Source organism: Schistocerca piceifrons, chromosome 5, assembly GCF_021461385.2.
Source record: "Schistocerca piceifrons isolate TAMUIC-IGC-003096 chromosome 5, iqSchPice1.1, whole genome shotgun sequence".
Lineage (NCBI taxonomy): Eukaryota > Metazoa > Arthropoda > Insecta > Orthoptera > Acrididae > Schistocerca > Schistocerca piceifrons.
Window position 1 is genome coordinate 201,224,667 of NC_060142.1, and position 72,089 is coordinate 201,296,755.

The following is a 72,089-nucleotide window of genomic DNA, read 5'->3' on the forward strand; positions in this document are numbered from 1 at the left end:
AATTACCGAACTATCAGTTTAATAAGTCACAGTTGCAAAATATTAACGCGAATTCTCTACAGACGAATGGAAAAACTGGTAGAAGCCGACCTCGGGGAAGATCAGTTGGGATTCTGTAGAAATATTGGAACACGTGAGGCAATACTGACCCTACGACTTATCTTAGAAGAAAGATTACGGAAAGGAAAACCTACGTTTCTAGCATTTGTAGACTTAGAGAAAGCTTTTGACAATGTTGACTGGAATACTCTCTTTCAAATTCTGAAGGTGGCAGGGGTAAAATACAGGGAGCAAAAGGCTATTTACAATTTGTACAGAAACCAGGTGGCAGTTATAAGAGTCGAGGGACATGAAAGGGAAGCAGTGGTTGGGAAGAGAGTGAGACAGGGTTGTAGTCTCTCCCTGATGTTATTCGATCTGTATGTTGAGCAAGCAGTGAAGGAAACAAAAGAAAAATTCAGAGTAGGTATTAAAATCCATGGAGAAGAAATAAAAACTTTGAGGTTCGCCGATGACATTGTAATTCTGTCAGAGACAGCAAAGGACTTGGAAGAGCAGTTGAAAGGAATGGACAGTGTCTTGAAAGGAGGATATAAGATGAACATCAACAAAATGTAGTCGAATTAAGTCGGGTGATGCTGAGGGAATTAGATTAGGAAATGAGACACTTAAAGTAGTAAAGGAGTTTTGCTATTTGGGGAGCAAAATAACTGATGATGATCGAAGTAGGGAGGATATAAAAGGTAGACTGGCAATGGCAAGGAAAGCGTTTCTGAAGAAGAGAAATTTGTTAACATCGAGTATAGATTGAAGTGTCAGGAAGTTGTTTCTAAAAGTATTTGTATGGAGCGTAGCTATGTATGGAAGTGAAACATGGACGATAACTAGTTTGGACAAGAAGAGAATAGAAGCTTTCGAAATGTGGTGCGACAGAAGAATGCTGAAGATTAGATGGGTAGATCATATAACTAATGAGGAGGTATTGAATATGATTGGGGAGAAGAGAAGTTTGTGGCACAACTTGACTAGAAGAAGGGACTGGTTGGTAGGACATGTTCTGAGGCATCAAGGGATCACAAATTTAGCATTGGAGGGCAGCGTGGTGGGTAAAAATCGTAGAGGGAGACCAAGAGATGAATACACTAAACAGATTCAGAAGGATGTAGGTTGCAGTAGGTACTGGGAGATGAAGAAGCTTGCACAGGATAGAGTAGCATGGAGAGCTGCATCAAACGAGTCTCAGGACTGAAGACCACAACAACAACACGTGTCTCATAGCTGAAGACACCATAGATGTGGTGCAAGGCAAAAAGTAGTAGCCTTAATAAGGCCTAGACAAGAACCATCATGCCCAAAAATCTATCAACTTGCCTCCTCCACAATCTCTACAGGTTCTTGGAGAGAATTATTCTAACTGTATTTCTGAAGTTATTGCTCCCATTTTACAAATAAGCTGTGGATTTTGCCCTGGGAGGTCATGTTATAGTCAGTTTCTTTACCTGAAGAAGAATACATGAATGAATCTGAAGTCACCAGATCACAGGTGTGACATTAATTCACCTAACTGCAGCCTATGACAGCATCTACCACAACAGATGACTCGTAAAATACATGCTAAACCATGTGTACATGCTGGACTTGGTCAGGATGGGAAAATATGCAGGAAGGGGGTGTATGGTGGTGTTAGGAGAAGATCTTCAAAAGAAAAGACTGTTTCCAGTCACCAGTGTAGGTTTTATTTCTCTGAAAGCCTATGTCAAAAGGGTACACTAAATTCAAACTTGCTACAATAACTGAGGCTGTCGCAGTTAAATTGAGAGGCATTACATTCCCAAAGGGAGAAACTAGTGGAAACATGGTCACAGACCAGCAGACCAAGCTGGCAATCCAGAAAGCATTCTCAATACCGACACATTCTCACCAACCTGCCCAGCGTGCACTCCGTGTGACCACCGCCCAGTCATCCTACTGGTAGGCAGAGCATGCTTCAGTAGGAGTCCCTTCTTCAGCGGTACTCAACATAGTGTCCCTATGCAATGGTACTACTGTGTGACAATTTTTCACGTAGACTGGGTGTGGGTGTTATGCAAAACATCCAGTATTATGCCTGCTCCAGACTCAACCAGAGTCTTGTCAAAGAGGCAGTACCATGTGGCATATGGAGGACAACTAATGTGGGAAATTCGAAAAAAATTTGAAAACCTGATTTTCCTCTCAATAAAACTGCTCATCATGCACATTTCCTCCTCCTTTCATGAGAGCTGTTTTATGGATCCTAAAAATGAGTTACAAATTGTAAAACTGGATGCAAATTTGAATTGCTCCCAAGGAAAGTTCTGCCAACATTTATGGTAATATGGGACTTAAAAAAAAATTGGGAGATGGGAACTAGAGCAAATCATTTAAAAGGGGCATGATTTACAAATCATGTAACTGTTTAAATTGATTTGGCTTTGACATTCATGAAAATCATGTGTAGAATGGCCACATACAACTCGATACAAAATTAAACAAAATTCCAGACAAGTGGCCCTGTGAGTTGGGTCTTGATGTGGGCTTGCTGATGTGATGCCATTGATGTGAGGGTGGAGCTAAGAGGACAAGGCTTGGATGCTGCGATGTAGGGCTGTGGTCGAAACTGACAGGGCTGGTGCTGCCATAGGGGATCGGCAGGCTCAGTAAGTAGGGCTCACAGATTACGGGCAATTGTAACACTCAAGGATGGGGCTCACATCAGTGGAAGGCCTATGGAAGAATTAAGGATGTATAGCCCTTTAAACAGTAACAGTAGCACACTTATTATTAACATAAATGCCATGAGATGTGCTTTGTTCAATAAATAAAGACAATTAGGTAATTTATGTGACTGTGGTTTACAAAACTGTATAATCATCTACATTTCTTAATAAAAATTGCAAAATAACCCATGCCCAATATGCAGGACTTTTAACGTTCAAACACATATATACTTCAATACACAATTATCCACTATAGTGACTCTACATGATCCCCCCCCTTGCCAAGACACAAAATTTGTCCATTTAAAAGGAATATCAGTGTAATAACTTAAACTTCTAATCACTACATCTGAACATACGAGAGGGCCATGACTGCAGTGTGCCTAGGTATTAGCCATGGTATACACCTGATGGCTGCTGCCTAGATATTGGTTGAGGTCATGGCTTAAAACATTAACAATAGCCACAGGTACACAAAATTCATAGAAGCCAAACAAGGATTAGAGTTAGAGGAACAGCCATAGCACTGGGAATAATCATTCAGTAAATGTAATCTTTTTTTATCCATTCAGTGATGTGTGCAACTGTGTGATCAATAGTGACTTGTCCATGTTCTTTAGCTAATAGTTTGGTAACTGAACCTAAAAGTTGAGTCTTGGAATATTTGGGCAACACCAGCAAGCTGTACTGTTAGCAATGATGACATGGTACGTCTGAAACATGAGCATAGACTGACAGCAGATCAAAATTACTAAGTTGTGGCACAGAGTACAACAAACTATTTCTGACAGGGACAAACCAAAGTTCGTGAATCCTAAGGACAGCATGAGGGCAAGGAGGAGTTTTAACCTCTTCTAGGAGTAGGATAGCATAGAACAGAAGCAATAATTGGTGTAGGTACAAGACAGAAAAGAGATATTGCCACATGTGTTTGACAATCTTGACTAATGATCAGGACAAGCTGGGTTTGCCAGAGGCTGTGTTCCTGGGTGGCTGGCCAGGCAACTGGAAAAGAAATCACAACTGGCACAAGTGAAGTGCCTGTAAAATGTCTACCAATCATGACAAGTACACCTTGGCACTGGAATAATAATGTGGCAGAGTTGATTCCACAATAGGGTAAACCATTTGCATTGGCAACAGTAAGTGAAAAGAAATGTTAGTAAGCATTTGCAAGAACAGTTCACCGGGTAATAAGTTAGGGATAAGTTTCTGTGTAAACCTAGATGAATAATAGCACACAATGTAGCAGCATGTAATTGCACTACGCAGGTGTTATACATTACATTTGCAGTGCCTTAGTTACTTCCAGGGTAGCAGTTAGGTTTAATAGCTCCCGGGGGATAGTAACCAATTCATACTCGATTGAATTCCTCATATTGTTGTATTAATTCTGTAGCTACACTACTAATTTGTCTGGTGGTATACAGAAGATTGTCCTCGATATGTGTGAGGCACATACACTGGCGTACAAGCTTTTCATGGTTTTGGGCAGTAAAAGAAGTGACTTGTTGAAGAGTTTTATCCCAACGACCAGTATCACCTTGGTCGGCAGTGCCAGATATTGTTTTCAGCACTGCGCCGTCTGCATTGAACCAGGCTTGCTCGGTGTGCTCCAGGATAATGGCATCCAAAATGCTTCACAGTTGTTCCTTGGTGGTAAAAAGTACCTTTGTAATGTCTCATAGGTACAAAGTATTCCACTTTGGCCCGACCTTCGCAACAATGTTTCACATGTCAGTAATCAATTGGTAATTTGTTATAGTGCTACTTCCTGTTCCTTTAAAATGACCAAGTCAAAGTCAGTCACTATACTGACTTGTTCAGGTGTGTACAACACATTATCTAACCACTCAAACATTAAACCTGACAACGTTGAGTGGTTTTGGGGAGGTGGAGCACTTGCAACACTAGTATGTTGAGCAAACATAATACAGTACCTCATGGTAAGGATCAGCAGCAGCTGATGAAAGAATGTGATGGGACTAAAGTGTCTCATTGAATGTGAGTAGCACTCATTTATGAGGCTTTAGTAGTAGCACCATCTAATACTAGCCTGGATGCCTCAAATAATACATACCATGTTACATTAGGACCAGTAAGTTCTAGCACTGTTTCGGTTAATCAGCTTTCACATAAGATAATTGGCAGCAGAGAGAGTGTCAGTCATTGAACAAACTGTTGAAGTACGCTGTGTGGAATGTGGCAGCATGAAATGCTGAACTTGGACTACGGCCAACGGAATGAGCCATGTTCACTTGTGTAACGATAATACATTGCATCAACCCAGAAGTGCACGGGGAAATATGAGGCATTGTGCAGTTCTGAATGCTTACGAACTGCATGAGTTGGTGTTCATGTGGAAGCAGGTGTAGTCTGACACCTGGAATCATTTGTCTTGCGACCTCTGCATTCGGTCAGCAAATTTGATTGGGTGGCGAGAAGTGCTGATTTGGAGTGGCAAGTAATGGAAAATTCCAAGCAGGCTCAGCTGCAAGCTCAGGTGTACAGTAAGATGGTAGTATATATTTCCTAACAGTGGCTAGGAGAGAGGAGCAGGCTTAACAATTAGTTTGGCAAAATGGATACTGTGTGTAGTATGGGAACCCATTAACAGTGGTGTTCTAACCATGAGGTTCTATAAATTCAGTTTCCTGTACACTTGGTGGTAGAATCATAGCAATAAAGCTGAATTATTTTTTCTGAACAAAGTGATGTGGCTTAGTGTAAAGTGTTGTGATATGTACAAAGTGTATTTGGTTGTGTGCTAAGGTGGTGTGCAGTAACAAGACAGCAGATAATTGTTGAGTGTGACCAAATTGCAGTATGTGGTCAATTAGAGCAAATCTAGATGGCACTTCTGCTTCAGACTGCCATTGGTACTGTAGTGAATCTCTCACAGGTGTACATTATCATAAGGCAGTAATGGGTCTTTTGACATTCACAGTAATAAATTAGTTAAGGGGAAAAATCCATCACACCATATAATTGTATAAGTGTCCAAACTTACAGAAAGCATAAAAATGAACTGCCTAGCACATTCTGTGCATAGATAATGGACACAGTGTATGGCGACTCGGGTGCTGGTATGCTGTCCACATTTTGCTCTAGCTTTTACACCCAGTAAAGTGATGAATTCTCCACAAAATAAAAATAGCTGATGGGAAAAGCAAAGGTGTACGACAGACATTCCTGTGTAATTATGATGATCAGAAGGTAGAGTAACAGGGGTAACGTCAGCAGGGAGAAAGTGCAGGTAGTGAAAGATGTGTCGGAGGCCTAGTATGGCCACAATGAAAGGGTTTTCTTCCTAGAATTGCTCAAACACTTAGTGATGACACAACACCAGTCATCTGCTTGGTTGACCGACCAAGATGTCACCCCCCCCCCCCACGGGTTCAGGGGTTAGAATAGGCCTGCTGTATTCCTGCCTGTCGTAAGAGGTGACTAAAAGGAGTCTCAAACGTTTCGGCCTATATGTGATGGTCCCCTCTCGGGTTTGACCTCCATCTTTCCAAATTCTTCTGAAGAGCGAGCCAATTGGGGAAGGGCGCCTCACATGGTGCATTTTGTCCAACGTGCATTGAGACCTCTAGTCAGCTTTATCGTCGTCGCATTGCTGTTCCGCTCATTCTCCATTTCTTGGGCAAGGATACATTCACAATTTCCACTATGCACTGTGCAGTGTTGCTTTTTGTGGAGACAATGACCATGGACTTTCTTGCACTTAATATCCAGCACGGTAGCCAGTCCATTGTGATGGGGCCACCATGTACCCTGTTGGTTGTAGCCCCCTGACAACACAGGGATCGCTCTACTGATGCCTGCACCATTAACTCCCCAAGTATGCCAAGGAGTAGATGCACATCTCCCTGGGGCATCAGGACTCCTGGCAATGGACATCCTGCCAGGTGGCCCTTGCTGTGGCTGGGTGGCGCCCGTGGGGAGGGCCCTTGGTCGGAGTAGGTGGCATCAGGGTGGATGACACGCAATGAAGCATGGCACATCTTCTCTTGCTGGTGGCCAACCACCAGCGATCTCTAAGCGTTTGAGGGCTCAATTCAAAGCTAACATGTATGACCCCAAAACGTTCCCCTCCCAGGCCACACCTTGGGAGGAACGTAAGACTATGAATGACAGTGAAACGTATTTGCCCGGTATCCCATCTGTACCAGAGCTGATGCGGAATCCTTTGTATCCATGAAGCCTCAGTTCTTTGTAGAGCATTTAGAGGACAAGTTCGGGGAGGTAGAAGGCTTGTCCAAAATATGGTCTGGGTCAGTCTTGATAAAAACAGCATCCTCTGCCCAGTCACGAGCCTTGCTTGCTTGTAAGAAGCTGGGGGTGTTTCAGTTACTATCACGCCCCATAAAAGCTTAAATATGGTTCAGGGCATTATTTTCCACAGGGATCTTCTTTTACAGTCTGATGATGAGCTGCGCGCCAACTTAGAGCAACAAGGTGTCCATTCCGTCCGGTGCGTCCACCGGGGTCCGAGGGATCATCAAGTTGCCACCTCTGCTTTCATCTTGGCCTTCAAGGGTGACACATTATTTGAGAAGGTCAAGGTGATGGTCTACCGCTGTGATGTCACGCCATATATCCCTCCCTCGATGCGGTGCTTCAAGTGTTGGAAGTTCAGCCATATGTCTTCCCACTGTGCTTGCAGCCTCATATGTCGCGATTGTGGTCGACCATCCCATCCTGATACTCCCTGTGCGCCGCCTCCCATCTGTGTCAACTGTGGAGAGCACCATCCCCCTTACTCACCGGACTGTAATATTCTAAAGAAGGGAAGGAAAATAATGGAATACAAAACCCTGGACCTACACTGAGGCTAAGCAGAAATTTGAACGGCTTCATCCCATTCGCATGACGTCATCTTATGCCGCCACTGTCACTCCCGCTACAGTTCCATCAGCTGCACCACATACAGTCAGCTCTCAGAGTCGAAGGACCACACCTGCCCCCTTAATGGTGGGGGGGCACTTCCCTTCCTGTTACTCCCCCACCACCTACCTTGGGAGCAACACCACCGGTCCCCACTTCCAAGCCAGAGAAGCGTAAGTCTTCTTCGGCTTCTCTCACTAGGAAGGGATCCCTTGGGTCACTCCCTTCCCAGGTTCCTACCAGCAGCACAGCAGGCACCCACCGGTGGCTGAAGAAGCCACAGGTCGCTGGTTGTCGAGCTTCCCGATCATCTTCAGTCCCGGAGACTGACTCCAAGAAGCCCTCCCAGCAAGGGCAACCAAGGGAACAGCACACGAAAGTGAAATTGAAGACCCCTAAGACCAAGGAACCTGCGGTGGCACCCACTCCACCGCTACCTACAAGCTCTGCGTCTGAGGATGAGGTAGAGATTCTGGCGTCCGTTGAGGAATTAGATCTCACCGGACCCTCGGACGCAATGGATGTCACTCGCGCGGGTACTCAATCGGTGGCAGCAGGTGACCCGGTGGCGTAATCTGCCTCCTCAGTCCCTTCACGCCTTCCTCAGCCATGGACAATGTCATCCTCCAGTGGAACTGCAGTGGTTTCTTCCACCATCTTGCTGAGCTCCGACAACTTCTCAGCTTTTACCCTTTCCTCTTCATTGCTCTTCAAGAAACTTGGTTTCCGGCGATGCGAACCCCCGCCCTCCATGGCTATCGGGGTTCTTATAGGAACTGGGCAGCTTATGAAAGGGTATCTGAGGCGCCTGCATCTACGTCCTACACTCCCTTCGCAAGGAGTCTGTCCATCTACAAACACCTTTAGAGGCTGTCGCTGTTCGGGTGTGTACGCCTCAGGCTGTTACTGTCTGCAGTCTGTATCTTCCACAGGATGGTGATGTCCCACAGCATATCCTGGCTGCACTGATAGCCCAATTGCCACCCCCTTTTCTGTTAATGGGTGACTTCAACGCCCATAACCCTCTGTGGTGTGGATCAGTGGCAACAGGCTGAGGCGCCACCTTTGAGCATGTATCGGCACAGCTCGACCTTTCCCTTTTAAATGATGGTGCCCTCACGCATTTCAGTGTGGCGCTTGGCATGTACTCAGCCATCAACCTTTCGATCTGCAGCCAGCCCTAGCCTCTTACCGCCTGTCCAATGGAGTGTGCACGACGACTTGTGCGTTAATGACCAATTTCCAATCTTTCTGTCACTGCCACAGCGTCACTCTTCTGGGTGCCTTGCAGATGGGCTATGAATAGGGCTGACTGGGAATTGTTCTCCGCCATGGCCACTATTGAGCCTCTTTCCAATGACACCCTTGATACGGTGGTTCACTCGGTCACCACCGGCATCGTTACTGCCGCAGAATCTGCCATTCCCTGTTCTTATAAGTCTCCTCGGCGGAGGACTGTGTCGTGGTGGTCGCCTGAGATCGCTGAGGTGATTAAAGATTGCCGGCGGGGTGCTCCAGCGTCACAAGCGACATCCCTCAGTAGAACACCTCATCGCTTTTAAACGGCTCCGTGCGCGAGCCCGCCGCATCATTTGCCAACACAAGCAGGAGTGCTGGGAAAGGTGTGTCTCCACCATTGGCCTCCATATCTCTCCATCACAGGTTTGGGCCAGGATTAGGCGACTCTATGGCTATCAGACCCCTGTCAGCGTACCTGCACTCTCACTGAATGGAGCAGTTTGTACTGGATCCGACATAATTGCAAACCGCTTAGTGAAGCATTTTGTTCTGAGTTCCGCTTCTGCGAATTACCGACTGGCCTTCCGCTTCCTGAAAGACTAGCTGGAATGTTGGAGCCTTTCATTTCACATGCGCCACCCTGAATCCTACAATGTTCCGTTCAGTGAGTGGGAATTCCAAAGTGCCCTAGCTGCTTGCCCTGATACGGCTCCCAGGCCATATCGCATCCACTGTCAGATGCTCAAACACCTCTCAGCGGACTGCCAACAACGCCTCCTAGACCTTTACAACCGTATCTGGGTTGAGAGTGAGTTCCCATCGCAATGGCGGGAAAGGATCGTAATCCCCGTGTTGAAAACTGGCAAGAACACCACTGGAGGTGGACAGCTACTGCCCCATTAGCCTCACCAACGTTCTTTGCAAGTTGCTCGATCGCATGGTGAGCCAGCGTTTGAGTTGGGTACTCGAGTCTCGGGGGCTTCTGACTCCGTCTCAGGGTGGGTTCTGTAAGGGCCACTCTGCCACCGATAATCTGGTGAGCCTGGAGTCTGCCATCCGTACGGCCTTTCCCCACCGTCAGCACCTGGTTGCTGTCTTTTTTGACATACGGAAGGCATACGATACGACATGGCAACATCACATCCTCTCTATGCTTCATGGTTGGGGTCTTCAGGGTCCACTGCCGATTTTCATACGAAATTTTCTGTCGCATCGTACCTTCAATGTGCAAGTTGTGGCCTCCCATAGTTCCCCCCGAGTTCAGGAGAATGGGGTACCACAAGGATCTGTCTTAATTGTCTGACTCGTTTTAATTGCAATTAATAGGCTCGCTGTGGTGGTGGGAACCTCTGTCTCAGCTTCCTTGTATGCTGATGACTTCTGCCTTTACTATAGCTCCATTGGCATTGCAGCTGCTGAACGTCAGCTGCAGGGCGCTATCTGCAAGGTGCAGTCTTGGGCTGTAGCGCATGGCTTCCAGTTTTCGGTTGCCAAGACCTGCGTTATGCATTTCTGCCAGCAACACACTTCTCACCCTGAGCCATGGCTTTATCTTGAATGCGAACCTCTTGCTGTGGTGGAGACACATCGATTTTTGGGTGTGGTTTTTGATGCCCGGTTCACTTGGCTCCCTCATATTTGGCAGCTTAAACAGATGTGTTGGCGGCATCTTAATGCTCTGCGTTGCTTGAGCCACACCAGCTGGGGAGCCGATCGGTCTACCCTCTTACAGCTCTACCAGGCATTAATTCAGTCCCATCTGGATTATGGGAGCCTGGCTTATGGTTCTGCATCCCCTTCTGCATTGCAGGTGCTGGACCCCATCATTCACAGCGGGATCCAACTTGCCACTGGAGCTTTCTGGACCAGCCCTGTGAACAGCATACTTGTGAAGGCAGGGTCTCTCCACTGCGGTTACGGCGCCAATAGTTACTGGCCGCTTATGGTACACATGTTTGTAGCTTGCCTGGGCATCCCAATCATCACCTCCTGTTCCCTCAGTCTGTCATCCATCTGCCAGAACTTTGGCCCCAGTTTTCCCTCTTCTACCTCTTTTCTGGGCCCCTCTGCATACACCCCTGTGGTGTGTGCCCCACCCATGCCTTCGGCTCGAATTGGCACAGGGCCCGAAGGACTCGGTCCCTCCTGAGGCCTTCTGCCACCGCTTTCTTTCCATCCTTGCCGCGTATCAGGGCTCTGGCATTGCCTACACTGACGGTTTGATGGTTGCTGGTCGTGTCGGTTATGCTCTCACTCTAGGGGACTATAACGAACAACATTCATTGCCAGCTGGCTGCAGCATTTTTACTGCTGAGCTGGTCGCCATCTTTCACTCCCTAGAGTATATCCGCTCCTGATCAGGTGAGTCCTTCATTATCTGTAGCGACTCCCTGAGCAGTTTATGAGCTATTGACCAGTGTTTCCCTCACTCTCGTCTGGTGATGGCTGTCCAGGAGTCCCTCCATACTCTTGCCCATTGCAGCCGCTCTGTGGTCTTTGTGTGGACTCCTGGTCATGTCGGCATCCCGGGCAATGAACGTGTTGACATGCTGGCCAAACAGGCTGTTGGTGCACCAGCCTTATCGATTGGGCTTTTGGAGAGTGACCTCAGGGCAGTTTTGCGGCAGAATGTACTTTGCACCTGGGGTGAAGAATGGCGCACCCTGCCTTCACCAAACAAACTTCGGGCCATCAAGGAGGCTACCAGTGCATGGCGCTCCTCCTTGCGGGTCTCTCACAAGGAGTCTGTTGTCCTTTGCCGGTTGCGCATTGGGCACACCCAGATGATGCACAGCAACTTATTGCACTGTGAGGACCCACCTCTATGTCGCTGCGGATCCGCTTTGACGGTGGTCCACATTTTGTTGGTCTATCCACTTTTAGCTGTGCTCAGGCAGACGTTTGTGCTGCCTGATATGCTCCCTGCCCTTTTAACAGGTGACACTGCATGGCAGGCTTAGTTTAGCGTTTTATTTGGGCAGGGGGTTTTATCAGTTAATCTAAGTGTTTTTTTGTGTTGAGTCTGGCCTTTGGCCTATGATTTTAGACTGGGTTTTTTAATGTGTTTCTCGGTGGTTGGCTTTTCCTTTTTTTGTCTCTATGGTCAGCCAACCTCTGTCACACTCTGTGTGATTTTAATTCCTTTTGTCTGATCTCTGTCTGAGTCTTTCTTCTCCTGTGTCGTCTCTTGTCGTCTCCATTGTTCGTTTTTCTTCTATGTGGGTGTTTTAAGTCTTTGGTAAAAGGGACCGATGGCTGTAGCAGTCTGGTCCCTTCAATGCCACAAACCAACCAACCATCACCTGTGCCTCACAGCAAATCAACAAAATTGACAGTTTACTTAATATCATGCATCATTGGCACCCAGTGATGTTACGGTAGGTTGATATGTCCCATATGGGTGCCTCTAGCATAGTAACATTATTAGTGGAATTACCCATCATAGACTTCACTTATCACAGTTAACTACTGCCAGTTCTTGGGGAAATAACCTATGTTAACTCATGCTGAATTAGAATTGTTGCCATAACCTAAGTCAAAGGGCAAAGCAATTTGTGTTAGCGTGTGTTGTTCCATTTCAAATATGCACCTTAACAAGGTATTTACTTCTACAATGGGAAATAGTAAATTACTGAATCAATTACAGCAGTGGAAGTGATGTTAAAGTTAGAGGGAAGCTTATCCCTAATAATGTTATTTATAAAGGAACAAATAAGAATCGATACACTTTTTCTATCTTTATCAAAATGTGTTCTCTAATATTGAGGATCACCTAGCTGCATTAAGGCAGTTCCTTTCATTAATTATCAGCATACACATGACACAGAATTCACTTGAGCCTATGGCCAAGCTCAGAGTTAGGGGAAAACTGTCACTCTTTATGTAACAAAAATCATAAAATCTAATATGCACAATTTAAAACAGCAATGCAGAGCTCAACAGCCTTATGCTAAACACAATAATCATTATTATTAGTGAGAGCAGCAATGGATATAGTCAACTCTTCCATTATTAATTCTGATGCAATTTCCTCCTATCTTTAATTTCTCAAACTCTTGAAATTTTAAAGGTACTTTTAAAATGTCTGCTCCCTGTTTAATGATACTTATTGAAATCTTTACATCTCTTCTTATCATTGCTTATTGAGTCTTGTTATAAAAGATAGTCTGCAGCTCATGGTCGTGCGGTAGCGTTCTCGCTTCCTGTGCCCGGGTTCCCGGGTTCGATTCCCGGCGGGGTCAGGGATTTTCTCTGCCTCGTGATGACTGGGTTTTGTGTGATGTCCTTAGGTTAGTTAGGTTTAAGTAGTTCTAAGTTATAGGGGACTGATGACCATAGATGTTAAGTCCCATAGTGCTCAGAGCCATTTGAACCATTATAAAAGAAAAACTGTTGCCTTGTATCTACGTAAACTGTTACTGGCCCTCTCATATGCTTCTTTATAGAATCTCCTATGTTGTCAGTGTTACTATGTCAGAGTGCGTCTATTTCAAATGTGAATCCTCATGTGTTTTTACAGTTTAATCAATTATGCTCAACTTACCTGTGGCTGTAACAATCAGCTGTGCTAGATGGGCGACTCTTATAGGCAGCATCAATAGTCCTTTGGTGACAAATTTATCTGTGTGGATCAGAAGTTTCATACCGATGCAACAAATGATGAGACCTCAGTAATAAACATAATATTCTATGTGACTTCTTAAAGAGGGACTGGACTGGCTTGGTGTGAAATATATAAGTTGTGCCTGTCTTTAGGCTAATAATAAATAGGCTAAAAATAATTTGGCTCATGAATATCTAGAATGTGTTCAAGTATAGAGAGTATCACATTACTAATAATAATATACATCTACATACATACTCCACAAGCCACCATATGGTGCATGGAGGAGGGGACACCACACCACAACTTGTCACTTGCTTTCCTGTTCCACTTGCAGATTGGGCAAGAGAAAAATAGCTACCTATATGCCTCTGTTTTAGCCCTAGTTTCTTGTATCTTATCTTCGTTGTCCCTATGTGAAATGTATGTTGGCGGCCTTAGGATTGTTCTGCAGTCAGCTTAAAATGCTGGTTCTCTAAACTTTCTCAGTAGTTTTCTTCTAAATGAATGTCTTCCTCCCTCCAGGGATTCCCACGTGAGCTACTGAAGAAAACACTTGCATGCTGATTGAACCTACCAGTAACAAATCTAGCAGCTCAGCTCTGAATTGCTTCAATGTCTTCTTTCAATCTGACCTGGTGTGGATCCCAAACACTTGAGCAATACTTGAGAATAGGTTGCATTAGAGCAATACTTGAGAATAGGTTGCATTAGCAGCCTATATTTGGTCTCCTTCACAGGTGAACTAGGCATTTAAAAATTCTCGCAATAAACTGATTGCCCTAAATCGTTTCAGGCAAATGTCGGGATGGTTCCTTTGAAAGGGCATGGCCGATTTCCTTCCCAATCCTTCCCTAACCCGAGCTTGCGCTCCGTCTCTAATGACCTCATTGTCGACGGGACGTTAAACACTAACCACCACCACCACCACCACCATTTGCCTTCCCTACCACAATCCTTACATGCTTGTTCCATTTCATATTGCTTTGTAACATTTTTCCTGGACATTTAAGTAATGTGACTGTGTCAAGCAGGACACTACTAATGCTGTAACCAAACGTTGCGAGTTTGTTTTTCCTACTCATCGGCATTAACATACATTTTTCTACATTGAGAGCCAGCTGCCATTCAACACATCAACTTGAAATTTTGCCTAGGTCATCTTTTATCAACACACAGTCACTTATCTTCGACACCTTCCTGTACACTACAGCATCATCAGTGAACAACCACAGATTGCTGCCGAACTGTCTGCCATATCATTTACATACAAGAGTTGGAACTTTAATAGTTACAGCTCATACAAAATAGATACAGTTTCAAAGTTTTACTGACCTTCAAAGTAGTCACCAGGATTGTGTATAACCCATTGCCAGTGATGTGGAAGTCGTAAGATACTCTTAGCAGTGCCATTTGTGTTGGCAGTTCGAACAGCATGGTCTATTGCCCAACAAATTTGTAGCAGTTCTGAAGCGAATACCGTGAAGGGTTTCCTTCAGTTTAGAAATCAAGTTGAACTCACGAGGGCATAAGTCAGGGGAGTGCAGTAGGTGGTATAGCACTTAGCAGCCACATCAGTCAAACAAATCAGTAACACCTTGCACTGTGTGTGCTTGAGCATTCTCCTGCAAAATGATGGTCAGGTCCTGCAGAAAGTGTCATCAATTCTGTCTCTATGCTGTTCATTTTTGGAACACAACATATGACCAGCCTAGAGATAGAAGTGATGACACTTTCTGCAGGACCTGACCATCATTTTGCAGGACATTGTGTATCATACAATGGAAAATCCAGGATGGAATATTTTGAAACCCACCCACCCACACACACACACACACACACACACACACACACACACACACACACACACACACACAAAAGCAACTCTCTCTCACACACACAACCACAGTCTCTGGCCGCTGAAGCCAGATTACGAACAACAGTACATGATTTGAAAGGCAACCAGGTGGGGTTAAGGATGGGACATGGAGGGGGAGGAATAGCAGGGTAAGAATGGGGGATGGTAAAGTGCTGCTGCAGGAGCAGGGTGGGGCAGAGAAAGTGGGGAGTAGTGGAAAAGGAGAGAAGTATAACAGATGGGTGCATTGGTGAAATAGAGAGCCGTGTAGTGCGGGAATGGGAGCAGGGAAGGAGCTAGATAAATAAGGGCAATGATTAATGAAGGCTGAGGCCAGAAGGGTTACGGAAATATAGGATATATTACAATGAGAGTTCTCACCTGCGCAATTTAGACAAGTTGGTGTTGATGGAAAGAATCCAGGTGGCACAGGCTGTGAAGCAGTCATTGAAATGAAGAAGATCATGTTGGGTGGCATGCTCAGCAACAGAGTGGTCCAGTTGTTTTTTGGCCACAGTTGTCAGTGGCTTTTCACGTGGACAGATAGCTTGTTGGTTGTCATGCCTATGTAGAAATGCAGCCCAGTGGTTGCAGCTTAGCTTTTAGATCATGATAGGTTTCACAGGTAGTGCTGCATCTGATGGGATACATGATGTTTGTGACTAGACTGGAGTAGGTGGTGGTGGGAGGATGTATGGGACAGGTCTTGCACCTATGTCTGTTACAAGGATATGAGCCTTGAGGTAAGGGGTTGGGAGGAGGGGTTGTGTAGGGATGAACGAGGATATTGTGTAGGTTTGATGGGCAGTGGAATACCACTTTGGGGTGGAGGGGGGCAGGGGGGGAGTGGGAAGGATAGTGGATAGGACATTTCTCATTTCAGGGCATGATGAGAGTTAGCTGAAACCATTGTGGATAATATGATTCTGTGCAGAACCTCCTCATTCCTTACCTTATCAGTCCACTTAATTTTCAACATTCATCTGTAGCACCACATCTCAAATGCTTTGATTCTTATTACGGTATATTGATAATTTTTACTTATGGACCGTCTGACAGCAACTGAATAAAACACAATTTTAGTGCCATACGCGTTTCGCCTTTATTTTCTGCAAGGCATCATCAGTGGCCTGGAATATGTACATATGTTAGCTATTTAATTTACATTTTTGTCACTGTGCCTGTAGGTTATAAACAGTTCTGGTGGTTGGTATTTCCTATTAAATAGTAATGTTTTGAACTGTACTTACAGGTTGCATGGATAATTTCTTACATATTACGCTCCTGTTGCATTTTTGGTGTTGTTCTTCTTCTTATGAATGCCAATTTGCGTTTTTTTCCGCATTACACAGCACTATGTGTGTAGGTCATGGTGTAGCATTTGGTTCTTTTCTGTGTGCTGTTGTCATTGTGTGTGTTTGTTGAGTGTGTTTGTAATTTTTCAGCTTGTGAGTTCTTTTGTATTATGGAAATGTTGTGTTTGTGTTTTTATTTTTTGATTGAGCCTGTGTACCACATGTGTGTCATACCCATTGTTCCTAGCTATTTGTATGATTGTACTCATTTCTTGTTCACAGTTTCTCTTTCTGAGTGGGATTCTGTTCAATCTATGTAACATGTGTCTTATTGCTGCAAGTTTCTGGCTGTGGGGGTGGTTGGATGTGGAATGTATTATTGTGTCTGTGGCTGTTGGTTTTCTAAAGATGTTAAATGTATGTTTGCCATTTTCCTTTTTATTGTAATGTCAAGAAAATTTATTTGATTTTCTTTCTCTTTTTCAAGTGTGAATTTTATGTTCTGATGAGCTTTGTTTATTTCTGAATTGAGTTCATCTATTTTTTCACTTGGCTCATCTACCAGACAAATAATGTCATTCACGTATCTGTACCAATATATGATTTTGAAACTTTCATTAGTGGTTATCTTTTCAAATACCTGATTTTCTAGGTGACTGATGAAAATGTTTGCTAGTGTTCCTGATATTGGGGATCGCATGGGCAGTCCATCACTTTGTAGATCATATTCTTTCTCAAACTAAAAGTAGTTTCGTTCAGTTGTCAGTCTAAGCATATCTGTTATTTCTTTTATTGTGTCTGTGGTGAGGTTGCTGTGGGATGAGAGATTCTGTTCTATGATTTCTATTGTTTCTGTGATAGGGATGGAGGTATACATATTTTCTATATCAAATGAAATCAGTGATGCTGTGTGTGGTACCTGTATGTTCAGTATGTTTTCTATTAGGTTTCCTGTGTTTATCACTGTTCTGTTGTTTTCTACTTTATAGTGTTTTGTAACTAACTTTTGGAGGTGTTTGGCTATGCGGTATGTTGGGGCTTTCTTGAAGTTGATAACAGCTCTCATTGGCATTCCGTCTTTAAGTACTTTCGGTTGACTGTGGAGTGTTGGTGCTTGTGGGTTTTTCTGTGTTAAGCAGTATTTCTGTTTGTCTGTGAGTGTGTGTTCAATGTTTTTCAGTGTTCGTTTCACATTTGCCTGGAATCGTGTAGTTGGATCTGACTTCAGTTTTTGTATGGCATTGGTGTTTATGTATTCCTTGGTTTTTGTGATGTATTGCTCTTTATCCATGAGTACTGTTACATTTCCCTTGTCTGTTCTTGTTATTAATGTGTTATTGTTTGTTAACTTTTGTTTTAACCTTTTCACAGTGGCTGCTTCTGTTTGGTTGTTCTTATTGTGTGTCTGCTGTGTTTGTTTTATTATGCCTTTTATTTCTTCTTTTACTAGTTCTCTTGTCAGTCCTATGTTTATTTCACAATTATTTTGTTGTTCTTTACGTCTAAGGATGTGTTCAGTTTCTACTATGAGATTTTCTATGTATTGATTGTTCACGTTGCTATTGGTACAGTGTTTCAAACCTTTTTCCAAGAGCATTTTTTCATTTTCGTGTAGTTCTCTCCCTGTTAGGTTGAGTAAGCGTGGATGGAATGTGTGTTGGTGTTCATGTGGTTTCGCACACACACACACACACACACACACACACACACACACACACACACACACACAAATGCATACACAAACAGACCAGGATACTTCAATAATTACACTCGAAAGTTTGGCAATAACATTCAATCTTTGGCAAAAACATTTGACAGTCGGCAACAGAAACCAAAACATTGCATTGAAACAAGCGTTCAGTTCATAGTGCTGTGGAATGCGGAAAAAAAAATGCAAATTGGCATTCATAAGAAGAAGAACAACACCAAAAATGCAACAGGAGCGTAATACATAAGAAATTATCCACACAACCTGTAAGTACAGTTCAAAACATTACTACTTAATAGGAAATACCAACCACCAGAACTGTTTATAACCTATAGGCACAGTGACAAAAATGTAAATTAAATAGCTAACATATGTACATATTCCAGGCCACTGATGATGCCTTGCAGAAAATAAAGGCGAAACGCGTATGGCACTAAAATTGTGTTTTATTCAGTTGCTGTCAGATGGTCCATAAGTAAAAATTATCAATATACCGTAATATTGCATGCAACTGAGGAGGACAGGACTACAAAAGCTTTGATTCTCTTCTGTTCTGGCTTTCCCACAGCACATGTTTCACTGCCGTACAATGCTGTGCTCCAAATGTACATTCTCAGAATTTTCTTCATCAAGGTAAGGCCTATGTTTGATACTACCAGACTTCTCTTGGCCAGGAATGCCCTTTTTGCCAGAGCTAGTCTGCTTTTGATGTCCTCCTTGCTCCACCCATCATTGGTTATTTTGCTGCCTAGGTAGCAGAATTCCTTAATTTCTTTTACTTCATGACCATCAATGCTGACGTTAAGTTTCTCGTTGTTCTCATTTCTGCTACTTCTCATTACTTTTGTCTTACTTCGATTTACTCTCAATCCATATTCTGTACTCATTAGATTGTCCATTCCATTCAACGGCTCATGTAATTCTCCTTCACTTCCACTCAGGATAGCAATGGCATCAGTGAATCATATCATTGACATCCTTTCACCTTGAATTTTAATTCCACTCCTGAACCTTTCTTTTATTTCCATCATTTACTTCTTTAATGTACTGATTGAACAATAGAGGTGAATGACTACACTCCTATCATACACCTTTTTTAATCCGAGCACTTGCTTCTTGGTCATCCACTCTTATTATTCCCTCTTGCTTCTTGTACATATTGTATATTACCTGCATCTCCCTATAGCTTACTCCTGTTTCTCTCAGAATTTTGAACATCTTCCACCATTTTACAGTGTCAAACACTTTTTCTAAGTTGACAAAGCCTATGAAGCTGTTTGATTTTTCTTTAGTCTTCTTTCCTTTATCAACTGTAATGTCAGAATTGTATCTCTGGTGCTTTTACCATTCCAAAAGCCAAACTGATCATCATCGAGCACATCCTGAATTTTCTTCTCCAGTCTTCTGTATATTATTCTTTTCATCAACTTGGATGCATGAGCTGTTGAACTGATTGTGTGATAATTCTCCCACTTGTCAGCTCTTCTAGTCTTCAGAATTGTGTGGCTGATATTTTTCTAAAGTCAGACAGTATATTGCCAGACTCATACATTCTGCACACCAACGTGAATAGCCGTTTCGTTGCTACTTTCCCCAATGATTTTAGAAATTCTGATGGAATGTTATTTACCCTGTCTGCCTTATTTGATCTTAAGTCCTTCAAAGCTCTCTTAAATTCTGATTCTAATACTGGATCCCCTATATCTTCTAAATCGACTTCTGTTTCTTCATCTATCACATCAGAAAAAAATCGGCCCCCTCATAGGCCTTCAGTGTATTCTTTCCACCTATCTGCTCTCTCCTCTGCTTTTAACAATGGAATTCCAGTTGCACTCTTAATGTTACCACTCTTGGTTTTAATTTCACCAAAGATTGTTTTGACTTTCCTATATGCTGAGTCGTCCCTCTAACTATCATTTCTTTTTCGATTTCTTCACATTTTTCATGCAGCCATTTCATCATAGCTTCCCTGCACTTCCTGTTTATTTCACTCATCAGAGACTTGTATTTCTGTATTCCTGAATTTCCCTGAACATCTTTGTACTTCCTTCTTTCATTAATCAGCTGAAGTACTTCTTCTGTTACCCATGGTTTCTTTGCAGTTATCTTCTTTGTACCTCTGTTTTTCTTTCCAGCTTCTGTGATTGCCCTTTTTAGAGATGTCCATTACTCTTCAACTGTACTACCTACTCAACTATTCTTTATTGCTGTATCTGTAGCCTTAGAGAACTTCAAGCGTATTTCACCATTCTTTAGCACTTCCATATCCCACTTCTTTGTGTTTTGATTTCTCCTGACTAATCTCTTAAACTTCAGCCTACTCTTCATTACTACTACATTGTGATCTGAGTCTATATCTGCTCCTGGGTACATCTTACAATCCAGAATCTGATTTCAGAATCTCTGTCTGACCATGGTCTAATCTAACTGTAATCTTCCCATATCACCTGGCCTTTTCCAAGTATACCTCCTTCTCTTGTGATTTGTGAACAGAGTATTTGCTATTACTAGCTGAAATTTATTACAGAACTCAATTAGCCTTTCTCCTCTCTCATTCCTCATCCCAAGCCCATATTCTCCTGTAACCTTTTCTTCTACTTCTTCTGCTGCAACTGCATGCCAGTCCCCCATGACTATTAGATTTTCAGCATATTGTATTACCCTTTCAAAATCCTCATATGCTTTCTCTTTCTCTTCATCTTCAGCTTGTGATGTCAGCATGTATACCTGAACTATCATTGTGGGTGTTGGTTTGCTGTTGATTCTGATACGAATAACCCTATCACTGAACTGTTCACAGTAACACACACTCTGCCCTATCTCCCTATTCATAATGAATCCTCCTCCCATTATACCATTTTCTGCTGCTGTTGATATTATGCTATACTCATCTGACCAGAAATCCTTGTCTTCTTTCCATTTCCCTTCACTGAGCTCTACTATATCTAGATTGAAATTTTCACATTTCCCGTTTAAGATTTTCTAGCTTCCCTACCACTTTCAAGCTACTGACATTCCACGACCCGACTCACAGAACATTATCCTTTCATTGATTATTGAATCTTTTTCTCATGGGCACCCCCCCCCCCCCCTTTGGCAGTCCCCCATCCCCCGCCTCTCCCCCCTCTGCCAGATAACCACATGGGGGACTATTCCGGAATCTTTTGCCAATGGAGAGATCATCATGATACTTTTTCAGTTACAGACCACATTTCCTGTGGATAAACATTATGTGTCTCTAATGCAGTGGTATCGTTTGCCTCCTGCATCCTCATGCCATTGATGCACGTTGATGGAGGCAGCAGCGAAGGTGGACAAGAGGTACGTTGGTGGCACAGTCTGGAAGAGAGTGCCCATGCAGCAGAGAGGCCATCTACAGTCTAATACATTGATGGTATACTCCGCATGTGTTGACATGTGATGAGCAACAATATGTGCTTCCAAGTGCAAACAGGATGTCAGAGTTTTCTATCATTGGACAGATTACATTGTAACTGCCAGGCAAACAGTACTGTATGTTATATGAAAGACAATTAAAATGGAAAATTCAAAAAAAAAATTTGTAAACCCCCTTTTCCTCTCAGTATAACTACTCACTATGTGCACAAGTGATATTTACGAGGTACTGATCAGTCAATGTTCAGCATAAAATAGATGAGTATCTTATGCCTAAATAACAAAAGGAGTCAATGGAGAAATCAGAATAATGGCCTCGCTCAGGGTAAGACACTGGTTCAGTTGGTGTGCAATATCTACACAAACGACAGTGACAGTTTTGGCTGCACATTTCTAAATATGGTTATAGGGTGGAGGTTTGTAGGACTCACCTTGACAGGCCAGGGGTGCACTACACAAAGAAAGCAGTTACTCAGGTAGCAGAGTACCTGTGGAGTACACACAGGTGGCAGTTTGAGGTACTCTGATGTACACTCACCAAATGATATGCAGGAAAGGAAGTCAGACTATGTTCAGAGTCAAAATTTTATCACTAAGGTATCCATAGCAAAGTTCCGAATTTACTGCCCTCCAGGAAGATTTTCATACTCAAATTATTCTTGGGACTCAGAAATGGATAAAACCCAAAGTGGAAAGCTCAGAGATATTTAGCAAATCACGGGACATACATCGGAAAGACAGATTAGATGCCATAGGAGGGGGAGTATTTATTGTAATTAACAAAAATATTAAACTTCCTGGCAGATTAAAACTGTGTGCCCGACCGAGACTCGAACTCGGGACCTTTGCCTTTCGCGGGCAAGTGCTCTACCAACTGAGCTACCGAAGCACGACTCACGCCCGGTACTCACAGCTTTACTTCTGCCAGTACCTCGTCTCCTACCTTCCAAACTTTACAGAAGCTCTCCTGCGAAGTTTGGAAGGTAGGAGACGAGGTACTGGCAGAAGTAAAGCTGTGAGTACCGGGCGTGAGTCGTGCTTCGGTAGCTCAGTTGGTAGAGCACTTGCCCGCGAAAGGCAAAGGTCCCGAGTTTGAGTCTCGGTCGGGCACACAGTTTTAATCTGCCAGGAAGTTTCATATCAGCGCACACTCCGCTGCAGAGTGAAAATCTCATTCTGGAAACATCCCCCAGGCTGTGGCTAAGCCATGTCTCCGCAATATCCTTTCTTTCAGGAGTGCTAGTTCTGCAAGGTTCGCAGGAGAGCTTCTGTAAAGTTTGGAAGGTAGGAGACGAGGTACTGGCAGAAGTAAAGCTGTGAGTACCGGGCGTGAGTCGTGCTTCGGTAGCTCAGTTGGTAGAGCACTTGCCCGCGAAAGGCAAAGGTCCCGAGTTCGAGTCTCGGTCGGGCACACAGTTTTAATCTGCCAGGAAGTTTCATATCAGCGCACACTCCGCTGCAGAGTGAAAATCTCATTCTGGAAACATCCCCCAGGCTGTGGCTAAGCCATGTCTCCGCAATATCCTTTCTTTCAGGAGTGCTAGTTCTGCAAGGTTCGCAGGAGAGCTTCTGTAAAGTTTGGAAGGTAGGAGACGAGGTACTGGCAGAAGTAAAGCTGTGAGTACCGGGCGTGAGTCGTGCTTCGGTAGCTCAGTTGGTAGAGCACTTGCCCGCGAAAGGCAAAGGTCCCGAGTTCGAGTCTCGGTCGGGCACACAGTTTTAATCTGCCAGGAAGTTTCATATCAGCGCACACTCCGCTGCAGAGTGAAAATCTCATTCAACAAAAATATTGGTCTCTTTTGAGGTTGAAGATGAGTGTGACAGTGAAGTTATCTGTTAGTGTATAAAAGGTATAGGTGAAACCAAGTCAATTGTTGGATGTTTTTACTGTCTGCCCGACCCTGCTCTGACAGTTCTAAGGTAATTCAAAGAAAGTTTACAGTCAATAGTGCATAAATACACAGATTGTGCAATACGAGTTGCAGGCAACTTTAATAAGTACCAAGTATATATTGGGAATGCCTATGGATTCATTGTGGGGTGAAGGGATTTACAGACGGACAGCCGTGCATAGTACTTTTGAAAACATTTTCTGAAAACTGTCTTGAGCAGCTATGTTGGCAGTCCACACACAATGGAAATATCTTAGAGCTTTTAGGTACAAAAAAGCAGAACCTTATTGATGGGTACTAGTAGTCATGACGTCATTATAGCAACTATGGTTACAAGAGTTATTAAATAAGTTAAGAAGGCAAGGAGGAGCAGATGAGCAGTTGTTAGCATCTCACTTAGACATGAGATGGATGTGGAGGAATTATGGGCAAAGTTTAAGCATAATGTAAATCATGGTCTGGAGAACTGTGTGTGCAATAACTGGATTAGAGAGGGAAAAGACCCACAACAGTTTAACAATGAAATTTGGAAAATGCTGAGGAAGCAGAGGCGGTTGCACTCTTCATTCAAAAGAGAATGTGAAAATGACAAGCAAAGGTTAGTAGAGACTTTTATGTCCGTGAAAAGATTATGTGCGAAGCATACTACTATTACCACTGTCATGCCTTAGCAAAAGACCTGGCAGAGAACCAAGAAAAACCTGGTCCTATGTAAAATCACTAAGCAGGTCCAAGGCTACCATCCAATCACTCATTGACCAGTCTGGTATTCAGTTGAAGACAGCAAAATGAAAGCCGAAATTTTAAATTTCATGTTTAAGAAAACATTCACACAGGAGAATAATACAAATGTACCATCATTTGACCATCGAACAGACTTCCATATAGATGACATAGTAATAAGCATCCACAGTTTTTTTCCCTACTCATCCTCATTAACTTACATTTTTCTACATTTAGAGCTTGCTGCCAGTCATCACACCAACTAGAAATAATATATCCATAACGGATATACTGAAAACAACTACAACAACAACTGGAAGAGTTTAAAACAAATGAGTGATCGGATCTGGATGAAATCCCAATTCTTTTTAAAAAAAAGAGTACTCTACAGTACTGTCCCCCTTACCTGGCTTGCATTTATAATGAATCTCTTACCCAGCACAAAGTCCCAAGTGACTCGAAAAAAGGACAGATTACAGAAGGGCAAAAAAATGGCCTCATAAAATTACAGACCAATATTCCTAACATTGGTTTGCTGCATCTTTGAATATATTCTCAGTTCAAATACAATAAAGTTTCTTGAGACTGAGAAGCTTATGTCCACAAATCAACAAGACTTTAGAAAACATCGCTCATACAAAACTTGGCTTGCCCTTTTCTTGTGTGGTGTACTGCGAACTGTGGATGAAGGGCAACAGGCATATTCCATATTCCTATATTTCCGGAAAGTATTGGATGTGGTGCCCCATTGCAGACTGTTAACAAAGGTACAAGCATATGGAATAGGTTCCCAGATATGTGGCTGGAAAAATTTTTCGGTAATAGAACCCAGTATGTTATGCTCGACAGTGGGTGTTCATCAGAAACAAGGTTATCATCAGGGGTGCCCTAGGGAAGTGTGATAGGAACACTATTATATTCTATATACAAAGCCGGTCTGGTGAACAGGGTGGGCAGCAACCCATGTTTGTTGCTGGTGATACTGTGGTGTACACAAAGGTGTTGAAGATGAGTGACTGTAGGAGAATGCGACATGACTTCAACACAATTTCTAATTGGTGTGATGAAGTGCAGCTAGTTCTAAATGTAGAAAAATGTAGGAAAACAAACCTGTTATGTTTGGATACAGCATTAGTAGCATCCTGCTTGACACAGTCACTTTGTTTAAATGTCTGAGCGTAACAATCAAACAATGGGAAATCCAGGATAGAATATGACAATATAATAAAAAGGAAAGTTGCTACTCACCATATAGAAAGATGCTGAGTTGCAGATGGGCACACCAAAAGAGTATAACAAGTTGTTGTGGTTGGCAGGAGAGCCAACACCGTGTTACTAGAGGAGGCCGAAATGCATGCATTTTAGCTCACGCAGGCTGGTGTGAGGTCTGGAACAGGACAAGGAAATTAGAATTTAGAAAAAACGGACGTAGCTGGTGGAATACTTAACTTTAATCCATTAATGATGAATGTCGCTCTTGACGGTACATGATTCACAATATTAATGGTAACTGAATATGGCGCCTTGCTAGGTCGTAGCAAATGACGTAGCTGAAGGCTATGCTAAACTATCGTCTCGGCAAATGAGAGCGTATTTTGGCAGTGAACCATCGCTAGCAAAGTCGGTTGTACAACTGGGGCGAGTGCTAGGAAGTCTCTCTAGACCTGCTGTGTGGCGGCGCTCGGTCTGCAATCACTGATAGTGGCGACACACGGGTCCGACGTATACTGCCGGACCGCGGCCGATTTAAAGGCTACCACCTAGCAAGTGTGGTGTCTGGCGGTGACACCACACAAATAAAGCTTTCAGCCAGCAAGGCCTTCATCAAAAATAGACAAAAAAAAAAAACACACACACACACACACACACACACACACACACACACACACACACACACACACACATGACTGCAGTCTCAGGCAACTGGGGCCACTCTATGAGCAGCAGTACCAGCATATGATGGGAGTGGTGACTGGGTGGGGGACAGGAGGAGGTTGGAGGGGGAGGGGAAGGGATAGAAGGGTAGGGGTGGTGAACTGTGAAGTGCTGAAGGTTAGATGGAGGGCAGGCAGGAGGGGGGGGGGAGGGGGTAGTAGAAAAGGAGAGAAGTGAAAGACTGGATACGATGGTTAGAATGAGGGCTGTGTAGTGCTTGACTGGGAACAGGGAAGGGGTTGGACGGGTGAGGACAATGAATAACGAAGCTTGAGGCCAGGAGGGTTAAGGGAATGTAGGATGCATTGCAAGGAAGAGTTCCCACCTGCACGATTCAGAAAAGCTGGTGTTAGTGGGAAGGATCAATATGGCACAAGCCGTGAAGCAGTCATTGAAATGAAGGATGTCATGTTGGGCAGCGTGCTCAGCAACAGGGTGGTGCACTTGTTTCTTAGCTACAGTTTGTCGATGGCCATTCGTGCGGACAGACAGCTTGTTGGTTGTAGTGCCCACATAGAATTCAGTACAGTGGTTGCAGTTTAGCTCATAGATCACATGACTGGGTTCATAGGTAGCCCTGCCTTCGATGGGATAGGTGATGTTTGTGACCAGACTGGAGTAGGTAGTGGTGAGAGGATGTATGAGACAGGTTTTGCATCTAGGTCTGTTACAAGGGTATGAGACATGAGGTAAGGAGTTGGGAGTAGGCATTGTGTAGGGACGGACAAGGAGCGAGCAAAGGAATGGTATTGTGGGAGAGGTGGGAAGGATAGGGGCAGGACACTTCTCATTTCAGGGCACAATGAGAGGTAGTTTAAACCCTGGCAGAGAATGTAATTCATTTGCTTGAGTCCTGGGTGGTACTGAGTTACGAGGGGACTGCTCCTCTGTGGCCGGACAGTGGGACTTTTGAAGGTGGTGGGAGTCTGGAAAGATAAGGCATGGGAGATTTGCTTTTGTACAAGGTAGGGAGAATAATTACGGTCTGTGAAGGCTTCAGTGAGACCCTCGGTATATTTTGAGAGGAACCACTCATCACTGTAGATGCAATGATCATGGGAGGCTAGGCTGTATTGAAGGGACTTCTTGATATGGAATGGGTGGTAGCTGTCAAAGTGGAGGTATTGCTGGTGGTTAGGAGATTTCATATGTATGGATGTACTGATATAGCCATCTTTGAGGGGAGGTCAACATCTAGGAAGATGGCTTGAGTAGGATCAGGTGAAGCAAAGGGGGAGAAGGTATCGAGGTTCTGGAGGAATGTGGATAGGGTTTCCTCTCCCTTGATATGGACTTTAGGAAGCTTGTAGAAAGTAGGAGAATGGGCAGTGGTAGAGGTGAGCAGAGAGAAGGACTGTGGCGAGAGGTTCTGGGGTGGGCCTAAGAATTTGAGGAGTGACTGAAGATCCTGCTGGATTTCTGGAATGGGGTCACTGTGGCAAGGTTTGTAGGTGGCAGTATCTGATAGCTGGTAGAATTCTTCTGCCAGGTAATCCTTGCAGTTCAAAACAACAGTGGTGGAGCCTTTGTCTGCAGTCAGGATTACAAGGTCAGGATCATTTTTAGATGGTGGACTGCGCTTCTTTCTGCAGATGTACGGTTAGTTTGCATGTTGAGAGATTTGGGGAATGATGGTGGGGTAAGGTTCAAGGTTAAGAAATTCTGGAAAGCTGACAGGAGCTGATTTGGGCGAGTGGGTTTGGATCGTAGTTGGATGGAGGAGTGGACCAATAAGGCAGCGTTCAACATTAGTCTTTGGTCGAGTCTGACTGGTAGGGTTGGTAGCAAAAAAGTGTTTCCACTGTAGGGACTGGGAGATGGACAGAAAAACAAGTCCTGCATGATTTAATTTGGGAGTGGAGCAAAAGGTGAGGCCTTTAGAAAGGACTCATATTTCTGTGGGGGTAAGGTTTCTGGAGGAACGGTTCATGACTGTGTTACGGGTCTGTTTAGGTTCTGGATTCTGTGTGGTGGTGGGAGGGTAGTTTTCGAGAGTGCGGTAAATGTAGTAGGCCTACGAGACAGGGTTTGTCAGCTATGAAGGGACGTGGAGGTGGTTTGGAGGTTGTTGTAGAATGGTACTTCAAGGTGGGAGTAGGAAGTGAGCAGGGTGAAGAGTCTTTTGAGGTGGTGTTGTGCTTGTTGCTTTAGTTCCTGGAAGGCAAAAGTTTGAATGTGTGTTATGGGTTCCAGGAATTTGAGATTGCATAGCAGGAGACTTTTGCAGATGGAGACAAGGTACTGTAAGGAGGTTTGTGTTTGGTTGATATGGATATGCAGGACTATGTTGGTGAGGGCTAAGGATTGGCAGGATCTGAACGGGTGGAGGTCATAGTGGGAGGAGGGGTGGCAGCCAGAGATGGGTAATTTGATGGTAAGGCAATTTGGGGGGATTCCATGAGCCAAGCCACAATGCAGGAACCATATGTGGGACTGGGTTCTAGCTTTTCTGTACTGGCACAGATGGAGGGAGCAAGACATCATGTTTCCCCCTTTTTGTATCCGCTCATCCTTCTCATGATTTTTCACATGTATTTGGGTGTATTTTTGCGAAATCTTTTGGACATAATTCTACGTTATTTACGTAATTTTTTGCTTTTTCCCACCACCATGCATTCTGCATTCTGGGAAACCAATGTCATTAAGGGCAGATACCCATGGGATTTTACCATGTGGATAGAAAATTATTGTGATGCCACTGAGAGAGACTAGTCTCCTCCTGAAATATTTTTTAAACAACAACACAGCATCACATGTTATAAATTTGTCAATGATATAGCACTAAAACATTACACAAGTCTCAGATTCCTTGATACATAATTACCTCAAACATTATGTGCTAACAGCATGAATAAAACAACCAAAGTCCCTTCTTCTTCTTCTTCTTCTTCTTCTTCTTCTTCAAAAAAGATAGAAGGATACCCCTTCAGCATACTTGAGTGCCACATTTGAATGTTTGTCACCGTAATGCAAACCTTTAGAATCACTCTGCTTATATATTACAGAAACATAATGTAAACCTTTAAAATCTTTCTGCTTATTTAATACAGAACTATCTCATTTCAAATCCATATGCTCAGGCATGGCACATGACATACGTATAATCAGAAAGGTTGTGGCAAAGTGAGAAATGGCTTGATCTGGCTTACTAATTACAACTGCTCCTAAGAGAGTCAATTGTGTAATGTAAACACAACTGTTAACAGTAAAATGATAACAGAATACTGATTTGTCATAATTTGTATTCGCACAGGCTGCGTAACTAAGAATGTATGCACAAACTGTTTAGCATTCATATAGGAGTAAGAACACACAATTAGCTGTATATCCTTAATCATTTGCTGTCCACAGGTCACTCAGCACACTACTGTCCATACAATTTCCAACAATCTGTGCCTCAGGCCACAGATGCATGGTATCTCCATATGCATACTTGACTTTGTAACCTGGATAAAGACTGATCTCTCCCAAGGCCCACTGAGTGCCTTTAGCCAGACAATTCACACACATGCCAAGGGGGAATCTACCATCTCCTCATGCCACTAACCACCACTCTGCATGCCTCTCACTCCAGTTTCTGGCCAAGGGTGCCCCTTGCCATCACAAATGTGCCACTCCACAGCACTATTATAATACACCATGTCACTTGACCAGAATTGTTTGTGATTGGTTTGAAGAACATTCTGGATAATTTGAGCCAATGATTTGGTCATGCAGATTGTCTTACCAGAATCCCATCAAACACTTATGAGAAGTAATCAAGAGGTCAGTTTGCGCAAAAAATCCTGTACTGTCAATACTTCCGCAGCTATGGATGGGTATAGAAGCAGCATGACTCAATATTTCTGTGGAGGGCTTCCAACAACTTACTGAGTCTGTGCCATGACAAGTTGCTGCACCATCCTGGACAAATGGATGTGGGACAGATATCAGGAGTTGTCCCAAGATTTTTGTCACCTCAGTGTATTTGTGAGTGAAACAAAAAAGGAAATGACAAGTAGTAGCACAGGCTACCCTCCACCACACACTGTATGGTGGGTTGTGGAATATGTATGTAGATGTCGGACAACCAGACATGACACAAAATCTTTGAGCTATGTCAGTGCTACAGCACTTACTATCCAGGCTAAAACGTTCGAGTAGGGAGAATGATGCTGTCACTGGCCTTTGAAAACGTGAAAAAATATTAGGATGACTTGAACAGCTACAGCAAAACACTTTTCATTCATTCACTCACACACTATCTTCCATAAACTTCCATCGTGAAAAAGGGCCTGCAAGTATATGAGAGTAAGTCTAGTTATACATTAAGAGACAGATGTAACTGCTGCAGCCGTATTCTATAAGGCATTCTATGAACAAATTAGTGCCAAGCTGCTTACTGATACTTACGGTAATTAAATCTAAACTGATGAGCCAAAACACTATCATCATTGCCCACCATGAGACTGAATGACATCTGGTGGCGTTGTGGACACCAAGGGAAGTTTCTAAGTGGAGCAGAGACAAATGGGTAATCATTCTAGCAACAATACAAGCCAAAAATAGGGAATTCCAATGATATAAGCGACTTTGACAAAGGACGGATTGTTATGGCCCATCACCTGGGAATGTGTATCGAGAAATGGTGAAGCTGATTGGCTGTTCGTGTGCTATTGTCATGAGTATATGCGGAAAGTGGTTGCAGGACAGTGAAACCTTTGGTAGGCAACAATGTGCTGGGCATCCAAGCCTCGTCACAGCATGTGCATGTAGGAGGATTGCCCATTCAGTAAACAGGATAGGAGGGGATGCGGAGGTGATGTGATTACAGAGTACAGTTCTAGTATAGGCATAAGTGTTTTGGAGGACACCTTGTTGAACATGGGGTCTGCAGCAGATGACCAGTATATAAAATGTGTGATCAAAGAGTAATGGCAATTTTTTTTAATTTCGTGGGCTTTATAAATCTGATTTTCAATTTTTTTTATTGTTTGCTACACATGTTCCAGATGTATGTTTGCATTTTCGGCTGTTTTGAATGTTTAGTTTATTGTTGACGTTTGAAAGGGTTATACATATTTTCTAGTACTCAGCAAATTTTTATGTTCGAAAAAGATGGATCAAAAAATTTGCATTAAATTTTGCTCGAAAAATGGAATAAACAGCCACACCAAATCCGAAATGTTGACTGTGTCTTTTGGCTAATCTACTATTAGTAAGACAAGAGTTTACGAGATTTGAAGACGACGACTGTCCTGCCTTAGCACATTATTTACTGACGACAATGGGGAAGAAGTAAAGAAAATGGTTCTGGTAAACCGCCGAATCACTATCAGAGAAGTTGATGATGATGTCGGCAGATCTTTCGGCTCATGCCAAGCAATTTTTTCCGATGTATTGGGCATGAAATACGTAGCAGCGAAGTTTGTTCTGAAACTGTTGAGCTCCGAGCAAAAATGACGTCATGTAGACAACGCTCAGAAATTGCTCATTGAAGTTATCAATGATCCAGAATGTCTAAAGAAGATTCTAACAGGTGACGAAACATGTGTGTACGGATATGACGTCAAAACAAAAGCCCAATTGTCCCAATGGAAAACGCCTGAAGAGCCGAGACCATAAAAAAGTCGACAAATTCGACCACACCTGAAGGTTCTTCTCGCTATTTTATCGATTAAAATTGGATAGTCCTTCATGAGTTCCAGTCTTATGATCGTAGGGCCAACAAGGAATACTACCTGGAATTGTGTGCCATCTGCGTGAAGCAATCCGAAGAAAACAACCAGAACTGTGGCAAAGCCACTCATCGAAATTGCATCATGATAATTCTCCCGCTCACACCTCAATGCTTACTTGTTTTTTTTTTTTTTTTTTTTTTTTTTTTTTTTTTTTTTTTTTTTTTTTTTTTTTTTGCAAATAACAAAACTGTTGTGATGCTTCAGCCATTGCATTCGCCAGGCATCATTCCCTGTGACTTCTTTCTATTTCTGAGGCTGAGGATAACCACGAAAGAACTTCGTTTTGCCACTACTGATGAGATGAAAACGGAATAGCTGAAGGGGCTGAATGCCATAACGAAAAATGAGTTCCAGAAGTGCTTCCAAGATTGGAAAACACTGGCACAAGTGTATTAAGTCTAATGGGGTTACTTGGAAGGGGGCAAAGTTGATGTTGGTAAATAATTGATGATTCTTTCAGAAAAAAATTCCATTACTTTTTTATCACTCTTTGTATTCCCACGTTGGACCAACAACATCGTCAATAACGATTGCCGTCGACACAGGATCGTCAACATTAGACTGTGGATCCATTGAAATGTGTCAGCTGAATCACGTTCCTCGTGAAGTTGATTAAAAGACGCGCTCTCTGGCTGCTAGATAGCGATAACATATGTGACAACGATAACAGATAGCGACGACAGAGATGATTATTAATGAGCAATTCCAGCGCGCAGTAATTAATTAGTCGTTGTGCTGAAATTGGAAGAGACCAGATGCAAATTATGATTTGTGTAAGAAATGTATGCACGCCAAGTATTATTAACCTTGTAAATATAGCACCTACAGGTTGTGTGTGAAAATATATTTGGGGCAGTTGTTTGAATATTTATTTATTAGTCCATTAAAGTACATCATAATAAATGTTTGGACGATCGTGAGGACCTGCAAAGACACCAGTAATAATGGAGGGGAACGCTAAGGTGTCATTGCAGTCTTGAAGAAGAATAAGAAATAACTTCAAGAAGTGACATAAGAACATTTTTAATTTTTATATCTATGTATTCATAATGAAATGTTATTGTTCAGTTTTTTTCTTCATTAGTTATGCAACTGTTTCGATAACTGAAATCCCTCTTTTATCCAATAATATATTCCAGACTAATCTTAAAAATCATTTAATCCTTTAAATAATATTTCCCTTGTCATTCAGAATTCCTTTTCCTGTAATTTTATAAATGATCACTGTGGCAGGACAGTGACCACGCTCACCAAAAATTTTACTTGTAAGTACAACAAAAATGAGAATCCACTACTGGAGATCCACATTTACTAATAATTTTTTTTGCATATTTATGGTATATGAGGAAGAAAGATGGTTAAGCCAATTAATAATTCTGGGACAAGAAACATTTAAACCATCTAAATATTCTAGACGTTACAAAATTCCGAATTACGGCACCAGGAAACGTGAACAAGACCACGTTCAAAGTAGGGTCAAGAGTATTGTTGAATTTTATGCATGTGAGAGCATCCTTTGCTCAATTTCCCAACCACTGTAGCAAACAACACAATCCAACCTTGTAATGTGTGTTCTTGTAGTGTTTGTTACATAATAGTACCACACAATTACATACCATTTTGTTGTGAGCAAAAAGTAATTTTAAATACACAAAAAAGTTATCTGTAAGAATTTTACATCTTTATCTATATTCACATATTGGGTATGTTTGTTAAAAATGGAACCCAACAACAAGCAACAAATAACTATTAATAATAGTGAAAATGAAAATGTCGATGTATCGACAAATATGACAATAAGGGATGACAATAATGAATTGCAACAAGGTGGTAATTTGCCAAATAATGAGAATATTTATCAGTTAAACTCTGGTATTATTAGTGAATCATATGTGAATTTTGGGGAGAATACGTGGCTCATGCTTGATGAGACTGGTCCTCAGTCAATGCTGGAAGGTGCAATTTTTTATAGTAATGAATAAGGAAGTAACGGAACTGACAATGAAAATTTTTGCGACTCAATTTAAGCAAACGAAGTGAGCTCACAAGAACGAGTAATGTGGATAGACCAATACGCAATGATAGGATGGGGATAGAGAGTAACCAAATATTGCAAGCAATATTAAAAATAAGTTCAGAAGTGTCCATCATATGTACAGAAGTTGCTAGTAAACGTTCAGATAAATGTTAACTTCAAAAACCGAGACTGTTGCAACAGAAATCAACAATCTGAATCAAAAACTTTCTAATCATTTCAGTGTGGTAGAATGAACAGTCAATATTGCTTAAGAATTGTAACACGGATCTAACAGGGACCACTAACGAACCTGACACGAAGTTTTCGAGTATGAACACGCAGTTAAGCCAAAAGCTATCAGATATCGAAAAGGAACAGAAAAATGGTTGCAAACCGGGTACAAAAGATAGTAGAGGCACAAGAAGCCTTGAAAAATGAGCACAAATGTCTGAGTGAATTGGTCGCAAATGTGCAGACATAGTTGAACTTGTGTCGACTTGCAGAGAACTGGCAGAGGATGAACGCAAACTCATGCAAGATGCTGGTCTTCTAAAACTGGATCATATGTTTCTGCCGGCCGATGGTGGCCGAGTGGTTCTAGGCGCTTCAGTCTGGAACCGCGCGACCGCTACGGTCGCAGGTTCGAATCCTGCCTCGGGCGTGGATATGTATGATGTCCTTAGGTTAGTTAGGTTTAAGTAGTTCTAAGTTCTAGAGGACTGATGACCTGAGATGTTAAGTCCCATAGTGCTCAGAGCCATTTGAACCATTTTTTTCATGTTTCTAACATCCAAATGTGAAGGGCTTAAGAAAGATATAAAGGAATTAAAAGAAAGAGCTGAAGTGGGAGTAATCGACAGCGACACCACACTAGCAGAAAAGTGTGTCCAGGTACACAGGACTATTTCGAGGCTGTAGAGGAAATAATTAGCGAGCGTGAAAAAAAAAATGCTTGCTAAAATTGAGAGTGACATGAAAACGATCGAAGCTAAAATTGGCTCTGAGCTAATAAGCGAAAAGAATAGTTCAAACGGCCTTCTGTACCTACAGATGAGAATCAGTCAGCTATAGAAAATAATCGCGCGAACACGGTTTTGCCACAGTCAGCGTATGATACAAGCGAACATGAACAATTTGCACATGATCACGCGAATGTATAGTCACCTGTAAAATCAAAAGCGAGCAGCACTTTTTGTGGGGGAAGTGGCCTTCCCCGGAAGAACGCTGCCACTGGCCTACAGGGGCACCCAAAATCAGTTGCCCGTTACCTGCCTAGCTGTTAGATCAGCGTGCAGTGATATATATCGTTTCTGTTCATGGGATCTTAGTTGCCACTTGCCAGTGTCAGTCAGTCAACTTTGTATACTCACTGATATACTTCGGTATCCGGAAGTGATGGATAATCGATCTGCATTGCAAGAAAATGTACAGAATACGAGGAAGAGGACGTATTTGCGGAGTAACGAGCGTTCGATTGTCTTTAACGCTATTACAACGTGTGTTAAGGAGGCAACACAAAAAAAAACTTGGCTATTGTTACCAGTCCCAAGCAAGGGGCTGCAATTTATGCAAACATCAGCCTCGCCACAATAGGACGCATAAGAAAGAAATACGAAAATAAGCCGAATGGTTTACTGGAATCGTCACGAAGGAACACTAATAATTTTGGGAGGAAACCCATCGTTATAGACAGTTTCAAAAAATCAATCATTCGACAAACTTTGGTTTATGTATAAACCAAAAAATAGTGCCAACATTACAGAAATTACTTACTGCCATGAAAGAAAAAATACATTTTCCTTGACAGAAAGATGTTTTACACAAGACACTGCATGAAATGGGATTTACCTGGAAAAGATTTGTAAGTAACGAAAGATTCTGACAGAGAGAACGGATATAATTGACTGGCGATGTAAGTACCTGATCCAAGTGAGGAAATGAAGGTAGGTAGGTAGAAAATTCTTGTACATTGATGAAACTTGGGTGGACAACAACATTACTTACAGAAAACGTTGGCAGGGCCCTGGCGTTGATGGCATTATGCACAATGTTAGCGGAAGCAATAGGATTATAGTGGTCAATACTGGATCAAAAGATGGGTTCTTACCCAACGCACAGTTGATTTATAAAGCGAGATGTGCAACAGGAGACTACCATGGGCAAATGAACTAAGAAAACTTTTCAAATTGGATATCTATTAAAGTAATTCCGAATCTGCCACCGAACTGTGTTATGGACAATGCTTCATATCACAACAAGGGGCATAACAAAGCTCCAACTATGGCCTCAAATAAAAGGGAAATGATTGAATGGTTACTAAAAAATAAAGTGTAAGCTGATTTGTCAATGAGAAAAACAAAATCATTTGACTTAATTAAACAACATAAGCCAGAAGACAAAGTATTTGAAATTAATAAAATACTTAAAGCTCATGGACACACTGTGCTGCGACTTCAACCATACAACTGTGACTTAAATCAAACTGAAATGACATCGGAAAAACTCAAAAATTTCGTCAGAGGAAGAAATATTCTTGGAGATATTTGCATGACACAGTTGCTGCAGTTGGTGGAAGAAGGTATGTAGCCATTTTTGGAGCTTCCATTTTTTGCTGCAAACTAAATTTTGCACTAACCGAAAAAGATCATATACAAACACTTGTCCCAATTGCTACAGGTTTTGTAACGATAACTGAAGATGACTGGAATGCATAATGCCTCCACATGGAGAAACTTGAAAGACAGTAATGGGTTAAGGATGGGATTATTGAGGGCAGACTAGATGTCATAGTTATTAATTTAGAAAGTGACGACGACGACAACGACGACGACGACAACGATGATAATGACAGTGACACTGTTGATGATGACCTCTAAAATACGATGTATGTAAACAGGCGATGAATAATTTCTTTAAAAATACGTGTCTCCTTTCAAGCCTGACTCTGCACACTCACAACAAAGTTTCTTTTGGTAGAAATGTACTACATGGTAGTAAAAGTGTTAAACAGTTTTCCAAGATAAATACATTCAAATGTGGTCCAAAGCAATAAATACCTTTGTCACTAGCTGCACAAAATCAATAATAATTTAAGAACTTCAGGTAAAATTAATTAACTCTTTGCTAGTAGAATGTGATTCAATCACGTAAAACTTTTGATGCTTACGGAACATCAGCATTTGAATGTATTCTACCACTAAATCTCTATTTCTGTTACTATTCACCTGATTATAGGACACATTGCTTAAAACATGTGCACAATAACTGTTTTAAACACTAATGAAATTTCCTTTGAAACGTACACCGATTCTGGACTATTCTGCCACTAAATCTCTATTTCGGTTATTATTCACTTGATTGTAAGAAACATTACTTAAAACATGTGCGCATTAACTATTTTAAACACTACTGAAATTCCCTTTGAAACATGTACACGATTCTGGACTTCTATGTAAGAAGCTTGACAGAAGAGCTGGGTTTACATATTATTTTCAACTTTTTGGTAAGAACTTTATTTGTTAATGTACAGCAATGTTATCCTCTTCAAAATATTCCCCATTACATACCACACATTTATGCCAGTGCTTTTTGCAATTCCTGAAATACTGTAGGAACTGTTTCCTCAGGACAGTTTACAGGTCTCTTAACTGTGCACTTTTAATCTCGTCCATGCTTGTAAAACCGCTGCCCTTTAAGGCCTGCTTTGAAATGTTTATACTACTTGTATGCCCTTGGTTTACTCATAACAGACCCACCAAAAGCAATATCGAACATTTCTAAAAATTTGATACGCTTTATTCCATTTTTTTAACAAAATTTAATACAGATTCTGTAATCTATTTTTATGCAAGATAAATAATCGTTGATGCTACCAAAATACATGTAACCTTTTTGACAACTGACAACAGAATAAACACCCAAAATGCATAACATTGTACAGATATTTTTCAGACATATTTACGAAGATGGTGACAAAAAAAGTTGTGCAAATCGGACAAATACGACACACGAAACTATATATTTCTGGTTACCTTTTAAACACTCTTCGTGTTGCAAGAATTGTTAAGTTTCAATGCAGCCCTTCTAAAAAAACTTCTACTTTTTAGTAGAAACACAAAGTAAGAACAAGCCTTAAATGCTAAAGATTGATTGCACTATATGGGGTTCATTTTACAAAAAGCAATACAGGAACATACATTCACATGAACAGGCATTCGGTTCTAAGTTCGTAGCAGAATTCTGACTTCCGTTCTTATGTTAATATTATTTACTCTATAATGTGGTGTTTCGGAAGAAGCTATCGCCTTTTGTGTCCCTTATGGTCTTAACGTATTTGTCTAGGGACCTATCTGTACAAGGCGTCGCCACAGATTTAAAGCGCGCGCCGCGGCAGGCTGGTACTATTTTGTGAAACAACCTGTAGTAGCGCCTTATGACGTAGTTGGGTGGGCAGACTGGGGACTCGCTCACTCGCTCTTCAGTTTACGGATAGGCCCCACCTGCGTTGTCGAACACTGCCATGCCATCAGCAAAGAGGCAGAGAACGCTATCACAGTCAGTTGAAACAGCGCAAGGAATATCGTCAGGCCTTATAGATGGATGATTGCTCAAACACACAAAATTTCTGATTTCTTCACAGGAATCGAAAAGGCCACACCCAATTGTATTTGTTTGAGCATGTAGGAGCATATTACCTCGACACCGGTCTGATTAACAAAAAATCCAGTTCTTTGTTGGATGCATTCAGAGTGATGCACATTTATGGGCATTTTTTGCACATAGATAGAATTCGAACAAACTTTTTTAGAGAAATGCTGGACACAGGGAATGCAAGAGAGACTTCGAATTGAAGTCTTTGGCCCGCGCCCTTTGAATGTAAAACGCGGTGGTATGCGAAAGCATTTCGAAAAATATTTAAACAAGACAAAGATATTGAAGAGACCTGATGCATATCAAAAGAACGGTTACCCACGCACATTCGAGAAAAACTGGTCGCAGTTCCGACTTGCAACTTAGAATATTTTTTATCTGTAGTCGATTCCATTGATCTCATGTATGAAAGCAGCCCTAAGACAAACGATTACAATTGTAGTCAGTCAGGTTCGCCCATAAATTGAAAGTTTACCAACTATGGCCATAATGGCAATAAAGACAATGGGGGCAGCTACAACAACAAGAATGATAGCAACCACTGCAACCAACAAGACAATGCGCAACACGAGTATCATCCAAAAGCACCACCTCAGGGGGTATGGTGAGAACTGTAATTTCGGAAACAACCGAATAAACGGTAACTGAGGTCGTAACAGCAGGGATACAATCAACGAATTCGCGGTTCTCAACACCATAATAACCTGAATGGATGGAATAATGCGTATGGTCTGAAATGACAACACACAACAAATTTTGGTAATAGATTTTAATCAACCATCGAATAACTACAATAATAACAGTGGCTATGGGGGCAGAACAGGGTTATGCCGCCTCTGGTCAAATACAAGGCCGTACATGGAACAATTCTGAACCCACGATACACACAGTTGATGTGACGGTCACCACCATCATGAGGACACAGCGATTGGTCGGGGCAAGCCACCTGCTAACGAACGTGAATGGCAGCGGGGGCATAAGGCTTTTGAAGAGCTGTTTTATAAGACATGATCAGGAATGACATGAGGGATGAGCTTTATACAGATGAAGACATGAGTAGTATTAAGGGAGTACAGGATGAAGTACAAGCTATTATAAAAGCCAAAATTGGCAACATTGATGTACAGGTTGTACTACACACTTGCACAGCGGTGAATTTCATTTTGCAAAGTCTGTTTAACGAGCTGCAGAACAAACTCAATTTGCCTGATTTACCAGTACACATTATACCTGCGTTGGGTAGTAAATCAAAAGCTGTCAGACTCTAAACCTATTTACCTTTTAACATAAATGAAAACATAGTTATATGCACATTTTTGGTAGTAGAAAAATTAATAGTTAACCGTTTGTTAGGCATGGAATTGTTTAGGAAGTATCAGGTAAAGATTGATTTAGGCAAAGCTAATTGCCGTTTGCATGTCAACGAAAAACCTTTTTCAGCTCATTTGTTGAAAACAAAGGCAAATGTCCACAGTCATTTGACAAACAAGGTTAACATTCAGTTGATGTATCCTTAAATTTTATATACACACGAGACATTTAATAACGTTAATTTGGAGAAGGTGACCACTGCATATAGTTTACCAAAAAGCTGAAGGAGAATATATATTTGTAATACTATTTGAAAAGGTAGACATTCCCAGTGTACTGTGCACTGAACATATTCTTCAACAGTACACACTTATATGCAATAATACTGACTGCGCAGTGTAAGTATGGTATGGCAGAAACGGGCGCAGTGTAGGAGTATGGTGTGGAAGAAAAGGGGGCAGTTGTGGAAGGTCATTCACTCCCCTTCCCCCCCCCTCCCCCACTTTTTACTTTTACATGAAAAGAAAGTGATCATCTCGCACATGCGCAGAACTGCAAAATACTAGCAATATGTTGTTCAGCTTTCTACAAAGTGGCAGGCACTACTATACAAAAGAGCAATTTATCTGACCAATCAGATAAAGATTTCTTAATTCATTTGAAATAAAATGTTGTAAATAGAACTTTCTTGGTCACTGCTAACACATTTACCTGTAGTATTAAACAGCAAGTAGTCTCAATAGAATGGACCAAATTATGTACATATTTATCGTAAAGAGCTTCAGGAGTGCGCTAATATTCTGACTGTTTGAATGTATAAATGTAGCATCAGTGTTGCTACTCTTCATGAACTTTTGGATAAAATAGAAAATACATTAATATACTGGGAAGCAATATACAAGAAGAAAAGAAAAACACACACACACAAACATACAGACACACAAACAAACAAACAAACAAACTATTTACAAACATAGAAATACACGGAGGAAGCTAAAACGATGTACAACGAGATTATTAGGCGAACAAAAGAACGCCTTATGCTAAGTTTTCTACGAACTAAAACTAATCATGCTACTCAACTACAAACTACACGAAACTACAGTTAGCAAATACCTGATTGAATTACTACCATGCTAAATCGCCGAAAGGAATGATAACTATATACCGGGTGATCAAAAAGTCAGTATAAATTTGAAAACTTAATAAACCACAGAATAATGTAGACAGAGAGGTAAAAATTGACACACATGCTTGGAATGACATGGGGTTTTATTAGAACCACCCCGTATTCGTGAAAGATCTCTTGCGTGCGTCGTTTGGTGATGATCATGTGCTCAGCCACCACTTTCATCATGCTTGGCCTCCCAGGTCCCATGACCTCAGTCCATGCGATTATTGTCTTTGGAGTTACCTGAAATCGCAAGTGTATCGTGATCGACCGACATCTCTAGGGATGCTGAAAATTAACATCCGACGCCAATGCCTCACCATAACTCTGGACATGCTTTACAGTGCTGTTCACAACATTATTCCTCGACTACAGCTATTGTTGAGGAATGATGGTGGACATATTGAGCATTTCCTGTAAAGAACATCATCTTAGCTTTGTCTTACTTTGTTATGCTAATTATTGCTATTCTGGTCAGAAGAAGCGCCATCTGTCGGACATTTTTTTAATTTTGTATTTTTTTTGGTTCTAATAAAACCCCATGTCATTCCAAGCATGTGTGTCAATTTGTACCTCTCTATCTACATTATTCCGTGATTTATTCAGTTTTCAAATTTATACTGACTTTTTGATCACCCTGTGTATGAGGACGGATTAAACGATGCACAGTGAGCAGGAGCAATGTTTCTACATAAAGTTTGCTTCCAACAATTTTCTAATTAGCTCTAAGTTTCATGTATTTGTATATGTATATGAATGTTCTACGTGAAAGTGCAAACATGTCTGATCAGAACGTGTGAAGCAGAAAAAAATCATGACACGGTGAATTAATCGTCTCATAGGTGTTATGATAAAGTGGTAAAGTGCAATGCGATTAAAGTGTTACATGTCTCAAATCAGTGAGGCACCCACTCAGTGAAAAATTAACATGCTGTGCTTCGTTAAAAGTATGCTCTTAAAGTGCACAAATTTTATCCGCAAACCAGGAGAAGGAATCCATTTAATAAAGACATCAAGCTTTACAAGTGGAACAATGACGCGATGTTGGCGATTATTTCGTTGGGCGTGGATGTTTCGGCGGGTTCTTAAGGAGACGCACGCCCGTGCTGTCGTCGAAATCTGCATACTGTATAGGCAAAATTAAGAAGAACCGGCCTCAGACTCCGCTCAGTTACAAGAGTATTTTACATGCAAGCTCACATGGTACCACGCACGAGTATGAGGAAAGACAATGCCACGACTACTCAAACAATGAACAATAGCTGGCCGTGGCCAATGATACTGCAAGTGCCAGTCAGATCCAGAAGTGTACCCAACCAGCAGCGTCAACAAAAACATTCAAATTTTTCCTTTAGCTTGTAGTCAGTAAGGACCTTGTTTAATACCACAATATTAATCGCAAAAGTCGCATAACTTAATAAAGAAAGAATGAAAAACAAAAATGACATTTACCCCTTTTACTTACGTATTGGTCCAAGAAAGTGGAAGTGAATATTTTACATGTATACATATGTCTATATACTATAATATTACGATATTTTTCATACTTGTATAAGGTGGAGCGCAAAACTGTAAAGAAATAACACACTTCCACAAGAATTGGGTAACTTATTTATGTAATTAATTTCTATTTCTCTATTGTTTATTTTCGTTCATAATAGCAGAAAGCAATACTTTGAGTTAAGTTGTGACAAAGAGGTTCCCATCATAATTTATTAAACATATCATGATATGTTCCCTGAGAACAGAATTAAGGCTCTGCCCATATGGCCTTACTAATAATAACACACTGCCTTCACATTTATATTTGTATATTTAAATATTTTGTTATAACCAAAGTCTGTATGGAAAGGCAATGATCAATTATATGTTAGTATTGTGTGCTGTATTTCTCTGTAAACATCACACAGCAGGCGGCAAATGTGGCAGTAATTGCTCGTGGTCGTGTGGTAGCGTTCTCGTATCCCGCGCCCGGGTTCGATTCCCGGCGGGGTCAGTGATTTTTCTCTGCCTCGTGATGACTGGGTGTTGTGTGATGTACTTAGGTTTAAGTAGTTCTAAGTTCTAGGGGACTGATGACCATAGATGTTAAGTCCCATAGTGCTCAGAGCCATTTGAACCATTTTTGGCAGTAATTATTAAGTTGATTAAAAAGATGCCCTCTCTGGCTGCTAGATAGCGATAACACCTGTGACAACGATAAAGGATTGTGAGGCTAGAGATGATTATCGATCAGCAAACTTGCATGCACTAATTAATTAGTAGCTGTCTGTGCCTCTGTCTGTGTTCAGATGTGGAAGAAACCAGATGCAAATTACGACTTCTGGAAAAAAAAAACTGTACATATGCAAAGTATTATTAACCTTGTGAATGTACAATGTAAAGGTTGTGTGTGAAAATGTATTTGGGACAGTTTTAAAAGTTGTTTGAATATTTATTTATTAGTCCAGGAAAGTACATTGTAATAAATGTTTTGATGATCATGAGGACCCGAAAGTACACCAGTAACAATGGAGGGCACCAACGTGTCACCACACTGTTGAAGAAGTATAAGAAATCTTTTCAAGAAGGGACGTAAGAATATTTTTAATTTTTATATCCACGTATTTATAGCGAAATCGTATTTTTTAATTTCTTCTTCATTTGCTATGGTGACTGTTCAGATAGCCAAAACCCCTCCTTTATTGGACGATATATTCCAGAATAAACTTAAAAAACCATTTAACCCTTTAAATAATATTTCCCTTATCATTTCCAAATCCTTTTCCCATAATTTTACATCCTTGTTGCAATAAGTATATGGTCACGTCTGGCTGTTATACAGTAGGTGAACAGCTGCTGAAAACGCACTGCACCATGGATGCAGACCGATGGGGGAGTATTATGCTACGGGGGACATATACTTGGGGCGCCACAGAACCTGTTGTAGAAATCAAAGGCACCATGACAACATGAACATTATTATGGACCACCTGCACACCTGCCTATTTAATGTCGCTTCTGATGGTGATGGCATCTTCCAGCAGGGTAACTGTCAGTGTGACAAGGCCAGAATCATACTACAGTGGTTTGAGGAGCTTGACAGTAAAATCACACGAATGACCTGGCCACCAAATTCGCGTGATCTGAACCCGATGAAACACATCTGAAAGGCTATTAGGCACCAACTCAGTACCCTCAAATGACTGACTTGTAATATATAGGAACTACACGATCTGTGTGTACACACCTAGTGCCACATACTTCCAGAAACGTTCTATCGCTGTCGTCCGTCGATCTGCTGTCGTCGACTTCTCTGACGTAAGATATTGATATTGTTATCTACTGTATACGCCAGACTTTTCGTTATATCTACATGTCAGATGGAGGAGACACAAACATCTTCACTGTAACAGTGACTAAATTTCGGGTTTTCATAATAATAATTAATGTCAACTTTTTGCACAGTCTATCACTCTTATTTGTTGCTGTGTTACGAAGACAATGTAGTTAATAACGTCAGTTCTTATTGCGAAAGAAGTACGTCTTCTATGTTTATCATGTTTTTATTGAAGATCACTCAGCAAAGAACACATAACATAGCAGTAATTACAATGGAACGTTACAGAAAACTTGGGTAGAACTCCTCAGAAACGTTCTGTGAAATCAACAACAGAACAATTATAACGCAGCACATCGTTTAAAAGTCATGCAAAACTCGCACGCTCCTCGCGGCCGGCACGAGAACCTCGTTGGCACTTGCGTTCCGTCAGCTGACGGCGGCTGCCAGCAGCACGACCGCCTTAGTCGCCACACAGCCCCCCACAGGAGAGTGGAGCGCTATTGTTGTTGATAACTGCCTCAGATGCTGTCCTTGAATCTGGCTGGAAAGTGCACACAACATCCGGACCGCGTTGCACGTTGTGTCTACATAGAAGAAAGGAGCTGCGTGAGGGGCTGGTTTATCAGCTGGCGAAAACGTCGGTCGGTGGAGGGAACTGTATGCAACTAAAGATTCCTCCAAGACAAAAGCACGTTTAACCCGGTCGACCTGTGTTCCTTTTTCCATTCACCGTAATGTCCATCATTTTGTCCCATCTTGTCATTACACTGTGTGGTCCAGTGTAAGGTGATGTGAGCGCTGGTTTAATGCCATCTTTGCGTAGCATGAAATGGGTGCAACGCTTTAACTCTTTATATACAAACATATGCGGTGTCCCATGTTGCGATGCTGGATGCGGTCGCATGAGTGAAATACGATCCCGCAATTGGATTATAAACTGGGTCGACTGTGATAAGTACCGCAGTGAGGCATCTGGATCAATAAACTCGCCTGGTAGCCGTAGGGATTCCCCATAGACCAACTCAGCAGGGGATGCGTTGAGGTCTGGCTTAGTGATTCTGCGGAGGCTGAGTAGCTCTAAAGGAGGAGCCATGGTCCACTTTGATTCGTGACACATTAGGGTGGCTTTGAGGGACAAGTGCCACCGTTCAACTATGCTGTTGCTCGCTGGATGATAACTCGTTGTTACGTGATGTGATGCGCTGCAAAACTTGCTCAGCTGAGTAAAAAATTCATACTCGAACTGGCGTCCTCTGTCAGTTGTTATATGTAATGGACAGCTCAAACGAGCGACCCGGTTGGACATAAATGCAGCAGCCAGTGTTTCGGCAGAAATGTTGTCAATCAGAATATCTTCTGTCCAGCGAGTCAATCTATCAATGATGGATAGCAAATAGCGTTGACCCTCTGCAGGCGGTAAAGGTCCCACAATGTCCAAGTGGACATGGGTGAACCTCTCGGTCGTGTCTGGGAATTTGCCCACTGGCGGGCGAACATGACGTGAAATTTTGCTGTGTTGACAAATGACGCACACACGAGCCCACTGACGGCAATCTTTTTGTATCCCCAGCCACACGTAACGACCAGATACGAGATTCATCATCATCTTTACCCCTGGATGACATTAATCGTGGAGGTTATTAAATATTTGCTTACGCAGGTCTGCCAGGACGAATGGATGCACTTTGTTATTGGAGGTGTCGCAATATATCTTAGTGTCTGATCCTGGTACATCAGTGAGCTTGAGCTGCAGGTCTGCTGTGTCATCGTTTAGGCAATTTTCAAGTTCTTGATCTGATTTTTGTGCCTGGGCCAGGCGTGCGAGGTCTATAGTCCCCGTGATTGCATTGATGCGCAGCAAACAGTCTGCGACTACATTGTTCAACCCAGAGTTGTGTTTAATGGCAGTGGAAAATCGAGCAATAAATTCCAACTGATTAAACTGCCTCGGTGAGCATTTGTTGTTATTCTGGCGGAAGGCGAAGGTCAGAGGTTTATGGTTCATATAAATTGTAAATACTCTCGCCTCCAGCTGTGTTCGGAAATATTTCACGGAAGCGTAGATGGCCAACAATGCCCGGTCGTAAGCTCTCCATTGTTGCTGAAGGGGCGATAATTTCAGAGAGAAAAAAGCGAGGAGCTACCAGGCTTCGTCCACATATTGCTGCAATGCTGCGCCGATGGCCACCTGGCTAGCATCGAACACGAGCATGCTTTACTTGGCGTTTTCGAAAGCGTCTATCATTGTCTGTGACCACTGCACAGGCGCTTTGCCTTTTGTTTTCGGACCGGCCAGCCATGCTGTAAGTGGTTCTTGATGTTCTGCCGCATGTGGCAGATGGCAGCAATAGAAATTGAGGATTCCGAGGAATCTACGTAATTCTTTGGCTGTCTCTGGGCGAGGTATATTCAAAATGGCTTTAACTGTCTCTGGCAAAGGGCGCGATCCCGCAGAAGAAGCTAGGTGACCCAAAAACGTTATCTCCAGTTGTCCGAACACACACACAGTGACGTTCAAAACAATGCCGTCCTTGAAAAGGCGTTCAAAAACTTCAATGAGATGCTATTCATGTTCCTCTGGCGTCGCTGAGAAGACAAGTATGCCGTCTAGGTAGGCAAAACAACATGGTAACCCTTGTAATACAGAATCAATGAATCGTTGTCATGTTTGTGCGGCGTTTCTCAGGCTAAATGTCATAAATAAGCTTTCGAACAAGACAAAAGGCGTTGTAATGGCTGTTTTCGGGATATCTTCCCCAGCAACCGGAATTTGTGTGTATACTTTGGCACAATCCAACACACTAAACACCTGTTTGCCACGCAATGCATGATTGTAGTCTTTTAGGAGAGGCACTGGATAGTGATCTGGAATTGTTTTCGCGTTTAAGGCTCGGTAGTCGCCGCACGGCCGCCACATTTCGTTCTTTTTAGGCACAAAATGCAAGGGTGACGACCACGCCCCACTAGACGGGCGGCAGCATAGCATCAAACTCTGCCTTAGCGATCGCGTACCGGTCGGGAGCTAATCGTCTGGGTCTGCATGAAATTGGGGGGGCCAGCCGTCGTATTAATGTAGCGTACTGTATCATGACGTACCTTGTGTGGGGGCCCTGGAAGCCTCGGGAGAGCAGGGAACTGCGCTAGAAGGTTAGAGTACCTGTCGTCTGCAGCCTGGATCGCCTTGTCGACGTAAGTTGCAGTGTGGCACCGGAATCCAACGGTGGACAGCCCTGTGACTGTGTCCAGCAGCCGAGCATTCGCGACGTCAGGCTTCAGGCGGTAATGCGCCAAGAGGTCTGCGCCGATGATAGGCTCCACACCAAAGAACGTCTCAGTCCGAGGTCTAGTTCCAAATGCTGTACTCCATAAGTCGTGGACGGTAAAATGTAGCTTATCGAGTGATAGAATGCTGAGTCGGATCCGGTGTAGATCAAAAACTTTCGGCCTGTCTTGTGGTCCACTATGAATAGATGTACACAACATCTGATGAAGAGCGGGTTCGGGATCTCCGGCGGAACTGTCCTTTAACATTCCGGAGGAGGAGGAGGTTAGTGTTTAACGTCCCGTAGACAACGAGGTCATTAGAGACGGAGCGCAAGCTCGGGTTAGGGAAGGATGGGGAAGGAAATCGGCCGTGCCCTTTCAAAGGAACCATCCCGGCATTTGCCTGAAACGATTTAGGGAAATCACGGAAAACCTAAATCAGGATGGCTGGAGACGGGATCGAACCGTCGTCCTCCCGAATGCGAGTCCAGTGTGCTAACCACTGCGCCACCTTGCTCGGTTTAACGTTCCGGTCGGCGAGCATTTCATTCATTTTTCTACTGAGGGCGTCGACCTTGCTTAATAAGTTCTCGTTCAACTGTTTGTTAAGTGTTTCCACTTCATTTAGTCGGTTTTAGTTCCCATCGAAGCACGGGAACACGCCGTCGACGGATCAGAATAGGAAGTGGGCGCAATTGCGTTTTGAATACGGTCGGCGAGATCGGCTACGGCGTCAAGCGGCATATCGGTTTGTGACGTGACGATGGTTTTCACTTGAGCCGGCAATCTGCTGCTCCATAATGTACGAAGTAGCGTATCCGGGACCGTGCCTGCATCGACTTTGCTCCTCAGGTGATGGAGGTATTGGGAAGTTTTTTTTTGTTTTTTTGTTTTTTTTTTTCCATCAGTGTCCTCCTGTGTTAGAACCTGCCTCTTCTCTTGCGAGGCGGATACTCGTGGAATTAACTCGGTCTTGAGTTTTGCGTAGGCCTCTGTGTCGGGTGGCGAAGTTATAATATCGTGTACTACGGCAGCGTATCGATGGTCTAATTGGCTCACTACTAATGCAAACTTGGTGGAATCCGACGTCACACCTGCACAAAGAAAACTCTCCTCGACTTGTGCGAACCATAATGCCGGGTTGTGAGGCCATATTGATGGTAGTCGTACTGCCAGTCTTGAAATCGCGAGAGTTTCTGGTGTATCTGTCACGTTTCCGCTAACGAATGTTGCTTTCTCGGTCCTGATAAAAAAAATGGAAATGTCGTGTGGCTAGGGCCTCCCGTCGGGTAGACCGTTCGCCTGGTGCAGGTCTTTCGATTTGACGCCACTTCGGCGACCTGCGTGTCGATGGGGATGAAATGATGATGATTAGGACAACACAACACCCAGTCCCTGAGCGGAGAAAATTTCCGACCCAGCCGGGAATCGAACCCGGGCCCTTAGCATTGACAGTCTGTCACACTGACCACTCAGCTACCGGGGCGGACTCGGTCCTGATGAATCATCTTCTTAGCCACAATCACGTCGGGGGCACCAAATGTCGTGTTCCCACTGTGCGTTAGGCTCACGACTAACTATCGCGTTCTTCTTGTGGAAGAAGTACATCATCTATGTTTATTATGTTTTATCGAATATCACTCAGGAAAGAACACATAACATAGGCAGTGATTACACAAAAGTAACCAATGAAACGTTGCAGAAAACTGGGGTAGAACTCCCCAGAAACGTTCTGTGAAATCAACAATGGAGCAATTATAAAGCCGCGTACACACTGACCCTGAAACATGTTCCCGGCGACTTGATGTGGATATCATTTGGGAACATGTTTGGAAACATGTTTCGGAACACAGAAACATCTACCCATAGCAGTGTCGGTACAGATCAAAGGAAACAATGTTTCAGGCTTGTCACCGCTGTACGGCACTAGCGTGCTTGTGTATGTGTCGTCTACTGTGAAGTGGTGTTTTCGCTTCATTTTTCTAAAACAATGGAGTGGTCAAGGCAGCAAATTGTTGATTTAATTGCCACGTACCAGGGGGAGGATTACTTATGGAACGTCTGGAGCAAGGAATATAAAAACAGTTTAAAAAAACAAAACATAATGCACTTACAAAAATTGCATCAGCTTTTGGCACGGACAAGGAAAGTGTAGAGAAAAAAATACGATCGCTCGTGGTTGCTTACAGGAGTGAGAAAAGAAAAATAATTTTCAGTAGACCATCTGGTAGTGGTGCAGACACTGCATATGACTCCAACTGGTTCGGCTATCGGCTGCTGCAGTTCTTAGACGATGTTCATGAGCCGAAGGAGACAACATATACTATGGAAAATCAGGTACGAAAATAATGCTTGTTTGTCTTTATTTTATTTTATAGTACACGGTCACATTCACCCATAGTTATTTTGTCACGGTAGCCGGCCGGAGTGGCCGAGCGGTTAAATTGTGCTACTACTAAAGACTCATTTTTTGAATGCTGTAATTCATGACTGCAATTATCTGTCACCTTATTTATGTCATTTCATTGTAGTCATTTTTGTTACTGTTTCTAGTGAATAAAAAAAAAGGGGTTAAAGGCGCTACAGTCTGGAACCGCACGACCGCTACGGACGCAGGTTCGAATCCTGCCTCGGGCATGGATGTGTGTGATGTCCTTAGGTTAGTTAGGTTTAAGTAGTTCTAAGTTTTAGGGGACTTGTGACCACAGCCGTTGAGTACCATAGTGCTCAGAGCCATTTGAACCATTTTGCCACGGTACACTTCCTTGTGGGCTTAAAAAATAGTTAGCCAACTCGTCTCGAATTTGTTTATTCGTGGAAGCAGCTTTCCTTGGTACATTCTGTGCTGCAATGAAAACTGATGCAGTGTCATCTCGTCTCCATGTGCCTGGAATCATCTCACCTGTTTGTAAATCGTAGGAATCGAAGCTTCCATGTGGGGTATACTGGTTCCTTGGCTCAGCATTTCGCCTTAAAATGTTGTGGAGACAACCATGGGCGTACCCAGCGAGGGGCAGTGGGGGGGGGGAGGAGGGCAGCGCCCCCCCCCCCCCCCACCTAGAAGATATTCGCAGTTTTTCACTAGTTTACTGTTTTATTTAATAAGAAATGCTGCATGTTTTCTCGGATTGTACAAGGGCATTCTTGTATTTAAAATGTTTATTAAAAGCAGTTTTTCATTGGCTTACTGTTTTATTTAATAAGAAGTGCTGCATGTTGTCTCAAGTCCTTGTTTCCTGAGACTAGTATGACCTGCCCCCCCCCCCCCCCCCCCCCCCTAGTTCAGATCCTGGGTACGCCCTTGGAGACAACAGCTGTAGGTGTGACAGTTTTTGCCTTCTGCGGTAGTAGCAACATAGGTTTCCTAAACACACGAAAAACTGAAGCCATAATGCCAAAAGTGTTCTCAACAACCATTCTGGCACTAGAAAGACTGTAGTTAAAAACTCTCTCTTTTGAACCTTTAACATGTTTTCCTGGGTAGGGTTCCATAATATTTTCCTGTAAGGGAAAAGCATCGTCTGCTACAAAAACATATGGTAGGGGCTTTGTGCTACCTGGTAAGCATTCAGCTTGTGGCAAGTTTGGTTTCTTTTTGTTAATTAACTTACTTATGCTCGCGTTTTTGAACACCCCACCATCTGATATTCTACCTTGGCAGCCGATATCTGCGTTCGAAAAGTTACAGCTGGCATCGACGACAGCAAGCAACACAATGCTGAATGAACTTTTATAATTGTAATATTCATTTCCACTACCAACAGGGCGCTGTAGCACGATATGTTTCCTGTCAATTGCTCCGACACAGTGGGGAAACTGAAGAAGCTGGGAGAACAAACATGCTGTTTCACGTCAGTCGTTTTCAGTCGCTGGTATCTGAAAGAATTAAATTTCATTTCAGGCTTTCGTACATTCGCCAGAGGGCATAAATGAAAATGAAGAGGTTGTGGCTGGACCTTGCAGTCCTCCACCACGAAAAATCAGAAGGGTTGGTGAGAAAAAAAGATATGCAGCAACACTACAAAATTGCGTCTCAGTTATTGACTAAAGTGCTGCAAAAACAAGAAGATAACAAGAACGATGAATGTAGTACATATGGGCAGTATGTGGCATCACAGTGGTTATGACTGTGGTAGGGCCATCATTATCAAGTAGTGAGTCCCCTGTCACTTTTACGAGTTATGTAGACATTGATGACACAGCTGGAGAAGTTGTGTTTGATGAGATATGTAAAGTAACTGACAAATAATACTTCGAAAAGATGCTTATTTAATGATGTTTTTCATTTACTTACCTTTACATAATCCTTCAGTACTTCCGCCAGAGCTCCACATACTTCAGGTACTATTTGAGATATTGCTTGCTTCGAAGTGTGAAATAAATACGAAAGGCTCTGAAATGAATCTCCTGTTGCCAGAATAAGGAAGAGTAACTGCAAGCCTTTGGATGACTGAAATCGCTTTCCTGAAATTCGTGTCTTTTTTTTAAACAAATGGTGCTACCATATTTGCCAGATATTCGAAATCAGTAGATGACATCCGAGTGAGGTTACGGAAGCCAGAGGTGTCTTCCATACTCAGCTCACGTAGAAAGTTATTCCCGCCATTTATTCTATAGAATGTTTTTCTCCACCAACAACGAGGACGACTTTCATGTTGTTTGTGTAAACCTTCTAGTATTAATAACGCAGCACCACATATCATTATTGTCTTCTCAACACCAGGCATAACCAGTGGCGTAGCGTGGTTGTAAAGGTTGGGGAGACTCCACATTTATAATAGGTAGACAAAATAGTACAATAAACAATAATTTAAACAAATGAAACAAAATGCATCAAATAAAACAACAACAACTACTACTACTATTAGCACCACTACCGCCGCCACTAATAATAATAATAATAATAATAATAACTTGTTCAAGAAACGATGACAAATTCGTAGAACTCCAGCAGCAAGAGAAGAAGCACTTATATTTTCTTGTATACAAGTGCAATGCGCCTGTCTTTTCTTTCCACGAATGAGTCTATAACTCGGTCTACAAAGATCTGATCACTGGATAACTCTCCAAGTAGTGTCTTTTCTATTGCTGACGTGCTCAAACACGACAGCCGGGTGTTAGACATTGAATTCCTTAAATAATTCTTCACTCGTTTAAGAGTACTCATGCTTCGTTCACTGCCTGCTGTAGTCGCAGGTAGGGTGAAAACCAAACGCAGTAACTTCGTTGTTTCTTGATAAACAGAGTCTAAATCATTGTTGACAATGTACTTTAAGAGTATTCTTGGAGATAAGTGTTTTTTCACATCAGCGTATATGTTCCAGGGTGCATTTTCAAGTTGTTCTTGTTTGAAAAATGGGTACTGTTCTAATAACTGAAGCGGTTTCAACTTTGGAAATTCTTTTTGATAGTTCGGAAACACTTTTCGTTCAAAAGTTCACAAACTGAATTTGGGGAAACTCTTGAAATCTTCTTTCCATCTGAACAATTTGCAAATCCAGTATCTCGTAAGTTAGTGCCCTGAGAGATGTCTTTTGACTGTCACGGAATGATAAGTTGCCATTCAAACACAAACTGCATTTAATGCATTCATCAACGAATGTTTCCGTTCTTAATTGCCGTAAGTTTCTGAAAACAGTTCTTATTTCGTCGTGGCAAGCCGTTATACTGACATATTTTGACTGAAGAACATAAAAGAATTGAACAACATAAACAAAGCAGCCTCGGCAGAAACAAAGCAAACAAACGTAGGATCATCCATCCGTCGTTTCATTCTCACAGCACAGCTCAAAGATTCTGGGTCCCACTGAGAGTCTGTATCATCAATTGTATAATTAAAAACACTATATAGCTCTGAGAAATGACTAGATATTGTTCAAACTGCCCTGGAATGAAAGTTCCAGTGAGTGTTTCTTGCATGTGGCAGTTTAAATCCTTTCTCTTAGCAATACACTTCGTTTTGATGATTTGCTGAAAAACGAATGGAATGCAGTAAAATCACTTATAAACATGCGTACTTTTCGTATGATTTTGGAGGCATGTAACAGTACCAAAATCAGTTGGTGTGCGTAACAATGAATAAACAGCGCATAGGGACAGAACAGCTTCACCAATTGTTGTAATCCTCTTTTTCTCTGCCCGCCATTACGAAAGCGCCATCATATGTTTGACTAACCACTTTTCTTTCCACATTCCATTCTTTCAATACTGCATGAATAATGTTTGATAAACCTTCAGCAGTTTTATCTCCAGAAACATCGCCTACGAATCTTTCCTCAATTTTGTCTGCAATACAGTATCTAAATATTATACTCATTTGACTCTTGCATGACACGCTTAATATTTCATCAGCTTGAATCGAAATGAAATTGCAGTTCTGAATTTCAGATCTTATTTTCTCATTAACTGCCAGAGTTATCATTTCTATTACATCTTTCTGTATATCTGGAGAAGTTCCTTTAAAGGCTGAAGATGATAACAGATGGTCTTGGATTAACTGCTCTCCTTGAGCTAGTAAATTCAAAACTCTCGTGTTGTATGCAACTTGTTCGTTGTATTTTATTGCTGTCAGACGAGCGGCTTCAGAAAGGGGGTGCTCAATTCTACTTTTGCCCAATAACTGAAATGATTCTTTGTTCTGCAGGTGACGTTTTGATATCTGATGCTTTGGTGCTTTCCGGTCAAAGTTCTTTATTGTACAAATGCCCTCATTGCATCATTCCTTTTCACCACCAAACAGAAGACATATATAACAATATAATCTGTTAATAACTGCATTCGCTGTCGGCCAAGCATACTTTTCGTACCAGGCTGCCTGAAAAGTGAGTTTTTGTTTGGCCTCACTTACAACTACACTGAGTATAGGAGTAGGTCGTTTGTCCTTCAATTCGCACCTTTTTTTCGTACGGTATGCTAATGTAGAAAATGGCGTTTCTAATAAAAATTCTTTAAGGTGTTCAGTTGCTCGCTCACTCATGTTGGCAACACGACGAAAATATGCACTAAAATCCCACAAGAATGACTAGGAACACAAACCGCGCGACTGTTCACTTCCGTGTTAAAATCATGCATAGAAGCGGCAGAGACTAGTCTCGATACCTGCTAGCAAGTGCGGCGCACCCGGCCCTCGTGGAAGAGGGGATGTGGAGGGGGCGCAGGCGCACACAGCCAGGCAAGGGAAGGGAGGCAGAGTCTGAGAGCAGTCGAGTCTCAGGCAGGCAAATACACCAATACTCGGGGTGCGGCGCGGAGTACAAGACTGATGTCTTCGCACATTTAGAGTTCTTAGCAGAAAGTTATTTATGTTTTTGTTATGTATTGCTATTGAATCTTTTTTAAGCACGAATACAGGGAAGACTAAGTCTCAAAGTCTCCCCTCACGCTACGCCACTGGACATAACGCAGAAGCAGAATACAAGGAACACTGTACACGGCGTGAACACACAAGGAGAAATGTTTGCCGCCAATGTGGACGGACACCAGAAACAAAGTCGGAAACATTTGCGAAACATCCCAGAAAACAATGTTCCAACAGAAACATGTTTCCAGCGGCCGGAAACATGTTCTGAAAACATGTTTCAGGGTCAGTGTCTACGGGGCTTAAGTCGCCACAGACTTATTCAGAGTGCAGAAAACAAAAAAAAGAGAACTAATAATACCCGCGCATGGTTTATATAGTAGAATTTAGAAACAAAAGTAGCTGCGTTTAACCCTCTTTGATTTCCCTGATGCGTTAATGTGCTGCGGGCGTTATTCTGATGAAAGATTATATGCCGATAATTTTAATTAATGCTTTTTCAGTGCTATTAATTATTTCCGATACTATCGATCACCTCTCCCCTATATGAGAATAAGCCTGATAATATTGTTCTCAATTAAAGGAGTGATTATAGAATTCAAAATCCATGCCATTTAGAATCATGACTGTATCATATTCCAATGCTCTATTATGCGGGTTAATGTTTATCTATAACGGCTGTCTGTGGCATCAAAGTTAGTTGTCAGACACTTATGGATGACAAAAACTGAAACTGAGGGTATTAAAACCGAACAGAAATTCTGAATTTGATTTTCAAATGTACCTTTCCAAAAAAGAATCTAGGATTATTACACCTGCCTGTATAGCTGAGGCCACTGAAGTGCCCACTTCTGGGACACATGGAGGCGCGCCTGAATTAAATCCACCCTGCAGTTTAAAGATGGCGCCCGGGGTGCCAGCCAGCCTGGAGGTACTTTCTTCCCCCATGAGAGGCCGGTTTGGGGATGGGGACAGCAGCTGTTAATATCTTTAAAATGTTGTTTTGAAGTGGAGGCCCTACTGTAATAACAGGTTATGCATAGGTATGGTTGGTTTTTTGTGAAACTGAAGATGTGCTGAATGAATCCCAACTGAGCATTAGCTGGATAAAGGGCATTGGAAAGGGAGGAAGGAATCTAGGTTTACTATCCCGGTTTTTAAGCCTTGTACCACTGCAAAAGTGACTGATGTAGTTAGTACTGTCCGTGGCATTGAGAAACAGCTGTAATCACTAAAACTAAACTAAACTTCAGCAGGGCCATATGTAACCCCTAACAGATTCCATACAGAATTTGTGGATGTATTAGCTCCTCTTTTAAACATAAAATACCATAGATATCTTGAACAAAAAAACTGTGCCCAGCAACTGGAAGAAAGCAATGGTTGTATTGATATGCAAAAAGTGCAGCAGAAGTGATCTACAAAACAACAGAATTGGCATCCAGCTGTTGTAGAATCTCAGAACATATTCTGAGTGAACACGTAATAAGGACCGTAAGCAGGATGATCTCCTCCATGCCACTGAATATAAATTTAAATGTTAGAAAGTCTTCTGAAAGTATTTTCCTAGAGTACAACCTTGTGTGGAAGTGAAACATGGATGATAAACAGATCAGATAAGAAGAGAAGTGAATTTTTGAAATAGGGTGCTTTAGAAGAAAGCTGAAGGTTAGATGGATAGATTGAGTAAATAATGTGGAGTTACTGAATCAGATTGAGAGGGGAAAAAAGAAATTTATAGCCCAACATGACTCAAAGCAAAGACTGATTGATCAATAAGACACTAGTTGTCAGTTGACAAGAACTGCTGACACACACACACACACACACACACACACACACACACACACACACACACAGTTAAGCAAATGCCATGATGGGTCCTTTAAAGAGCACAGCTGATTTCCTTTCCCATCCTTGAACCATTCAAAACTTTTGCTGTGTATTTTATGACCTTGATGTCGATGAGAAATTAAATCCTAATCTTCCATTTTCAGGGTGTCTACATGGACAAGGAAAAATAATACCCGGATTTTTCCCGGATTACCCGGTTGAAAATACACTTTCTCCCGGGTGAAAATACACTTTTTCCGTGTTAACTGACAGTATACTTTTTCTCGGCACTTATCTATCCTTTTATGGTTTATGGTTTTATACACCGGCATAGAATTTCCCGGCACTTTAGAAAATGAAACTCAGGGGGAAAAAAAAACATGTTTTGGAAAGATCTTTGATGTGCAGCAACATATACGCTGCATATTTCCGTGTTACGAAGGTATAAATTCGAATTCCGCCAAACACCGCATGTTACTTTACGAAGCATTAAAATCGAGATTGCGACGCGCTTTTGTAAGCCAGTCACAGCTCATGTGACCTGATCTCGCCAGCTGATGACAGCATTTGACACGTGATGTAGTCAGCCAATAGCAAGATCACTCTTAAGTAGCGCGAACACACAAATAAGAAAAATTAATGGCTTAAATTAACGTACAATTGTTGCTACAGGAAAAGCAAAGCTATCACATATAATATTGGATTGGTCTCTACGATTTATACGCGGCAAGAGAAGCTAAGCTTCCACATGTATTGTTGATCTTTTTTGCGCGTCATACATCACATAAATGTGCCGAAATAGTTGATTGAAAATGCGAGTCAAACGCTCAGTGACTTAAGAAATTCGTCGTATACTCTCTCACATAGTTTATCTTACATAAAAGTAAATTTACTTTGAAAGTAACGCTTTTCAAAGCAATATTCGCAATACTTTCAGTGGCCTATTAGAAAGATACGTTTCAGCAGTTGCCAGAGAGCGCCAGATAACAGGGTCACTGCACTTGTTGTTGTATTTGGCGCATTTTCTTTGTGACTTAAGTTTTATTTTCGTTTTTTTCTCTCGTTCATGTTTTGTTGCTGCAGTATTATTCTGCAGAAGCGGGATACAGTAAGTTTTTTTGCTAGAGTATTGGTTCTTACCAGTCAAAATCACAAAAATTTAACTGAAAATTCCCGGAATTCAAAAGGATTCCCGGGTTTTTCCCGGTTTTCTCCCGGACGAAAAAATTCCCGGGTTTTTCCCGGATCGTGTTGTTGTTGTGGTCTTCAGTCCTGAGACTGGTTTGACGCAGCTCTCCATGCTACTCTATCCCGTGCAAGCTTCTTCACCTCCCAGTACCTACCGCTACTTACATCCTTCTGAATCTGCTTAGTGTATTCATCTCTTGGTCTCCCTCTACGATTTTTACCCTCCACGCTGCCCTCCAATACTAAATTGGTGATCCCTTGATGCCTCAGAACATGTCCTACCAAGCGATCCCTTCTTCTAATCAAGTTGTGCCACAAACTTCTCTTCTCCCCAATCCTATTCAATACTTCCTCATTAGTTATGTGATCTACCCATCTAATCTTCAGCATTCTTCTGTAGCACCACATTTTGGAAGCTTCTATTCTCTTCTTGTCTAAACTATTTATCGTCCACGTTTCACTTCCATACATGGCTACACTCCATACAAATACTTTTAGAAACAACTTCCTGACACTTAAATCTATACTCGTGTTAACAAATTTCTCTTCTTCAGAAACGCTTTCCTTGCCATTGCCAGTCTACGTTTTATATCCTCTCTACTTCGATCATCATCAGTTATTTTGCTCCCCAAATAGCAAAACTCCTTTGCTACTTTAAGTGTCTCATTTCCTAATCTAATTCCCTCAGCATCACCCGACTTAATTCGACTACATTCCATTATCCTCGTTTTGCTTTTGTTGATGTTCATCTTATATCCTCCTTTCAGGACACTATCCATTCCGTTCAACAGCTCTTTCAAGTCCTTTGATGTCTCTGACAGAATTACAATGTCATCGGCGAACCGCAAAGTTTTTATTTCTTCTCCATGGATTTTAACACCTACTCCGAATTTTTCTTTTGTTTCCTTCACTGCTTGCTCAATATACAGATTGAATAGCATCAGGGAGAGGCTACAACCCTGTCTCACTCCTTTCCCAACCATTGCTTCCCTTTCATGCCCCTCGACTCTTATAACTGCCATCTGCTTTCTGTACAAATTGTAAATAGTCTTTTGCTCCCTGTATTTTACCCCTGCCACCTTCAGAATTTGAAAGAGAGTATTCCAGTCAACATTGTCAAAAGCTTTCTCTAAGTCTACAAATGCTAGAAACCTAGGTTTGCCTTTCCTTAATCTTTCTTCTAAGATAAGTCGTAAGGTCAGTGTTGCCTCACGTGTTCCAACATTTGGCTTCTACCAGTTTTTCCATTCGTCTGTAAAGAATTCACATTAGTATTTTGCAGCTGTGGCTTATTAAACTGAGAGTTCGGTAATTTTCACATCTGTCAACACCTGCTTTCTTTGGGATTGGAATTATTATATTCTTCTTGAAATCGAAGGGTATTTCGCCTGTTTCATACATCTTGCTCAGCAGGTGGTAGAGTTTTGTCAGGACTGGCTCTCCCAAGGCCGTCAGTAGTTCTAATGGAATGTTGTCTACTCCGGGGTCCTTTCCCGGGTCGTAGACACCTTGATTTTGTTTGGTGATAAGGAACCCACGTAAATACATAATTACATACCATCTTCTAGCAAATTATTGACTTAGATATTTTTGTAGTATTTCTGTACTGTATGTTAGTTTTCCCCTACCTCTAGCCACATGCTATTCTTACGGCATTTTGCAGCATCTGAGACAGGAAAGAGTATCTGCTTACAGAATGCCAAAACAGGAATACCTGCAGCTGGATTTGATAAGATATATGAAGTAATAACCTCTACCTTTTCAAAATGTTTAAAGCTCTTTTGTTAGACAAATGAGGAAGTCCAGCAATACAACTGAGGGATGGGTAAGTTGAGAAAACACTGAGAGGCACTGAGCTTGATTTCAAATTCAGAATCACATGGTACCAGGTGTAACAAAGGAGTAAAAGAACAAATGGGCTATGTGAAACAAAATAGTGTATAAATACTGAGATGCCTGTAATCACTAAACAAAGTTGAGAAAATTCACATATCTTTATTGACAGTTATTCTCTGCTGCCTTTTGTACTTGTTGCATCACATAGCATTCAATTTTCATTCACAGAAAAAAAAACTTATAGAATTTCAGAAAAATCTACAGAGTTGTAATGCCACTGCTTTTGTTAATTATGAAGGTAGAAAAAATATACTCACATTGCTTGTAATTGCCCATGGCCTCTCATTGTAATGCTTTATTGCAGTTATATATCAGCAGATTCGACACTCTGAACTTTTTTTTCTCTTGTTGATGCTTACTCAGTATGACAATGAATTGATGTCGTCTAAGGTTACCATTAAACAATGGCAAAATTCAGCAGACCATTGGATGTCCTGCCATAAAAACTTCATTAGCTGTTATCAGAAATATTCCTAAGGAGGTGAAGATGTTGTGAAGATTGGCTATTTCAGTTCATTTGCAAGTAAAAGTGAACTGAAAGCATTTTGTGAATTTCCATTTTATTACTCATGTTGTGTCAGTCATGACATTCTCTGGCAATAAAACCTTTTTTAATTCACACTTAAGGTTTTAGTTTTGCTTCTTAGCTCCTGCTACTTTATTGTGCCTGGTGCTAGCAAAAAATGCTCTCTTCTTTAATCCTTTCTTGAAATAACAACAGACAACATTTGCAACTTATTTATTATTAACATGTGATGTACACATTTCTTTATCTCGTTGTCAGTCATTGTAAATATGTGGTCAAAATGAAATTGTTACAACAGAAAATGATATTTCTAGCTTTTAGAACTATACATTTCTCCTTCAGGGAAGAAAGAGGGATTGGCTGAAGGTTAGAGAAGGGTCATTCAAATGCTTTGTTGTGAGGATGATGGGAGACAAAGATTAAGCAAAAGCTGTGAGACTGAGTAGGTCAAAGCAAGCTCACAGTATACAATACGTGATTGAAAGTATCCGGACACCCCCAAAAACATTTTTTTTATATTAGGTGCAGTGTGCTGCCACTTACTGGCAGGTACTCCGTATCAGTGATCTCAGTAGTCATGAGACATTGTGAGAGAGCAGAATGGGGTGCTCTGCGGAACTCACGGACTTCAAATATGGTCAGGTGATTGGGTGTCACTTGTACCTTACATCCATATGTGAGATTTCCACACTCCTAAGCATCCCTAGATCCACTGTTTGCGATGTGACAGTGAAGTGGAAACGTGAAGGGACATGTACAGTACAAAAGTGTACAGGCCGACCTCGTCTGTTGACTGACAGAGTGTCGTAATGTGTAATAGGCAGACGTCTATCCAGACCATCACCCAGGAATTCCAAACAGCATCGCGATCCACTGCAAGTACTATGACAGTTAGGCTGGAGGTGAGAAAACTTGGATTTCATGGTCGAGCAGCTGCTCCTAAGCCACATATCACTTTGGTAAATGCCAAACGATGCCCCGCTTACTGTAAGGAGCGCAAACATTGGACGATTGAACATTGGAAAAACGTTGTGTGGAGTGATGAATCACGGTACACAACGTGGTGATCCTATTGCAGGGTGTGTGTATAGCAAATGCCCAGTGAACTTCATCTGCCAGTGTGTGTAGTGCCAACAGTAAAATTAAGAGGCAGTGTCGTTATGGTATGGCTGTGTTTTTCACGGAGGGGGCTTGCACCCCCTGTTGTTTTGCGTGGCACTATCACAGCACAGGCCTACATTGATGTTTTAAGCACCTTCTTGCTTCCCACATTGAAGAGCAATTCGGGGATGGTGATTTCATCTTTCAACACAATGGAACAACTATTTATAATGCACATCCAGTGGCAGAGTGGTTACACAGCAATAGCATCCCTGTAATGGACTGGCCTGCAGAGTCTTGACCTGAATCCTACAGAACACATTTGGGATGTTTTGGAACACCGACTTTGTGGCAGGCCTCACCGACTGACATTGATACCTCTCCTCAGTGTCGCACTCCGTAATGAATGGGCTGCCGTTCCCCCAAGAAACCTTCCAGCATCTGATTGAACGTATGCCTGCAAGAGTGGAAGCTGTCGTCAAAGCTAAGGGTGGGCCAACATCGTATGGAATTTCATTACCGATGGGGGGCACCACGAACTTGTAAGTCATTTTCAGCCAGGTGTCCAGATCCTTTTGATCACACAGTGTATTATACAATAACCATTTTCCCTACAACTTATACCTTTTTTCTGATAATTTCAAACATCTTGCTCCATTCTGCATTGTCTAACACCTTTCTAAATTGACAAATCCTAGGAAAGGCTATCGAGTCTTCTAACGTCTTGTCTCCATTAGTAAGCACAATATCAAAACTGCCTGTCTGATGCCAATACCTTTCCTAAAGCCAAACTGATCATCATCTAACAGATCCTCAATTTTTGTTCTTAGTTTTCTGGATAGTGTTCTTGGACATAAACTTGAATCCTGAGGTGTTACGCTCTTCATACTACATTTCTAATTAATCTGCTCTTGTTATCTTCAAGATTCTGTAGGTGATATTCTCCGGACAGTCCAATGACATGTCTCCATAAAGTAATTGTTTGGTTGCTCCTTCCACCAATAATTTTAGAAATCTGAATGAACGTTAACAATTCGTTTTGCCTTGTTTGGTCATAAGCCTTCTGAAGCTCTGTCAAACTCAAGATTGGATCACTTATCTCTTCCAGATCGACACCCATTTCTTCTTCTATCATGTCAGCAGTTTCTCCCCATTGTATGCGTTCATTGTACTCTTTCTATCTATTTGCCCTCTTCTCTGTGTTCAACAGTGTAATCTCTTTAGCATTCTCAATGTTGATGGCTTTGCTTTTAAGTTCCTCAAAATATGGTAGCAAACAGTTCTATTTATGTAAGTGTGTACACAGTAGCACTTACAACTGCTGTCCGCCTGGGTCACCAGCTAGGTGCAAAGTAGAATTTTTATTGCAAGCAGCCTCCCACAACTAGGTGTGCAGCAGCTACCAGCTGAATTGCTGGGGGTGGAGGATGCACAAGGGACTTAGGAGCAGTGGCCAGAGATTCAAAAATATCTGTGACACTCAGGTATTTTTGAACACAACTTTCTTCTCCCCTTTTACTTGGAGTCAGCATCCTGTCAAGCCACTCCATGATTGGGTAGGAGTGCTGGTAGGGTGGCTCCAAGGCTGTATGTAATGAGCCTCAGCACAAAAGATGTATTTGATTGTGCCCGGTCTGTGAGAACAAACATTGCTCATTTATTGTGGCACAAAGGAGTTATTGATTGCTACTCTTCTATCTTCTTATTCATTACAAATCCAGGTGTGGCCAACAGGAGAAAGAGCTCTCCTGGCAGTAGAGGCTCGCCTTACACAAGCTCAGCCACAGGTGCCAGACAGGCATTCTTGGTGAAATTCAGTTGGACTACGGGATAATAGTCCTGGGGCTGCAAAAATATGTCAGTAGTCAATGCTCTATGTACACAGACAAGACAAGGCCTTTGACCAGAAACTAGAATTATTTTACGACCTCATAGGCAGCCAACAGCTCCGTGTACAACTGTGATCAAGAGCATAGTTTTTCTGTCAGATTTTTGAAGAAAATAACTTAACAGTCCCAAAGCTTTGATGACATGCTGCTGCGGAACTGCACCCACATAATGAGCTGAAGTACCTCAAAAGGTTGTAAAGGGGTTGCCACCAACAGGATGTGCGAGCAAAGCAATCTCAGCAAAACTTAGGTAACAAGCTTCAATTGCCTCTTGTAGATCATTGCTCCCCATTTCTCCCATTCCAATGTGGATGAGGATTATGAGTGCCATATCTGTGAGTGGCATTCCCTTTCTGCCTGATTGGGCTTCTCTATCCTTTAATTGCACTGAGGGCCCCAAGTTGGTGTGCGAGTTCACCAAACCATGATGCGAAGTTGTCTGTAGTGGCCTTATGTGACACACTGAATATGGTAAACACCAGTGGAGCTGCAACCTCTTAAATTCTGTTCAATTCCATGATTGTAGGGTGTGGTGTTTTTGGCAAGTCTGACATTCATTTGGAGTGCAAGAATTTGTTGGGCACTACTGAACCTGCCAACAGGTGACGGTGGTGCAGGAATTGAGATGGTTTTCTGTCTTCCACATTGTCACATGGTCTCTTCTTACAGCAGCTTCTGTGCCACAGTGTTTTGTGATCATGTCATTCACTCTGAAGGTGAGTGAATGGTAATTGTCCTGCTGTGACTATATTTCTTTGCACACTGTGTTATGCTGGTGACAGTGAAATGGCTTTCAATGTACCTGAACCATAGTATTGCAGGCAGGCAGCGACTAATGTGGTACATCATTATGATGATTGGTCTCATATCTAGTATGCCATTTTGTTGCTGACTTAGATGCAACTAGGTTTGCTGCCCTGAGGAGAGTTTACCATGGTGATGTTCTAAATGAAATCTGCGATGCTTTTGCCCCCCCCCCCCCCCCCCTTTTTTTAAAAAAAAGTGGCAACCATCCTCTGATGCAGTTGCTCTTGCTCCCAGACGAATTCTTGTTGCTAGAGCAGCTGTTGCTGCTGCCCTTGTAGCTGGTTCGGTTGCTTGAAGTGATTTTAGTGTTCTAGCTGTGCCCTTGGCTGCTCCAATCACGTGTGATGATGGCTGTCTGTCCAATGTTCGAGCTCAAGGATTCTTGCTACTCGTGTGTTGTGGTATACAGTGCTCACATCTCACTACTTCCATTCTAGTGTTTGTGTCTCCACTTGGGAGGTACAAATAGCCTCAGATTATACAGGGTGGGGCAAATGAAAGTGGCCCAGACCATTTTTGGCACGATTAACAGAGGAGGAAGAGACGCATAAGTACTTCCAACATGATGGAGTAACTGTTGATACAGCTAGCCAAATGTTGAAGTAAATGTACACAATCTTCACACCTGACAGAGTCGTTAGCAGAGGTCAGTCTGGTCGCGGCCCTAGCTAACCATCCAGGTCACCTGAGCTGTCAGCGTGCGATTACTTTGTGTGGGGAGCCCTCATACCTAAATTGTATTGCAGCAACCCTCACAGTTTTCAAGAACTGCAGCAGAACATTTCGGATGAGACTGCTGTAATTGGATTGGTTTAGTTTTGTTTTGCTTTAGGGCACAAAAACAACTGGGGTCATATGTGCCCAAGTCAAAACTATAGAACACGAAGACAGAGAGGAGTTAAAAAATGACTATATGTTAGTCCCAATTGCCACAAGAGAAGACATCTAAAAACAGGGACGTGGAGAAAGGGTTAAAAAAGACGCCATCCAGAAACGGATGTCTGAAACTAAAAATTAAATGGCCTTCGCTATATTGCTTTGGCAGATAAAAAGTAAAACGTGGTCGACAACATGGGCCGCTTCACAAATCCAAGGTGGTGACGTGTTCACATCCACCGGGAAAGTTGCAGGTAGTGTGAAGTTAAGCCGCCATAGCAAGTGTTGAAAGCAGACTCCAGGAGGTCACAGAGAAGAGGGATGTGCCCCATACTGCTGATCAAAGGAATCATCGAAGAAGGAGGCATAGGATGGGTGGCCAGGCATGGCAGACAAATGGCATACATACCTGCTGAGGAGGAAGTCACAGCAGTAGGACAGTGGTAGTTCAGCAGTTTCAGCATACAGACTCTCAACCGGGCTAGTGTAAAAGGCACCAGTGAATAAACGGAAAGAGGGATGGATGTGCAGACGCATAAACAAAGCACCCATAGTCGAGTTTCGATCAGACAAGGGACCGCTACAAATGGAGCAGGGAGGTTCGATCGGCACTCTAGGAAGTACTATTAAGGACACGTAGGGCATTGAGGAACTGCGTACAGCGGGCTGCCAGATAAGACACGTGGGAGGGCAAGAGAGTTTCCTATTGAGCATGAGCCCCAGGAATTTCAAAGTTTCAACGAATGGAAGGACAGCAGGCCCATGATGTAAAGCTGGTGGAAGAAACCATTTGTGCCATCAGAAATTCTTAGAGACGGTTTTGTCACTGGAAAAACGAATGCCACTGTCAATGCTCCAGGAGTAAAGATGACCAAGGCATCGCTGAAGACGCAGTTCAGTGAGACAGATCCGTGGAGGAAGGCAATAGATGACAAAATCATCAACAAAAAGGGAGCCAGAGATGCCAGGCGGGAAACAGACCATTGTAGGGTTAACGGTGATAGCAAAGAGGATGACGGTCAAGACGGAACCCTGAGGCACACCGTTTTCATGGATAAAGTTGTCTGACAAGGCAGAACCCACATACATCTTGAAAACTCGGTCTTTTAAAAATTCCTGAAGGAAACAGGGCAGGCGGCCACGGAAGCCCCACATGTAAAGAGTAAGGAGGATACCAGTTCTCCAGCAGGTGTCGTACACCTTCTCCAGATCAGAAAACACGGTTACAGTCTGGAATTTCCACAGAAAACCATTCGTGACATGGGTGGACAAAGTAACAAGATAGTCAACTGCAGAACACCGCACTCGAAATCCACACTGTGCATTTGTTAGTAAATAGTGAGACTCAAGCCACCATACCAGCCGAGCATTAATCGTATGTCCCATCACATTGCAAACTCAGGTGGTGTGAGATGGGGCGGTAGCTAAAAGGAAGGTTTTTGTTCTTACTGGGCTTATATATGGGTATGGCAGTGGCTTTATGCCAAATTCTGGGGAATGTGCCCTCTGCCCAGATGCAGTTGCACATGTTAAGCAGAAAGTGCTTGCCCGCAAGAGAAAGGTGCTGCAACATCTGAATGTGGATAGTGTCTGGCCCTGGGGCGGATGATTGGGATGTACCGAGACCATGACCTAGCTCATTCATAGTAAAGGCGGCATTTTAGCACTCACGATTCTGAGAAGAGAAGGGTATTGCCTGACCCTCCTATGCTCGTTTCCAATGGTGGAAGGCAGGGTGATAGAGGGAAGAGCTTGAAACTTCCACAAAATTATGGACCAAGGTGTTGGAGATAGCAATGACTCCACGATAACATTGTTTACTACTGTCAGGCTGGAAATAGGGGAATGGATCTTGGTCCCAGAGAGCTGTCGGAAGTTGGCCCACATGACAAGGAAGGTGTGGAACTGTTAAAAGAACTAGTGAATGAAATCCAGCTAGCTTTTTCGCTATCCCGAAGAATGTGAAGACACTTTGCACGCATCTGTTTATAATGAAAGCTGTTTGCCATTATAGGAGGACAGCTAAAAATGCGGAGAGCACATCTCCAAGACATAAATGGTACAGAGGGGAAAAATCAGGTGACGAAGCAAAAGGCGAACTGCAACAGCTTGAAGATGGATAGTCAGGGAATGGGTTGACTATGAATGCCATCCCATATGAGCAGCACGACACCCCCATGAGATGGAATGCCAACCTTAGTCTTCACGGGAGTACTCCTGTCCTTTCTGGCCTACTGGTTGTGTAGCTGGTGGCTTCGCCCCATGAGGCGAGAGTTTGATGGCTTGTTGCAAAGCTGGAGAGGGAGATGGTGATGCTACCTTGACACTAGGTGATTTCACAGCTTCAGAGCTGAATTTGAGGTCGCATGCCTCTGTGGCCATGTCCTTAATGGAGCGAGGGGTAACAACAAGAACAGAACTATACGTGCCAGATGGGAGAACGCAGATACATGGACAATCCCAAGAGGAGGTGGCATGGCCGCCATTGCAGTTGATACAACAGGGAGAAGCAGACGGACAATCGCCCGTGTGCGCATCCCTACACAGGTTACACATTTGGTTGGGTTTCAACAAGATGTTCTAGTGTGGTTGAAACGATGACTCTGGTAACAGCGCATCGCGTTCGGAGAGTACCGCCGGACTGATAATTTTATAGCCTGCTTTGATCTTGGACGGAAGCACCACTCTATCAAAGGTGAGAAAAAGAGTGTGGGTGGGCACTAAGGAGGAACCTAACTTTTTCATCACTCGATGGATGGCACTGACACCCTGATCAGAGAGGTAAGATTAGATTTTGGCCGTCGAGCAGCCTATTGTAAATAACACCGTGAGAGGAATTCAAAGTTCTATGGGTCTCGACACAAACAGGGTATCTGCAAAGGAGCAAGGCGGCAAGCAGTTGTTGTGATTGAGCAAAGTGCCATTCCGTAAACGAGAGCAAGATTTCACAGGACTGGCAATTGCATCAACACCTTTCTGAATAATAGACGGATTTACCGTGGCGAAGGACTGACCATCTTCAGTACGTGAGACCACAAGGAACCGTGGTGCAGCATGAAGGGTCTTTGAATCGTTAGCCTCATAAAGTTTATGTTTCGTAGATGTTGATTGTGAAGATGATTGGCTCATTTCGAGAAAATGCCCCACGATTGCGTGTCTCCGATGGTGCGCTCCTTCCAACTGGGGGCCCCCTTCACAAGGGGGCGCACTCACCTTAGGCGATTGTTCACACCTCCCGAATACCTGACAAGAGGGAACAATCGGCAATTTGGGAATGTTGCAGCTCAGGCAATCACCCGTCCCTGGGCCTGGCCTGTACCATGGGGTACATGCAAAACCTACCTGTCAACCCGGGGCTGGGAATTAAGCATTAACCAGTCACCTGTTACGCGTCAGATGCATGGGCCGGCCTTCAGGAGTGTACATGGAGGAAGGAGAAAAAGAGGAACCTCAAACGCCAAAGTGGAGGAATGAGAGAAGGGACACAAAGAAAGGAAAAGGGAGTGAAAAACAGTGGTGAGACTGTCCTTACGTCAGTGACAGACTATACAAAACATTCCCAATAACACCCCATACATGTTCTCCAAGGGAGGGGAAAAAGAATAGCAAGAGGATAGACATGCAGCACGGAAGGAAAAAGATGCTGCAAAGGCTGGGGCTCTGTGGTAGCCAAGCACGAAACCACCAAAGAGTGGCGAGCCCCCTGGGAGGACCATTTATGGAACTATCAACAGAGTAGTGCTTGCATGTACTATCTGGCTGGTCACCAACTAGGTGCACACTGGCAGATACTCTACTGTAGTAACTGGTAAATCACTGCCCTAATGTTACCAGTTTCCCCACTGTGGGGTGCTGAGACCACAACAGATATTTTGGTGAACACATTTCCATCTTAAAAGTTCAGGGAAATGTGTGACTGGTGGGAGGATCCAAACAGTAGCATATGGTGTAGATGCACTCTAGTCACTTGAGTCATGCCTGTAGAACATGCTCAGTAGCTGGTTACTGATGTCCCCAAGGTGGAAAACTCTGTGTCCATTCATGCATTTGACCAGTTTAAGAGTGGTCTCCCAATAATAAATGTTGTGCTGTGTTCTACACAGTTAGTTTGTAAAGAACATGAGTACGTGTGTGTGTGTGTGTGTGTGTGTGTGTGTGTGTGTGTGTGTGTGGAGTGAGCTCACTCGGAAGGTGAATCAGTGGTAAGTGCCATGATGTGACTACATTTGTTTGCATACTGTGAGACAGTAAAATGGCTCTCGATGTAACTGAACCATAGTACCGCAGTTCTTTACCGGTGATGGGGCTGGAGTAAGTGGTAGTGGGTGCACACGTGAAGCAGGTTCTACAGTAGGAGCAGTTATAGGTGCTGGAACTTTGGGGCAGGAATGGTAGTCTGACAAGTGTGTCTCTGAGGATAGGGCAGCAATGGGAGGTGGCAATGGGTGGTGTATATTGGGGAAAATTGACATCATAGCCATGGTATTCTAGGCTTGGACACTAATAGATGGGGAGGGGGGGGGGGGGGAGTTTACCTCTGACATTTTTCAACGTTCAGTCTATGCTGGGTTGGAGGAGGAGACTGCTTGGGAGATTCATGTGTGAACAAGTGGGTTAGTTGTAGAGGAGTCAAATAAGGATGTAGCCAAAGGGGGTTGTCTGGACCTTCCATATCGCCTAAATGAAGTTACGCACAATCTAGTTGCTGTGTAGTGAAATTGAAAGATTTTTTGACTTTCAATCATACGACGAAAAAGGGATATCCACTATCGATAATCAACAAGGTCATTGACAGACAAAAACTGTCGATACCACTAGAAGCTTATTTTGATCCTTCCATTAGCATTATAGCAAGTTAAAAATATGTATGCACTACTATAGTAGCTTAATTACCTATTTACAGGGTGTTCGTAAATGTCTGGAAAGCTTGTAGGGTAGGTTGATCTGAGAAATAATTGCTAAAAATATTCGATATGTTGCGCTACTTCTGAGTTCATTAGCACTGAAGTCAGCCAATCAAGCCATTACGCATGCAAATTCAAGCGGCTTGCTGGAGATGGTGTCGCCGAAAGTGTACTTTGTTTTATTTCCTAAAGCTGAGAAAGACAGCAATACAAAAATTGGACATGGAACGGTACTAAGGATTGAATTTGAGCCAAAGGCTGAGTTGAGCAGTTTCTTGTGTTATCACCCGTGCTGTAAGGACAACTGACACAAATTATATCTGGCGGGCAGCTTGAGTTTGCAGACGCAATGGCCTGATTAGCTAACTGCGATGCCAGTTAACTTGGAAACTGAGTGATGTACTGAATATTTTTCTTAATTATTTCTCAGCACAATGTACCCTACATCACCCTTACTAGCTTTTTGGACTGTTTCTGATCACCCTGTATAGCAGTTTAATATTAGCATTGGAGTAGTTATTTGGAGACTGGCAGAAGTTTGGGGTTGCAATATTTCAGTATTTCACAAGACAGCGGAATGATAAACATCATTACAAATAAAATTAAATTACAATCAGTTCTCAAAAACACATTTAGATTTGGCTGTGTCACCCAAAAATTACATTGATCAACAAAAATATCGCCCAAGCAGCTATGGTTGCATTTTGTTTAAAAAATTGGTCAAAATTCTATCATTTGTAGCCCAAATGAAAAAAAAAATAAAATAAAATAAAAATAAAATATATTGCCCAGTCTGGTCACCTGGCTGGGGTTCAGTAATTATGAAAATCAGTTTTGATGTGGAATGATGGGAAGTGGTTTATGGAGAGCAGAAGCGGTAGGCGATGACTGCACATCCTATAGTTCGTTCGTTCCTTACGGATTTTTTCATCGAGCTGATTGGATTCATTTGAGCTGACTGCATCCTGCATCTCCCACCCCTTCCCCCCCCCTTTTTTTTCGACCAAAATTTATATACACTCTTGTAGTATATAACAGCTGAAGCATGGAATTCCATGCACAATTAAATCTTAAAATCTGCATGCATTCATAGACTATCAAATGACCAAACAGTCCTTATGGCGGTGAAAAAAGGTACGCGAAATTCAAGTTCAGTGAAAATCATGAAACAAAATGAATTTCTATGCAACCAGTGCAGAAAAACTAGTTTAATCCAACCAGGGAAATGTTATTGCTGTAAGTTAAAAGTAAAAAACGTACATGAAATCATCACAAGATCGAAAGCAAGTGAAAAGACAGAAGCAAGTGCAGTGCACAACAAGTGTAAACATTGTGACGACTTTCGTATTGTGATATCCGCAAGAAATAGTGAAATAGAAGAACTAAAAAGGACTGTAATCCAACTTGAGAAACAGTTGGAAAATCGGGACTGTAATAATCAAGAAGAACAATATCAACACAAGCTCCAAACAATATCGGACACCAGTGAAGTAAACGAAAAAAGTACAGCAGCCACAAGCACAAAACTTGGACATATCAAAGTAACTGCTTCAAACAAAACTCCAAATGAGTCTGGAAACAGTGTAGCTGAAAAACAAGTGAGTCCAGAAACTATTAAAAAAACAGCAGGAATCACGTTCCATGAAATCTACTAGTGTTTCAAAACATGACCAACGCAAAAAAGACAAAAAAGTGCTAATTTTTGCCGATAGTCACGGTCGTCAACTGGCGGAAAAAGTGACAGACACACAGTCAAACCTAAGTGTACAAGCCTTTATAAAGCCAGGGGCAGGAATGGAAGAAATTACGAAGTCTCTTGCAAAATCATGTGAAAACCTTGACTTTAATGACTTGTCGTAATTTGTGCAGGCGCAAACGACGTTGACAGAGATTAAGGTAAAATACTCATCACAGTTCTCAACAGTGTGCTGCCCAAATTAAACAAAACAAATGTAAATGTGGTAAATCAACCCCATAGGTATGACTTACCGCCCTGGTCATGTGTAAACAAACTGATAGAAAGAGTGAACATTGAGATAA